The sequence below is a fragment of the Nothoprocta perdicaria genome, unplaced genomic scaffold (genome assembly GCF_003342845.1).
Source record: "Nothoprocta perdicaria isolate Ctin4 unplaced genomic scaffold, notPer1 scaffold_25, whole genome shotgun sequence".
NCBI classification, from domain to species: domain Eukaryota; kingdom Metazoa; phylum Chordata; class Aves; order Tinamiformes; family Tinamidae; genus Nothoprocta; species Nothoprocta perdicaria.
This window is the reverse complement of record NW_020455477.1, coordinates 2,723,889-2,794,157: the sequence shown is the minus strand read 5'-3', so window position 1 is coordinate 2,794,157 and position 70,269 is coordinate 2,723,889. Positions and strand designations below refer to the sequence as shown.

General features: G+C 46.1%; 2 protein-coding genes and 1 long non-coding RNA gene across 4 annotated transcripts in view; all 3 read left to right on the top strand.

Annotated features, from left to right (window-relative positions):
* CUL3 (cullin 3) overlaps positions 1-8,991 on the top strand; it is a 44,516-nt gene extending 35,525 nt beyond the window's left edge. For both annotated transcript variants that reach the window (XM_026040050.1, XM_026040049.1), the window contains 8 exons: positions 671-841; positions 1,192-1,299; positions 2,501-2,625; positions 2,959-3,055; positions 4,066-4,200; positions 5,813-5,999; positions 7,490-7,635; positions 8,266-8,991. In XM_026040050.1, the coding sequence (XP_025895835.1) occupies positions 671-841; positions 1,192-1,299; positions 2,501-2,625; positions 2,959-3,055; positions 4,066-4,200; positions 5,813-5,999; positions 7,490-7,635; positions 8,266-8,397 (1,101 nt within the window). In that variant the 3' untranslated portion in view covers positions 8,398-8,991. The remainder of the gene's footprint in view (positions 1-670; positions 842-1,191; positions 1,300-2,500; positions 2,626-2,958; positions 3,056-4,065; positions 4,201-5,812; positions 6,000-7,489; positions 7,636-8,265) is intronic.
* An 8,402-nt stretch (positions 8,992-17,393) lies between these two features.
* On the top strand, positions 17,394-32,126 carry FAM124B (family with sequence similarity 124 member B). The gene is made up of 5 exons (XM_026040023.1): positions 17,394-17,502; positions 17,938-18,689; positions 20,747-20,935; positions 29,584-29,658; positions 32,106-32,126. The coding sequence occupies exons 2-5, from the start codon at positions 17,949-17,951 to the stop codon at positions 32,124-32,126; spliced, it is 1,026 nt and encodes a 341-aa protein (XP_025895808.1). The 5' UTR covers positions 17,394-17,502; positions 17,938-17,948.
* A 12,531-nt stretch (positions 32,127-44,657) lies between these two features.
* Positions 44,658-58,841, top strand: LOC112947956. The gene is made up of 2 exons (XR_003249514.1): positions 44,658-44,705; positions 58,023-58,841. It is a non-coding gene; the product is annotated as an uncharacterized LOC112947956 (long non-coding RNA).
* The last annotated feature ends 11,428 nt before the right edge of the window (positions 58,842-70,269 follow it).

The following is a 70,269-nucleotide window of genomic DNA, read 5'->3' as shown; positions in this document are numbered from 1 at the left end:
TCTGTGGCTTTAATATCTGTGTAGTTTTGTAGCTATTCTCAGTATCCAGTAATTTCCTCTGTAAATTAAATCTCAAATGGGCCTGAATAAAGCAGAATATTATTGGATGCATCTTATACTTAGGAAATCAAATTGTAAATTTTATTTATAAATAATTACTCTCCTGAAAGTTTATATAAAAAGTTAGATGGAGCCTGTCAGTAATAATTTTATATGTTGTGGTGCTGGACAGTCTTTGCAAAACAATTCTTGAAAGAACTCCATTCTTGAAATGAAGTTGTCATTTTAAACTAACTTTCCATACACCTACTAACTGAGGTTTAACTGTGCTTTTTTTCTTCTTTTTGATTTTCTTCTTTTTGATATATGAAAAATCATGTTTATCCAGGTACTTCCGTTACCATTTATATGTAGGCATTTTATGCATCCAACCATTCTTTCTCACTACTCTTCCCTGTTAATTTAATTCTTCAATTTTAGCTCTATTCTTTTCTCCCTTCTATAGAGTTTGTTCACTTAGGCTCATTGATTCACGTGTCGAGCCAGTTTTGTCTGGCTCTCCATAGGATACTGTTAAACCATGTTCCTGCTCTCAATTACTTGAAGTATCTAGAGTGTATAGAAAACTTGGGATGGGAGATTAAAAACAGCAATTATTTTTGTTTTACAGCTAACAGAGCAAGAAGTAGAAACTATATTGGATAAAGCAATGGTTTTATTCAGGTTTATGCAAGAGAAGGATGTTTTTGAACGCTATTATAAGCAGCACTTGGCAAGAAGGCTTCTTACAAACAAGAGTGTTTCAGATGACTCTGAGAAAAATATGATATCTAAATTAAAGGTAAGACTGTTTCCGTGTTTTTAACTTTGTTTTTCATAAGTATGGTTTCTTCTCTCTTTAAGTGATACATAGATGACATGCATGTTGATTGGGTCAGATACAGATTTGATTTTAACATCCCAGCAGTAGCAGAAAATACGAATAGCTTTTCTATAAAAGGTTATGGAAATAAAATAAGGTAAATATTGGCAGGGACCCGGGGTGAAAGAGCATACTGGTAAACAGAACTTACTTTTCAAAATCTGTTAAGAATTCACCCATAAGAGGACAGCTCCTTGTATCTGGAGGTCTGGCTCTCCCGTTACTCACTGTGCAGACTTGCTTTTATAACACTGGCTCTTGTGTTTCAGACCGAGTGTGGCTGTCAGTTCACGTCCAAGCTGGAGGGCATGTTCAGGGACATGAGCATCTCCAACACGACGATGGACGAGTTCAGGCAGCACCTGCAGGCCACCGGGGTAAGTGCGCGGCGCGAGCAGCCCGCGCTCGCCTTGGGCCCCGCAGCCCGCGCGCGCCTTGCCCCTGGCCGGGCCAGTCCAGTGGGTGTCTCTGAAACGAGAAGCGTGGAGGGGAAGGAGCGCAGCTGGGGCCGCTGCCGCTGCCCTGGCACTGCCGGCAGAGGGCGGGCGCCGCCGCGGGGAGCAGCCTCTGCCCCTCGCCAGCCGCCCGCTGCCCTTGCCACTGGCCTGGCCGCCTCGGAGGGGACAAACGGGCGAGCTGCAGGTGCCTTGCAGACGTGCCACCTTGCACAGGCCCTGCCAGGCCCTGCTGCGTGTCCTGCTGCTTTGCTCACGTGGCCCCTGTGGAGTTAAGCGCTCTGTCCTAAAGCGTTGCAGCCACTAGCCAGGCTGCTCAGGTAGGTCTGGAGCTTGTTGCTTGTCGTGAGAGGGGCCCTCTGCCACAGAGAGTTGGAGTTTCTAAGAGGATGTGTATGGATGTACAAAGTATTTGAGTGTTTTTCTTGTTTTCTTCTTTGTTCATAATGTGCGTTCTTTGAATATGTTAGACCTTCTTGAGCTGGAAATACTCAGTTACAAGTTGACTATTACTAAGTTTAATTAGAGTACCTAGTGAGGCTCAGGGCTTCTGTGGTAGCTAGGTGTTCATCACCTGCTAAGAGCACTGCTGTCCAGATCCAGATATCACCCATGGGATGTTCCCTAACCCATGCAGAGCACTTACACACGGGAGAGAGTCCAGGGGGAGATGGCAGGAATAGCTCCCTGTTGTTTAAAACAGAGTTTCTGAGGTTCATTACCTGCTGCAGCAGATAACATTTATAAACAGTTACTTTGGAACTTGTGCATTTAGCAACCCAGCTCTACTGTATGGAGTCAAAGAGTAAAAAATTCTGCAATGTTTGTTTGTGATCACAGATATTTCACTCTTGGCTAGAACTTTTTTTAAATTTTGTATGCGTTTAGATATTGCTGGGAATGATGTGGAGGATTTTTGCAATATCATCTGTTTTTTGTCTTCTGCTCTGATATTGATGACTTCAATATTTGTCCAGCTTTGGAAAAATAGTATTTATAGATTTTTCTTTTCCTTAGTTTGTGGAAACTCTGAATACCCTCAATGAATACAGGAGGATAGTGAGGACAGTGAAACATGAACCTGTTTTAAATTTGTGAATTTTTTTCTTCTCATTCTTTGTAGGTCTCGTTAGGTGGTGTTGATCTCACAGTGCGGGTTCTCACAACAGGTTACTGGCCTACTCAGTCAGCCACACCAAAGTGCAACATCCCTCCAGCTCCTAGACATGCTTTTGAAATATTTAGAAGGTATGTATCAAGGAAGGCCCTTTTGCTAAAGGGTTTTAGAGAAAACTTTCAGATTTTAAGAAACAGATATGTTTTGCCAAGAGTTAAAGACGTGCTAGAATAGTAAATTATATTAATTCTGGTAAAAATAAGACAATGCAGTATTCACATTGTGAAGCTTGGGCCTGGAGTTTTTAATTAGAATTCTTGCGAGATTATATTTTCTTAAATATAAGCTGTTAAAAGTTTCTTACAGTATCTTTTAGCTCCAAAATCCTATGTAGTTATCCAAAGCACTTTCTTGGTAGATACTAAACGTAAAAGATGTATTGGACTGTTTTCATTATATTACAGATTTTACCTAGCCAAACACAGTGGGAGGCAGCTGACACTCCAGCATCATATGGGTTCTGCAGATCTCAATGCCACTTTCTATGGGCCTGTTAAAAAGGTAAAGTGTCAGTATTATGAAAATACTGTACCTTAAACAATTTTTAAAATGTTAGTGACTGTCCAAGGGTACTAACTACAGAATTTTGTAAAAGGTAAGCTTAAGTTTGTTACCTAATAATACAGGAAAAAGAAACCCTCACCTTTTTAAACTGGTTCTTCCATTTGTAGCAGTCTAGTTTTCAGTAAACATTTTCTCTAAGTCTGATTTGAATATATCACTCAACATCTACTGCATTTATTGCATAACAGGAAAGGAGTAATTTTTATCTCTAAAGTAACCTCTGAATCTATCAAAAGTGAAATTAAGTTTATTTCTCTTCACAGTTATTTTGGTTTAGTTAATAGGAAAGAAAATGCTCTTAGTCCACATTTATTCTGCTTTCTTATGGAGAGTGCAAGCAGTGTATACAACCTTCTTCCAAACATGAGGATAATTTATAGAAAAATGATAATATTTATACGTACAAGAAAATGAGCTGCTGCTGGTGACTTAGACCAAGAAGCTAGAGATGCTAACAGCACGCAACTCTGAAAAAAATAAGAAAGGCAAATTCAAATGCTAAATAAAAACAGAATTCTTGTAGCACCAGTATTGATAAGGTGAATTTGTGAGATGTTACTGTAGGACATATACTTTGGTAATTTTAAAGAAGATAAAGAATAAAGAAATTTGAGCTTGGACAAATATTGGAACAAGTTTGAGAGAGGTGGTGAAATCTCCATCCTTGCAGATACTCTGAACTCTGCTGAATGTGGCTCTTAGCCAGCTGTTCTAGATGCCCTGGCACCGAGCACGGGTTGGACTGTGTGACCTTCAGAGTTGTCTCCAACTAAAGTCATTCTAATAAACCTGCTAGAGATGGGAGCTATGCGAGCAGGCATCTGCTGTTTTGTCACTTGTGTGTTCTCATATAATATTTCATTATATAACTTTCCTTCTACTGAGGCAAAATATTAATTTGGGCATGGAGAATAATCTTAACAGCAGTTTTATGATTTTTAAAACAGGAAGATGGCTCAGAGGTTGGTGTAGGAGGTGCCCAAGTAACTGGCTCAAATACACGGAAGCACATATTGCAAGTCTCCACTTTCCAGATGACAATATTAATGCTCTTTAACAACAGAGAAAAATATACGTTTGAGGTAAGAATTGTGGTTTTTTTCTCCCATGATTTTCAAATAACTGGAAATTTCATTCTTGGAAAAAAAATGTTTGCGTTGTTCTAGGCTTTCTTACCCATTTAAATAGTCTTTGAAAAGCATGGGCCTCCAATTCTGTTGGAACAGGAATCAGGCCAATAAACCCAGGAGGCAGATGATGTATCTGGCAGGGGGACAATCCTAAAGAAGGCAATTCATTGGGAATTCATTGGGAACAGTAGCTTTTTGGAAAGTAGGAAAGGGTTGTAAGTGTAGTTATTAGTGAGCTATGGGGCTATATAAAAGCTGAAGTTACAAGGTAGCAGGTGGGTCCATTTGCTCACTTCGTAATTGAGAAACTGGCTTAGGGGTGAAGAAGGGTTCATTTCCTGGCTTCTTGCAGACCAAAGTGCTTCAACTAGCAGGCTGGAGCGAGCGACCAAGGAGCTTTCTTTACTTTTCTAAGCTGGTGAGCCAGAAGGGACAATAAAGACAAGGTCCAGATAGATTCCTGATGGGAAGAACGAAGTAGCCGTTCTGGAAAAGCCCGAAGTTGCCAGCTGATAAAAGCTGCTGATGGATGCTTCGGGAGCAGGGATGAATATCAGTGACTGAAGTGGAAAGCTGCAGTGTGAAATACCCTGTGGTTAAGATAAGAATCTCTGGCAGCAGAGACCTCACATTTCATTTTAGCTATTCATTATGCTTCACCAGCAGCTGGGTGGGTATGTTTACTTACAGAAAACATGGGAATTAATTTATTTATGAAAACAAGATAATTTTGAATAGGTTAATGCTCAGGCATTGGAAATCTGCTTCTCTCAGGCATTATGCTAGCTTTTAGCTAGATTTGGTGTGTAGCCTCAAGGTTTCGCATTTAAGTAAGGTCTAAAATGCAGTGGGAGGGCTTGACACTACTTGAAGCATTAGACAGCGAAGTCAGTAGCCTGGCAGTTCTCAGAGCTGAGCTGATCTCTGTGCTTCTCCAAGCAATTTACTTTCCAGCTGCTAGAGGTGCCTCGGGAATATGAATGGGGATGTGAGAGATGTTGCAGTTTACGCAAACTATCAAAGGGGAAAAAGCACAGACGCTGCTGTAATGAGCTCCTAATGAATAGGAGTTCAGAAAATCAGTGGTATTTGTTGAAGCAGTAGTAGGTGACATTCCTAAAGCATTGAGAGTCATCGTTCTGCATCCAGGATAATGTGATGGCTTATCCAGCGGGGCTTTGTGTTCACTTGTAGATGTCGAAGCCGAGAGGCAAAGCAGGATGAGGCTGTAGATAGATTGTTTCAGGGTGTTTGAAGAGAAGGTGTAACCTGATCGAAGGTGTTTGTACATTCTGGTGAAATTAGACCTTGGTTGCTTTCATTTAGAAAGGTCTTGTATTCATGAATGCTGCTGAATACAAAAACACTTCAATGGGTCTTCATCAGGAACGCACACAAACATCATGCATAGAATGAATTATGATTTTCTAAATAGCAGAAAATTTGTAGCATATTCATCTATTTTGCAACCTTGAAGATTCACTTTTTAAACAGTGCTATTGTTTGCAAAGGTTGGTAGTTATTTTTGCAATAGTCATAAACTGATAAAGAAATGTTTCTGTAGGAAATTCAGCAAGAAACTGATATCCCTGAAAGAGAACTGGTTAGAGCCCTACAGTCCCTTGCGTGTGGCAAACCAACACAACGTGTTCTCACAAAGGAGCCTAAATCGAAAGAAATAGAAAATGGTCATATATTTACAGTGAATGATCAGTTCACATCTAAACTACACAGAGTCAAGATTCAGACGGGTAAGTGGATTTTTATATTCTGCTGTCTTGGAGCCCCCCAAATATCTTAGAATGTTAAATTATCTTTCGCAGGATTGATGCTTGTACAAGTAAAAGAAATTTGAGTAATATTATTTTTTGGTGTCTGTGGTATCAATATGAAAATTTAAATACTGAGGCAAATATGGATGTCAAGTCAGTTAAGTCTTTTCAAAATCTGTAGCTGTCTGTTAAAAAAGAAATGTTAAAAAGAACAAAGAGGAAATTAAATTGTAAAAATTAAATGACTGTATGATTCAAAAAAAAAAAGCCTCATAAATTTGTAAGGTATTGTACTTATGCAAAAGGATCAAGTGATGTTGTTATCACATGTCATAATAGTGCTCATTTCCAGTGCCAGGTAGCTATAATACATATATTTAGGTGTAATGATTGCAGTGAAGCTTAACAAGTGTGAAAAGCTAGTAAGGGTGATAGCACTGAACTAGTTTGTAGAAGTGCTGACTGATGAAATACATAAGTAGTGTTGATAGCCTTTGTCCAGAAAGCACTCTGGGTGACTCATTTCTGACCTGCAGCATTGCTGTAGTTATGTTTCACAGTGTCCTGGATGATTAGCTTTTAATGCATTTAAAAATACCACCTCTTTCACAAAACTCAGTACATAAAATACAAAGGATCACCGCCAAAAAAATGAGATATATTTTAAATGCAATAGCAGTAAATCACGTATTGTTCATTGTGTGTAACATAATTTGTTAGGCTTCTTCTATGCAGCAATACTTGTGGTTTTGTGTTTTTGCATTTTTGCATTTCTTTCTGCCACAGAAGATTTTCTCTTTAAAATCCATAAATATTCACAGCTTTTGAGTGAAAAAGAGCTAGGGGCAAGTGCTAGTGTGAGAGAAAGGATTGGTTGCACTGGGGCTGGGGAGAAAGGGTAAGAAAGGCTAGAGGATAGAAAATGCGGGACCATTTCTTCTGGCTAATGAACTTCTAACCTAACTAGTTTGTGAAGTAAATTTTGAATCATTTGAATCATTTTTTTCCTACTATTTACTGCATTTTGCCCAGTCATAATTGTATTAGTCGCTGAAAAAAGAATCAGAATACTGAGTTGTAGTATTTGACCAGATTTATGGGTGTTTTTTCCCTTATGTTTTCCCAGCATAATGCTATGGATAATTCATAAAAATATGTTAACATAAAGAGTAAAAATATTTAATTGCAAGAGGAGGAGGTCGAGGCTGCAAGCCAATTCGAGTACTGTTCAGATTTTAACACAGCAATGCTTAAATAACAGATTGTTACTTTGTCAGTTGCTATCAAAATACTACAGAAAGTGTTAATACATTCTTGTGACTGCTTTTCATTTTTAAAAAAAATCAAGCATCAAAACCCAGAAAAACATACAATTTGTCTTGGGAAATTAAGTAATATATCTAACACCAGACACATAGAAAATAGTTGTAATCTTGCTAGGTGTTTAACTCTCTTTTTTTTCTTTTAAGTTGCTGCCAAACAAGGAGAATCTGATCCAGAAAGGAAAGAAACAAGGCAGAAAGTAGATGATGACAGAAAACATGAGATAGAAGCTGCTATAGTTCGGATAATGAAATCTAGAAAGAAGATGCAGCACAATGTGCTAGTAGCAGAGGTATGTCTGCATAAGCTTTTGATATGGGCTTGCGGACTCTTTTTATTGTTCTTGTTTTAATTTACATCATTCTGAAATGCTTTGGGGAGATGCTGTTTTTGAGGCATCTTTTTTTCTCCCGCAGATATTTAGATAAAAATATCTTCGTATGTTAGGCTAAATCACTTTAGGATGTTTCCCTTATTCCCTTTAGTGCTTATTCTGATGTCATCACATTTCTTAAATTGACATCCCACAATGAAAACCATCACATGTAGTATTGATTGTTTTCTGCCCTGAACTTGTTGCTAACTGTTGGATCCCAGCTTAGGACAGGAAAGGGAGCGAGGGAGAAGCCCATTGCTCTCAACTCCAGATTTTCAGCTTCTGCCATTTTCCACCCCTGAACTTCCTGGGGGTTGTGAGTTTGAGAGGATTATCAGATGGTGCCTGTGAATCTCTAGAGGCCTGTACTTTGAACAAGACCCAAAATTGAGCAAACAGCCGATGTGAGAACCTGGCAGAAATTTGCAGGCTGCTTTTTATACTTCACGATGTTAGCCGGGCCCGTCACCTTTTCCCACGTCACTCTGGTCAGCTCCGATACCTTGTGGTCTTGTTTGACCTGCCGTTTCTGATCTTGTGTTTCAGGTAACTCAGCAGCTGAAGGCCCGATTCCTACCAAGTCCAGTTGTTATTAAAAAACGTATTGAAGGACTTATCGAGAGAGAATATTTGGCACGAACACCTGAGGATCGCAAAGTATACACTTACGTAGCATAAAATGCATTCAGAAAATTTGATTTATTCTTGGACTATACTCTTCGCATGAACTGGGAAGTTCTTTTAAATCATTAATATTAAGACGACCATCTCTTCTATTAAATTACAATACATGTTCTAGACCATTCAGATCAAGCCTTTTACTCCTTTTGAGAGTTTTCAACATCAATTGATTGAGCTTCAGGCTTTTCAACGTTATCCCTGTAGAGATCATCCTTACAATTCTTCGGGAAAATGTGAATGTGCCGCGTTTGTTTTCAATACTGTATGAAAACAGAAAAAAAATAAAAACAAATTTAGAAAATACAGCTCATTAAAAAATAAAATTGTTGGAATTTCATTTCCCCAGATCTTCAGTGTTGATGTAAATGTGTTTCTGTAGTGTTGCTTAGCACTTCGCGCATTGTATAAGTTGGGTTTAAAAGAAACCACAACTGGTAAGACAAAATTCCCAGTTATATTGCTCTGCTTCAAATGTTTCTTTAACTAGCCATGTTTAATTTAAATCTCTGGTAACCTTACAGAGACCCAAGAATACTTTAGCATGTTTCACTCTTCCAGCTGCTGTCACTGTTGTTCCAACAGTCTGAATCAGGAACTTTTGGGGGCTCAGAAAAGACCATAATAATTTTGGCTTTCCCTTCTGTAATTTGAGTTCTTCTAAATTAAACTCTATATTGATTAGGTTTGTTCTGGTTTCTTTATAGGAAAAAGGAAAGATTTTAGTGTGTATAAACTGTATAATAATTTTTGCTGTTGTACTCACTGCTGATAGTGGATTGTACAGGGCGATGTTTTTATTTCACTAAATGTAGACAAAATAAATTTAAAATAAATGGATTTAGTGTACACAAATAACTAATTCAAGTGTGCTTAGAGTACAGGGATGATAATCTTTGGAATTAGCTACCATCCCCTGGGGCAGTATCCTGGGATTGTATTTTGTCAGTAAACATCCAAATGGGTCTGTGGCCGGCAGGTTTCCCTCCATAGGCATGTGTTTCAGGAGATTAAAGTGAAGCTAGGGGCCACTTTCTTTTTCTTTTTTTTTTCTTTATTTTAATACAATCTAAATATGTCATAAATAAGAATTGCTATAATGAAAGTTGCACTTCTTACACCAGATTTTTTTTTCCATCTTCTCAGTATGGTGCAAAAATAGATGAAAAATTACAGATCAATGACATTATTCTGATGATGGCTGCAATTTGTTTGAAGTGTGCATTGTACTGCACAGTTTTTATTCAGCTGCATTTTTGACACTGCAAGAACCACTGTATACAGTTTCCTATTTTTCTGTTTTAATTCAATAGAATGTTTTATTTCTTTTTTTTCTTGCTTCACATTGCTTTCAACCATAGTTATTTGAAACACGTACTTTGGGTGGGATTTCCAAAACCTAGATTTGAAGTTGAAACAGAAGTTCCTTGTGGAGCATTAAGTTACTGCCAGAGCATTTCTTTATTAACTGCAGTAAGTGGTTGTGGTGCTGTGGTGCTGGTGCACCACTGAAATATGATTTCAGCAAACATATTTCTGATAACATGTCCCCATTTTCCCATTCTCTTCTGCCTGTTAAGATGCAAAGACAGATACTATTGCTCAGTAGTAGCGTATTTCTACAAAAAGGAATGACTTGACTAATATTTTAGCTCAAGTATTCTGAATGTTATCATATATCTCCTATTTAAAAGACTTTTTTCTCTGTTTACTGCATTTAAAAAAAAAAAAAAAAAAAAAAGATTCCCTTCCTTCATCCTCACCAAACACAAAGATTTAGTGTTTAAGTAATCAGAGGGGAGAGGGACCTCGCTTCCGAGCAGTGTCAGTCAGGAATTCAATGCAAACGGAAGACAGTTAAGCCATCAGCTCTGCTACAAATACGTTTGCTGATAGTTACTAAAACGCCTGCATGTCTCTGTGTGTGCATTATATAAAAAATATTGCTTGGCAATGCTATTCACCTTTTTCCAGTAATATTAAAAATGTTTTAATTGTTTAGTCATAGCACAAATACTAAATTTGTGGTTGTAGCAGAGACTCGTTTTAGGTTGTACATTCAACTGGTAGAAAAATCTTCCTTGAAATGTAAGTCACTCTTGCATGTGTCAGCTTGAAGGCTTTCGCTTTTTTTCACGATTTCATTCAAATTCAACAGGATTTTGAAGACGCTAATTATTCTGGTAGGGATTTTTGCTAAGCATGGCATTTACCACCGAGCTAACAGCTCATAATAGCAAGGATTTCAAATGAACATGAAAGCTCCCGTCTAGGAGAACAAGACATCGCTGTGCCTGTTCAAGGTGAATGTGATGCTTGTGTCTTCAATGTTTGTCTAGGTGAGTGATATTTCTTTTACCATCTATAGTTAAGATCTGCTGTTTCTTATCTAATTTCAGTTCTTATCTAATTTCAGTTCTATTCTTCCCTTCAAAATTTGCGCTTAAGACTTTAAAAATAATTTTGTTAAAATTTCATCAATAGGGTTACACAGTTGCATGCATTTGTGTAATTAACGCTTTGTTTTCTCTGTATGAATGCAGAGTTATGGAGTTTAAGTCTTCAAAAAAAGACTTAACATGGAGTTTAAGTCTTCAAAAGTTTAAAAATCAAAAGTAGCTTTGAAGTTTCACAGCTATCAGAAAATATGTAGGCATGTGCTTTCCTTGCAGACAAGTTTATTTTTAAGAGTCATCGCAACAAGAGTATTGTTGCCTCTGATGTAGTTCTTGTTCTTTCCAGCATTAACTACCTTCATAGCTTTGATTTTTTGTGTTTTTTTTTTTTCCCTCCTAGAATTAATCTATACAATTCCCCTATTTGCTGCAGGATGAACTGATTTAAAGTAAAATGTCTCAAAACAGATTGAGTCTTGAATGCTAAGAAACTCCAGACTGCAGTGTTTCTCCTCTCTGCTTTTCCTAGGGACAGACGGCTCTGACAGCGCTGGAGCTTGCCGTGCAGCTTGCTGTCCTTGCCCCTTCCCTTTGGCCACGGAGAGGTTGGCAACTTCCATGAAAACACTTTTTCTGGAGCTATGTCAGCATATTCTGGTTGGCTGAAATGTCTTTAAATCAGATGTGTGGTAGTCAGTTCAGTATATGCTAAGTGACATATACACGAGATGGAGCCTGTCATGTTAAGTCTTGGGGATAAGCTTGGACCCAGAGAGGCTCTCATTTGTCAAAAACCTACAAAAGCTGGGGCAGTTTGTGATCCCTGGTTGTGTGTCTGGTGCTGACCAGAAGCTTCATGGCTTGAACTAACACTCCTGAACCGCTCTGTTCCATTCCATGGTGCTGACTCTGACGGCCACACGGCGCGTGGGGATTTGGCCTAGTCTAGAACGGGACTCCGGAGCGCTGCTAAGGACATGGTGGTGTTCAAGGTGCCGAGGATCCTTGCAGTCTCCGCTAACTTTACCATTCCTTTCACCCTCTCTAACCTGTATGGCACTGCAGTTTGTTTGGGTTGTGTGTCCTGCCTGGCATGGTGCTGGTGCTGCCCGACGAAGGCGCCGAGCTCTGCCGAGGGCGGCTCCAGGCCGGCCCCGCGCCCTGGTGGGCGGGAGACACCGTTACAAAGTTCTTGAGATGATTCCAGAAAGGCTGGGCCAGTGCTACCAAGATGTGGAGCGCCAAGCTGCTCAGAACAGATGTACCCTTCTTGAACTGATTTCTTTAACTGACCCTTGTAAGAGGAGCCATGATATACTCACCAAGGGTGTTGGGGTTCTTTGTGTTCCCTTTTGATAGCAGTTGCAATGGGAACTGTGCTCTGAAAGTCCAGTGTAGTTTGGTCCTGTTAACCAGAAGTAATTCTACTTTCCCTCTACGTGGCCCATTAGTGTTACCTCTACTGGTGTGTTTTATCCTCTTGATTTTCATCTTAGTTGTTTAGTGCTTTCATCATGCTAGTGCCCGGAGACCTCGGCTGTGGTCTGCCGGTATTTGTCCTGTTTATGGAGAGACACAGGACTGGCTCTTGCTTGGAGGAGCTCAGCATTGCGTTTGCATCTAGGTGAATTGCTGTGGTTTTTTGCAGCTGTTGAAACTAAGCCAAGATTTGAGGGATCAACAAGCTACTAAAGCTTCAAGGAGACAGGGACATGCAGAATAGCCAGGTGCCAGCTGCACTGCAGAGTTAACTGCTGGAGAAGCCTCTCCCCGTCGTGTTCTGCCAGGACAAATAGCACGCTTGGTTGGGTTGTGTGGCTGCATGCTCGGAGCAGAGCGTTGTGGTCATTCCTTTACCTGCATTTCCAGCAGCTCTAGTGCCTGCCAGTGCAGGCAACGTGCAAGAGAAGCTGATACCCAGGTAACACAGCCAGCCTACCAAAAACACGGCTTGTTTTTTTGCATGAGGGGGTTCCTGGAGGACATGGAGGAGCGGAAGCCTTTGCCCAGGTGAGGTTTCTGCAGTCCCAGAGGAGAGGAATCTCTGCTGGCCACTGGGTGCCAACATTTTGTTCCCCCTTTCCTGCAGGGGAGAGCCCAGCAGCACGTTTGTGCCTGCAGAGAAAATCTCTCAGATGAGATGTAAACAGAACCAACACAACAGCGTCAGTCTGGGTCTGCAGGCACTGAAAAACTGTCTGCCCCCTCTCAGCACCTCAAGCCTGAGAACTTGCTGCTGTGCAGGAGAGACAGGCCTGTGTCACTGCCTCTGATGGGAAGGAGAGCGCTAATATGCTCAGAGTGAAGCAGTTGTTAGAACCTCATGTTGCCTTAATATGCCCTGCGATTTTTATCTGCTGCTTTTTCTTTCATAAGAAAATCTTAATTTTCTACATCTATCAAAAGTGAATCCAAATCCATTCCTGGATTGGAATCTCAGCTGGATGCCCATGTGCTGCCCTCCCTCACACCACACCAACGTAGTGGGGCAGAGGTGAGAAGACCTTATGGAGATCAATGCATGTATATATGGTCCTGGTGTAGAGATGGGTGCTAATGGAAGGCCCAGCTCTGCAAGTGCATGAGTCTGTGGAGACTCAAACTTACCGCTGCAGCGCATAGCTCCTCATCCTAGTGCAAACATTTGCATCTGGGGACGAGGTTTTGTGAGGAGCTCATCACCCCCTGCACACTCAGTAGCAGCTGCCAGATCTCACCCTGCTCTGCAGGCAGAGGGGAGCCCCAGCCGGGGCTGGCAGATGCCTCCCACATGCCCTGCTTGGGGCTGTGCTGGGTTTTGGCTCTGCCTAACCTTGCTTTGACTTAATTCTCTAATGATAATTACTGACATAACCTCATAATGGGTTATTATTTTTCCAGTGTCTTGGTATGTGCACAGGGAGTGATTTGGTTTTTCTAAAGTATTTTAACAAAAATGAAAATTGAAGAAGAAAGAAGTTAGGATCATGTCTATTGATCTGCAAGTACCATGTAATTTGCTGGTGATGCTCGGTCCAGACCGATCTGGAGTTGTGTGTAAAAGCTGTGTTCATCAGGTTGCATAAATCCAAAGCTTTCTAGTAAATTCTGCTCTCATGGCTGCAGCTCACAGCCAGGCAAGCACTTGCTGCTTTTTATGAGATTTTTGTTACTAATAGGAAGCTATAATGGGCAAAACACACTTCACAGCACTGCGTGAGAGCTCTTTGCTGAGAGGTGAGCGCTAAAAGCCATGGCACGAGGCCACTAGCCCTCAATGTGGAAACCTGGCTGCTGGCAACCGGGCCCCAACTGTGTAGGAGTTTCTGCACAGAGACCTGTGCCTCTTTGGTTACATGCATTTATTTGGAAGGCTTTCCATATTTCCCTGTGTTCAAACTGCTTGGAAAGTGCAGCTCAAGACAGCAGCTCCTTTGAATGGAAAGAGCTTTTGCTCCTGATGCTCTCCTGAAGGTTTCCTTTGCGCATGGTTATGGACATGCACATGTCAGCAGTGGAGCTGGAGGGAGGCCAGCTCGTGTCCCAGGCATCCCTGTATCTGCACGCGTCTGCTCCGGCTGCAGGCATGAGGAGCAGGAGGGCTGGTCTGGGCTCCGGTTACAGCTTGGCCCTTGTTCTGTTCTCCTTGCTCTGCTGCCGCCGCCTAAGGAAGCAGAGCCGGGGCTCGGGGACGGGTGGTGTTGCAGCCACCTCGGAGCTGCTCCGGCATCCTCGGGTGGCTTCTCCTTGTTATTAGGGCTGCAGCAGCACGCTCGCTTTCCTGACTGCCCTTCCCTTTGGGCAGAATAGCAACTTGCTTAGGGCAAGCACTTGTGATAGCAGCCCTCTTTAGAGCCTTTGTGTAATACTGTATCCAGTATTATTTATCATGATTTCTTCAGCACAATCACTCAGCCATCAGGTAAATCCACTCTGATCCCGGCCATCCCACGTTTAGTGCTTGCGTGGCTGCCGGGGGGATGTTGTTCCCCGGCCGCTGGAAGCAGCACCCTCCGTTTCGTTTGCATCTCCTGTCCCGCGGGCGCTGAAACCCAACCCTGCCCGCGCAGCGTTTCTGCGGGAAGGAGCCTGGAGCCCCGTGTCCCGGCCCGGGGAGGAGCCGCGCCAGCCTTGCCACAGTGACCTCAGGACTCGGAGGCAGCAGCCTGCGGACCCGGCCCTGCCGTAAGGTCCCTCTTTCCTCTTTTTCCCTCTTCCTCCTCCTCCCTGCGCCCTGTTTCTTGGGGGGTTCCTCACATGCGAGAGCTGCCCATGCTTCCTGCACCCCGCACTGGCTGACAGACCCTCGCTGGGTTGGGAGCTGGCCGAAGAGAAGCAGTGAGCACCTTTGGGAAGAGAAACCAGCTTTAACACACACGGTAGGTCAGATTTTATTTTTCTTTCTCCTCCTTTCATCACTGGGGTTTTATTTTCCTTAAAAAGGCTGGTAAAGGAGTCATGAGCTTTGGGCCCACTCTTTAAAATCTTCCTGTTTTCAAGGAAAACCTTAATTCTGATTTTTATCTCCGTGCTGCATATGCCATAGCTAATTGTTGCCTAGCAAGTGAATGTAATATCCTCATTACAAGAAAGCTTGAAAATGGTGTAAAATAAATGGTTAATTTTCGTTTAAAAGCTAGCAATCCCACAGCACTGAATGGATGTTATGAGGTCTAGCCCAGAGAGGCTTATGTAGTTCTCACTCTCCCTGAAGTTTCCAAACCTGCTAGGATACAAAGGCTGAATCGTTGCAAGGGTTCCTGAAGTTGCTGCAAATCTGTGGTTCAATCCTGTGATGGGTTGAGCACCATCCGTCTCGGTGTCGGTCCGAGTGAAGGGCTCTGAGCCCCTCCGAGGGCTGAATATTCACATCAGATTGAGCTGCTTTTTTTCTAATCTCTTACCGAAATCGTTCTTGGCGTGTTCAGTAGGTCACTAATGAATAATGTGCTTTTCCGTTTGGCAGCCAGGCCGGAAAACTGGGGGAAGGGGGAGGAGAGAGAAAGGCAAGAACTAATTACATTCCGGGATCAGAAGGAAGCTCGCGCTTCAGTTTCTAACCAAATCAAAAATAAATAAATAAAAGCACGTTATTTTGATCCTCTTTAACCCTAGGTCTTGTCACCGTGCACAAATCTGGCATTTTCACAGAACTCTGATAAGCCCCAGACGGGGCTCATCAGGTGTGTGTCACCCACGAGGCGTGTGGAGTCAGGCTGCTCTCCCCACCACGCTTGTCATTCCATGTTTATCCACTTGGACATTTTCCTCCTCCCGCCTGCTGCTGCCCTGGTTGCAATGGCCCTTGGCAGAGCAGGTAGCACCGAAACCGAGCTCCTCTTACCTGCTAGCGGCCGCATCCTGATGAACTTCTTAGCTGTGGTGTGTTCCTGTTCAGGCAAAATTCCCACTGTTTTCCGCGTCTGCAGGAAGGCAGATGACTCCTCGCCCCTTTGTACCCGTCCTTGCAGTAAAGTGCTGGTGAATCACTTCCTCTTGCAGCTTTTAGCAAGATTGTGCTGTTTGGGGCTCATTTATAGTGCTTGGACACTCTGAATAATTGCAGTGTTCTCTTCATTCTTTTCCTGCAATTGTCCCAAGGTTGGAATTTCTTTTTGTCTGTCCCAGCAGTTGCTATTGCTTGATCTGAAGTGCTGCAGCAGCTTTGGCTCTGTCAGCAAAGCTGTTATTTTCCCTTTTTTGCTAGTCTGACCTTTTATGTTGGTTGTTCATTGGTCTCTGTGCTCCTTAAACATGACTGTGTGCTTCTATCAGGAAGAATGATCTCTTAAAAAAGACTCCACGGGCAGAACTTCTTGCCCCTTCAGACCTCAGAAGGTTTTGTTCAGCTGCAAATAAAGCTGGGGTGATAATAAAAATGGTGGTTCAAGTTCAGAGTGTTGAATTGCTTTGTGTGCTTAGCTGCTGGAGGAGATGGGTATGTCAGGAGAAAGATGTGCCTTGCTCCCAGTTAGATGGAGCTGGACACATCCTTGGAAGCCCCGGGTTTCATTTAAATATTGGCTGCAGTGAGGGTAATTCTGTTCAGTAAGCAGAGGCTGACCTGACAACAACAACAAAAAGACCAGAAGAGGACTGGAAAGAAATGTTTTCACTATTCGTGTTGTAGTCTGCACAATAAGGTAAAAAATGCCAGTATGTGCAAGCCTAAGGAGCAAAGGAGAAACCCTGGCGACTTGCTTAGGGCTGCCAGTCACACGGCTCTGTAACTTTTCAAACACAACAAAATGGCAGGGGAAAAAAGGGAAACAGGGCACTGAAAGGGGCGAAGATGCCAGTGGGCTTTTAAGCGCAATATATAACAAACCGAGACGTTTTCATCTGAGCGGTGTTTGCCTTTAGCGTGGAACAGCGTTAACTGGGAGTCGAGGAGTTTTCCCAGAGCTCCTTTCTTTCCCGAGCTGGATTCACATCTGCCCTGCTGTTATCACTGGTGCTCACATTGTGATTTTTTTCGCCCTCTTTGTTGGCCTGTTTTCCTTCCGTGCTTTAAAGAGCAGCTTATCTGCACGCGCCAGAAGGGTGCGACTCAAAGATCCGCGGCTCTCGGCGCGAGCGGGAGCCCAGCCTGTGCCTGGGAGGAAACATGCCGGGAATCTCGGAGGCCAGGGCCTCACTGCGCCTGCCGGAGGCAGCACCGGCCGCCTGAGGTGCCCATGGCCGCGGTTCTACCAGCTCTGGAGCCTCCCTTCTCCCTGCTGACTGGCAAGTATGTTGACCTTGTCCTGGAGGGGAACTGATTTGTATTTCAGGGTTCTTTTTCTCTGCTGTTTTACTCTGGGAAGGGCAAAAATTTAGGTCACAAAGGTGGTTTTGGATGTATCAGGTACGAGTCGTTAGTGACTGGAGCTTGAGTCATCATCTGAGCTCCACCATGGTGTGTGTGACCTTGGTCAAGCCACGGGCCTTTCCCTCTTCACCAGTTTCACTTGATGAAATATGCATTAACCTAGCTCATTTTTATGAAATATGCATACATGCTTATTGCATGGGGTTGTGGAAGAGCTTGGACAAGACGATGTTCTTTGGGAGTCTCAAAGCACAGTGCTCGGGTCACTGAGCTGCGTAGCTCGGTTGGGGCTGAAGGCAATGGGGAGCGCCGCTTTGTCTTGATTCACTCGTGTGTGTGTGTGTTCTTTGCCAGGTGCCTCTGCCATGGGTGACAGAGCAGACCCTTTGCTGATGACCGTTCATCTTCTTGCCAATTCAGGGCGTTCGTCGCTTCTGCAGCAAACCCTGGACCGGCTGCTGGGGTGGATCTGCCCGGGCACCCGCCTCTTCCTTGTGTCTGAGTGCGCGACTCCGTTGAAATATTATGAGAGTTTCAGCCACGGCAAGAGAAGCCGTGGCTTTCCCGGCATGTCCGTCCTCCTTTTCCTGCACGAGGACTCGGGAGCAGAGCGCATTTGCCAGGTCCACGATATCTTCCAGCACCCTCCATGGCGCTACCAGCGCTTGCCAGCGTCCCTGGGGCAGAGCCCCGCGGCCGGCGCCGCTCGCGAGCCCTTCTACGGCCTGGGCGAGCAGCTGCCCGTGTGGGGCGTGCGGCGGGCGCACCGCGGCGCCGAGGCGCTCCGCGTCACCCTCTACTGCAGCTTCGAGAGCTACGAGGACGCGGTGCGGCTCTACGAGACGATCGCGCGGCGGGTGGCGGCAGCGCGCGGCGATGGCGGCCTGCATGTGCTGGCGCTGCGCGCGCCCGGCCGCGCCGCCCTGCAGCTCGGCCTGCAGCGGCTGCCCCCCGGCGCGGCCGCCCGGCCCTGCCAGGCCTCGCTCCTAGAGTTCAGCGTGCGGGAGATGGGCCGGCTCGTGCCGCTCCTGCCGCATCCCTGCGTGCCCATCAGCAGCACCAGGTGGCACACGCAGGACTACGACGGGAACAGGATTCTGCTTCAGGTACGTGCGGGGCGCATGCGTCCCGGTGACTTGTTCCCGAGAGGAATGCTATGCTTCGGAATGGAAATTAAGATTTTTGTCTGCTCGTATTTTCTTTTGCATTTATGACCGAAGCAATCAGTATCTGCTTGTGCTGTGATGCTATTGATGACTATAAGCACAAATACTTGGAATATTTGATGTTGTTAGTTTAACACCATGGCTGCTTGCCCAAAATGGAAAGTATTGATCCTTTTTTGGGGCAGGCTGGTTTAATGTCTTGCCTTTCCTGCTTTCATCAAGCGATCGTGACAGCCTGTTCTTTGCTCCAAGGTAACAACTTACCAGAAAGGGTTTTGAAAGAATATTTTTGCACACAAAGCAAGTCATTTTGGAGATATAGTGTTGATGAAGTATTGTGTACATTTGATTGATTTTTATTTGAAACACTATCTCAAAATTAAATGATAACTAGTCAGAGCTATTTAAATGATTTTTGAATAGTATTTTGAAACTTAGAATCTCAGTTAGCATTCTTCTTTTTCTCATATACTTATTGTATTGTTACTTGGATATTTAAATAATTTGCCCATCCTGTGGTGTATTTAACTATATTGCCAGTTTTTATAAGCTTGCTGACCTAGCTAAACCCAGGTCTCTCTGTGGACTTCCGTCCACAGTGAATTATCATTTTCGCTAGCCTACAGGGATCTTTTTTCCTTGTTTTTTATTGGGGGACAGATAACTTGCAAGTCACTCAGTTCAACAGAGAAGTAATTAAGACATATCCTCTCATTTTTGCCTAAGTTATTAATTACCATTCTTGTTTCTGTCCTTTCTCCGAGTGTTTAATGGAGATCACTATTGCTTAAATTTCACACCTTTGATCTTGAGAGTGGTGTTAGCTGCTGACTTGCTGGGTACTGGGCATTCCATAGTCACCTGGCTTATCCATTCACGATCAAATGATTTATTAATTGACTTCATTTTGCCTGTGTTTTAAAACAGGCTGGGATTGTTAGTGACTCTGTGTTACTTTGCAAATTCTTTAGAGTTAAAATCTTAATAAACTGAGAGGAAAAAAGACAAAGTGCCCTGAACGCCAGCATGATTGATGGCTCATTTTGCTCTGTTCCTGTTTGCAACTTCTATCTGCTTTGCTATGTTGACGTTTTTCCTGGAAGAGCAGCAAACCGAGCTGCAATGTATGAGCTCTGGCACTTGTGCAATAAAACTCCGGAGCAGGAAACATCGGTGTGGGGATCAGCGGGCCATGGGAACGCCACGGCTGCCCACCCGATGCTCCACAGGAACAACTTGAAGGGGTATCTTGTGTTGGGACTAATGTCTTTAGCTCTGTGTGTTTGTTTATCTCCACCAGGGCTTTGTGGGGCGTCTATTTAGTGTTTGAGAGCTGATGGCGTTTGGGGTGGAGCAGGCATGGGCAGGGGTGCAGGGCCAGGAGGACCTGCCACCCTTCACCTGGCCCGTCTCTGCTGAAGGCAGGACCACCTCCCACACTAGCGCCAGGCTTCCCAGATGTGTCTTCAGCTGCGTTTTGCACAGCCTCTCTGCACCAAGGACTGAGCAGGACAGCCTGTGCAATTCCTGTTTTATGGCCGGGTGGGGTGAAACTCGATTCAAGTGTAGCTTTTTTCCTTACACATACTGTGCTGCATAGTCAGGGGGCTGCACCGCGTCTGGAACTCTGCACTGTGTTTCTCTTGGAGTAACTCTGAAGATTTCGTTTGCTTTCCAGACAGACTGCGGTCAGACACTGACCTGACGTTACCACGAGACCCCCTATCAAAGGAGGAGACCCTGGGGTTATGCTCTATCCAAAACTTATAATTTCTTGTGTGAAGCTGGCATTGTTTTTCTCTATGTGCCTAACTTTGAACTTATCTGCATTAAATTTCTTCTATCATCACTCAATCTTGTGGGACTCCTTATGCTGTCTTCTACTGGGACTTTCTGTGTTATGTTTCTGGTGATTTCAGCCCATTAAAGCTAGGTGAGAACATTGACTAAATCTTAATCACTGTTTTAATGGGATCTTTTCAAAATTTCTTCCATAGTTTCAAGACAACTCCAAGCACAGCGAGAAAAGCGATGGCTTTTCCAACCAGCAGAGGAAGTCAGGCCCCGACATCCTCCTCCATGAGCCCATCCCGGTGCCCTTCCCGATGGAGCCGGCCGGCGTGGAGCGGAGCAGCCGGGCGCCCGGGGCCGTGCCGGGCGGCCGGAGAGCGGCGCCAGCCATCCCGGTGCCCCGTTGTCCCGCGTGCCCCCGGCGCGGGGCTCCGGCGGGAGGCCAGGAAGCAGAGACCGACGTTGACACGGGCTGCGCGGTGGGAAGCGCCGCCGGTGCCCGCTCCCCGCTGAGCTGCTTCGGCCGGGATTTGCGGAGCAGCCTCCTGCAGCCGCCAGCGCCCGGCCCCGTCCCAGCCACTGGCCCCAGCGTCACCTCGGCCTCCTGGGATAGAGCCCATCTGTCCCCTTCCGCAGCCGGGAGGGATGGACGAGCCGCACGGAGAGCTTCAGGCTTCCACTCGCAAGCATCGAGAGCCAGCCCTGGAAACGGAACTGAGGAGGAGGAGGAGGAGGAATTCTTTATATGACAGGAAACAAATGTGCCAGATGGACTGATGGCTTCCAAGCGAGAGATAAATGCTTTAATCTGCAAACAGAGAAGGCAACTGGCATATTGTGCCACTTTGTGCTGTGACCACTGATGCTTAGCTTGCCTTTGAAACTGTGGAAAAATGTCAGGAGAGGGTTTACTGAGCTAGAGACACGTTTGCTTTCCATGGAGTAATATAAGGAGACTGAAAGCAAAGCAAAATAGCACTATTTACAGAAAGATTTTTTTTTAATGCAGTGTAGATTGGAGGATTATCATGCAATGAATAGGAATAAGCCATACAAATCCCAGTGCTGTTATAAAACGTTAAGGAATGACCTGCGATGTGCTGAGCTGGTGTTGGAGCTGCTGACTCCCGTGAGCTGCGGCCACCGGGCAGCAGAGCAGCCGCTGCAGGGGCCTGTCCTCAGCCTCGGGACTGCAGCCCTTGCAGCCCTCCCTGTTCCTTCTTCATCCCCTAGTACTGGTATTTAAAAGCCATCAGAGTTGTCATTTTTATGCGTGAATCAAACAATTATTTTTGAAGAAAATGTTTCTCCACTGGCCTTTTCCCAAATTAGCATTGTACACAGCGACTGGAAGCACTTGAGCTACGTTTATGCTTCAGTAAGACTTTTCCATTGCCTGGCCTTATGGTACCTAACAAAATAAAACCATGAGCAGGCGAATCCTTGTTAGACCAGGGTGCAGTCATCAGCAGGATGATGGAAATCCTAACTGGATTTTAAAGAAGAGAAGAGAAGTTCAAGTGTGGGAGCGAAGTGCCAGAATACTGAAGGGTAAAATGGACAGGAGGAATGAGGTAATTGAATTTAAAAGCAATGGATGCCTGAATACTCCATACTTGATCAACAGTTTTGTTTTTCTCAAGTAGGATTAACTATATCTTAAAGGGAAAGAAGCAGAAAGGACGTGACTGAGGGGCTGGAATTTTGCAAAGAAAAGCAAAATCTGATCATTGTATCTACCCTCCCCCAAAACCAGAAATAGAAAGGTATTTTCTTCTTAGATATATGTGAATTCTGCTTTGCATGAAGATGTGAATTTCTTTGGGAAGTGTCTCCTCATTGCCTCCTGCTATCTCCTAACTCAGGCTTGCTTTGGGATGGTCTCTGCCTGTCCAAGGCTGGCAGAGGTGACGAGGAGCAGAGACGTGTGGTGCACAGCGCTCCTGCAGCTCCCTTCTGCATTGAAGTGGTGCCCTGCACTTGAATGCACCAGCTGGGCACAACCCAACTTAATTCCCTAGAAAAGTGAGAACTGAAATTCTTTACCGTCTTTTCCCGTGTTCTGTAAAGTTTTGAGCTTTTGAATAAAGTGCAGGGTGATACGTTACCTCTTTGACTGTGGTTAATCTTACCCGGCATGCTGGAAACCTATCCAGGACTTTCCAGAGCCGGAGCAAAATGTTTGGAAAGCAGCAGAGAGGGGACAGCGGGGACCAGGGCCAGCTGTGGCACATGTGGCAGCAGGCGCCCGTTGCTCAAGTTTGAGCCTGTTTCGCATATTCCCTTTTATCTAAGGGAAAGAGGGCGCTTAGGCTGTTAGGTATGAGATCAGTATCCAGCAGGGGGAAAGCGCTGAATAACTTAGAGATTGGGGGAAAATAAATGTGACAATGTGAGGTTTAGCTGCCAACGTGAATTCTTTGGTCTTCCAGGATATTAAGTCCAAGCAAAACTGCATCAAAACTGTGCTTGTAATGGTGAATATATAATTCGTTTATTTTAAGTACATGATATACCTTATAAAAACACAGTGCTGTACGTGCATCTGTAGGGGCAAAGGGGCTCCGCTTCTCCCCTCCCCAGGATGGAATCAGTAACAATGATTCATATTTTTTCTAGACCATCCATATCTCTGCAACTGTTACATTTCCTTAATCACTGTGCAATTTTCTTTCATGTTTTTAAAAAGACTAGTATGAGACAACGCGGTCGTATATCCATATTTAATGGTATGGCACTGAATAATTGAAGCCCCTCTTGCACAGGCCGTGGAGCTCGCTGCGTTTCAGCGTGTGCAGGAGCCGTGGCGCTCCCCAGGAGCGGCTCTGCGTCTCCCCACCGTCGGCACAGCCTCGTGCTGCTGCCTGCAGGTCCCTGAGGCGGCCAAGAGAACCCTCTGGTGTCGGAATTGCTGCGGGCTTTGTGGCCGAGGAGGTGACGTGGCCGAGGTGAGGCAGAGCAGCCTGGTGCTCAGGGCATCAGCAGCGAGCAGGGGAAGGGGAACGACTGGCAAAAAGTGGGGGTAAGAGAGCAGCCTGGCTGTGGTACGTGTGGGCAGAAACATCTTGGCTGCACTGGGGCTGGTGACCTCAGGCTTTAGGGCTAGTGTTAGGGTTAGGACTAGGGTTAGGGGTAAGGCTAAGGTTAGAGTTGAGAGAGAGACAAGCCTAGAGGCCCATGGGGCTGTGCCAAAGCAGAATTGGTACAAATTGAAACCTAGGAAGCACTGGAAGAGGCTGCACTGAGAGGTTTCGAGGTCTCCTTTATAGATCTTCAGACATGCCTGGGTGTGATCCTGTGTCACATTCTCTAGATGTCCCTGCTTTGAGCAGAGGGTTGGAGTAGAGGATACCTAGAGGTCCTTTCCGATCTCAGCCTTTCTGGGATTCCGTGATAAACATGTATTTGTTGTTGTTGTTAATATATAGTGTGTTTTACATTTTATATGTCATATAATACACATTTTTATATATCACGTAATAGACACTACATATAATCTATTTCTAAGCTTTATATATGTTTTTATACTGCATTTATATGGAAGGCATGCAGCATTCCATTACATTTGGTAGTATGTGCTCTCCTGCAGTGCAGGCGTGCAGCAAGCTGCGGTTCCCGGGGTGCTGCGCGGCGCTGCGGGCCGCGCTCTGCGGCCGGCCGCGCTCTGCAGCCGCGCTCGGCAGCCCTGCGCGGCCGGGACGCGACTGACCCGCGCTCCCGAGTCCCCTCTGGCAATGCAGCAGCTCCGCCTGCCGCCCGCCTGCCGCATCTTTCAGGCCCTTCCCGAGCCGTGGGACCGGGTTTGCTCCGTGCAGGCTGGCCCAGCTCCATGGGCCCATGGAGAACTGGTCATGCTGTGTGTGGATTCACCTCTTGCTACAGTGTGGGGCTGCACAGGAGCAGAGACATTAATAACAAAAGGGAAACCATTTGTTTCCCCACCTATCCAGGTAATTGGGATACCCACTATCCAGGTAATTAGGGAGATTGGCCAGGTAACTGCTGGGGGAAAACAGTCTTCACTAGTACATTTTATCCTTTGATGGTACCTCAGAGGCCATGGCTGTACCTTTTCACCTGCCGTTTTCACAGCTTATCTGCTGAGCACGCAGAAAACCCAAGCTCCATCACTGCAATGTTGGCAGCAAGGAAGTGAGGCTGGAAACGTGGCAGCCGATTGCACAGCCCTCTGGGGCAGGAAAGCAGGTGAGCCCTCATCCCTCCTCCTGATCCTGCTCCACACGAGCTTGGCATCCCTTGGCATCCTTCCTTGCTCCAGCAATGGGTCGTCAGGGTTAAGGGAGCAGGCAGAGTGTTTGCCAGACACCCAATGGATGGGAGCAGGATGTCTCCGTTGGGACCACATCCCTCGCCGGGCACACAGGGACACAGCCCAGGCCCAACGCTGCCCACGCGCCCAACCCGTGCGGCGCTGACACGAGGGGGCAGCAGCCCCGCGGGGACCTGCTCCGGCGCGACGCCGGACGGCAGCCGCACACGTCTCCATGCAGCCGCACGCTGAACTTCCAGGGGATTGTGTCCCAGTGCAGAACTTGTTTAACCCTGGCACGGCCCAGTGCTGCCTGTCTGGTCTGTTGTCCTAAAGCCCCTTCAGCCAAACGTGTGGCTCGGTGCAAACGGGGCAGGCAGCTGCTCTGCTGCACGTGCTGTGGGTCGGTCCAGCCGCCCCATCACAGCTTGCGTGCATGGCAGCCCGTGTGTCCTGGCACTAATAATAAGCCCTGGCACTTGGGGCTCAGGTCCTCAGGGTCAAGAGCTGCTTATTTTCCATGCTGTATCTCAAGCTGTGTCCAAACTGTTAGTAGCTTGTTAAAAATGGGTGCCAGAGGTGTCACCCTTCCCCAAAGCCTGGTGTTTATGTATATACATATAGGTATACCTATAGCAATAGGTACTTCCTTCCTTGTTTCCATAGAGTGGGTTTCATTAAGTGTGGAGAAGTACCTGGTCAACCCTGAATTAGAAGCACCATCCTGTGGCACTCTGTGAGGTGCAGGGAGCACATCCAGGTGCAGGAGGTTGCCCTGAAGAAAGAAGCATCTCAGGCAGAGGTCAGTGTACGGGTCTCCTGGTCACGATCAGTAAGCAGGAGACCGTGACAGCTCCACTGAGCTTCTCTGCCTCATCTTCTGCCAGGCGCCTGATGCTGTTTTGTTCCCCTAGACACCAAGTGGTTCTGCCACTCCGACGTTTAATTTCCATCATTTGGAAGAGGTTTTGCACAGTTTCCATCTCCTGCAGAGCTCTTGCATTAATATTCCCTTTTGGGATGCCCACTTTGCGGTAGGCTACAGGTAAGGACAGGTCTGGTTCCTCTTAGTGTGAATTAATACTCCTGCAGCGAGCTGAAGGCTTTCTCTCCCCGCGCCGCCTTCCCCCAGGCTGGCAGCCCGGCTATGCTGGGAGGTGATTAGGTTTGTAAATTTATTCCAGCAGACACTCTATGACACCCTTAGTTTTCTCATCTCTCCCGTGCAACTGAGATTATGACAATCTCCCTTCCCTAATTGGGCTCATCCTGAGCGGCAGCTCCTCACCAGATGCAGCCCTGCACGGAGGAGGCTGGGGGAGGCAGAGGGGGCGGCACTTTCAGCTACCACGCTTGATAAAAAATTGATTTGCCCAGCTTCCAAACCCGTGCGTTGGATTTGAAGTGCCCTGACAACTGACTGGGGCCAGGAACAAGCTCCTGTTTGTACAGCTGGGATTCGGCATGTCAATTCAGACAAAAAAGGAAACACTTTGTGCTCTGCCTTGCCCCAGGTCTGCTCCCTGCCGCGTCCCCCTTCCCGACAGGGGTGCTCGTGCTGAGTCCTCTCTTTCCTCTTTCGGAGGTTGGGGCCCGACAGCCCCAGGATTCTGCAGCAAGAAATTCCACGCTGCAGCCTCCTGTTGCTCCTGGCTTTCCAGCACCCTCCTCTCCCTCTCTTCTGGACTGCTCCAGCATGGAGCCACGTGGAGCCGGGTCCCTTTGCTGTGCTCAGCGGGCACGGCAGCACGGCAGGTACCCGGAGGCGGTAGCTGCTCCTGCCCACATTGGGTGCTGGCAGCAACCCCTGGGTGTCCCTTAAGCCTCTTCTCCTGGCGTGGGTGCTCAAACAGCCTGCAGAGTGGGTGCCCCGTCCCTGCTCCCTGTCTCCTGGGTGTGCAAGCAGGACTGCAGCATGTTGGCCGTGCACTGCTGATGGCTGTAATGATACCTAAGCTGCCTTATTCCCACGTTTCTCTTTGAATCTGGAATTCATTGGTATGTTGCTGGGAAAGAATGGTGGTTTTTTTTTTTTTTTTTTTTTTTTTTTTTTTTTTTTTTTTTTTTTTTTTTGTATTTCTGATTTTACTGCATTCAAATTGACTTGAAATTGCCCAGGGATTCTGAATTAAAACAAACAAAAGATTATATCCAAGGAAGCTCCCAGGACAACGCAGGAAATGCAATTGTAACAATGAAGTTAGTACAAACAGAACATGATTTGGCTCTTCTAGCAGCTGGAAAGTGTGTTTTTGGCCTGGCAGGGGATCTAAACAAGCGGATTTTGGTTGCGTTCATCTCCCTCCCTCACATGTTGGTCATGTTAGGTGGAAACATCTTCGGCAAGTGACCTCAAGTGCTAGGAAGATCACGGGGAGCAGAACCAGCAGCACTCCTGGGCTTGGGGGATGAGGCCAGCGAGGCTGGGGAAGCGTGTGCAGCACATCCAGCACGGCCCTGTGCTGATGCCCCATCTGGGCACTTCTGCAAGCACTGGGCAGGATGGCCGTGCGTCTTCTTGACAGACAGACCCGCGCTTAACAAAGTAGATGCGCTTTCCAGGCGTAAATTAAGCACTTGGGAGATCAGCTTCAGGTCACTTCAGGCACCGTGAAAATTATATTAGTAGATCAGGCACCTGAGGCACTCAGCTCCTGCCCACCAGCACAGGCCATGGGAGACTCCAAGCCCCAGGGCTGTGGGGGACCTGGTGGGTTTGCCACCGGGTTCAGAGACCACAGGCTCTGCCAAGACACAGTGGGATGCGATCAGAGGCTCGCTGTAAATTTTAATGCAGTTTTTCATCTTGATTTAATTCAGAGCTAGTTGGTTTCATGGAGGGAGTATCTGATTTTGGAAATGCCTTGTGCTGACGTTAAGCAGATAATTTTTAGATGGGGCAATCATCCTGTGTCACAAGAAATTTTGCAAATGTTCATTCTGCTGCAAATCAGAATAATGCTACATTCCAAGACGGGGATACTGTCTTGGCTGTCTTTAGTTCAAGCTTTTCAACCACTTACTTATATTTTGGTATTACCCAGTTGCGTAGCACATGGCATAACTATATAAGCAGGAGTTGTGCTATGCAAAGCCTGGGATTTTACATTACAGAAAGGCAAAGCTTTTACTTCTTGTAGCATTTCTGCTTGAGCAATTATTTTGGAGGACCCTTGTGGAAGATCTTTATTGTTCTGCTCTGGTAATGACCGCGGTTGTGCTCACAGGCTCCCAGCGATGACAGCCCAGACGTCTCCCCAGCGTTTCCTTTCTCCCCATGTCAGCGCGTTGGCTTTTCCTGCACTAATCAACACCGAGGGCCTTCTCTCCCCGCTCTGCCTGACACATAGCTGAGCTGTGGACAGGTCCTGTCTTGCACAGCCCCAGCTTGTGACGTGCAACCCCAGCGTTTTGTACAACCCGTAAATGTCTTGAGGTGCCTTTAGCTCAGAGCAATTACAGCTGGCTAACAGCAGCGACGTGTGCTCGATGCGGGGCTCCTCGATGGCCTCGCGCCTTCTCTTGTGCCTCTCACGCCATTTCTTGGGAATGAGAAGTGCTGGGCACGAGCAAATGGGCCTGCTCCGTGCTTGGCTCTCCTGCTAGTCCATCACTCATGTTACGGATTGGAGGTGCCTTAACATAGGTGCTTGCATTAAAATTGAGGCCATGCCACTCGAAATCACAATTCCAGTGTTCCTGATTATACTTTGCAGCAATTAAGGTATAGCGGATTAGAGGTGTGAGGCGTATGAAGCCAGGTGGTCTGGGGCTCCAAACAGTGGATGTGAGGGGTATTTCCTGAGAGCAAGGACACCCCGAGGCCAGGAGGCACCAGAAAGCCTCTCCATGGCCCAGGTGGGCACCTCGCCGTGACTGCACCCCCTCAGGCGCCCACTCCTCCTCTTTGCCCACCCGCGCCACTGGAACGTCCCGTGGCCGCCGCGTCCCGCCGGGCGAGCGCAGCGCGAGCAAAGGCGCCGCGGGGAGCCGTCCCCGAGGGCTGCGGCCGCTAGCCAGGTCCCTGCGGGGTCACGGCGTGACGCCGGCGCGCGCGGACGGCTCCCGGGCGGCGCGTGCCACCGCGCGGCCGCTTGCGCACGGAGCGCGCGGGAAGCGGCGGCCCCGCGAACGCCTCGTGGCCGCTGGGATATAAACGAAGGAAAACAAAAAGCCGGGTGGGAGGGATGGAAGTGAGCAAGGCCTGGTGACCTGTAAGCTGTTCCTGTGGCTCACAACGTCTGCAGCAGTTGTCTGCCTGCTGGGGTTTTGTTTGAGCTCTTGGCTTGCCGGTGAAGCGTCCAGAAGTAGGTGAAAGTGTGTTGGTCGTTTCCACTCCCTTCCGATGACTCGCACCATCCGTGGTTAGCAACGTAATGTGTTCAGCATCTCGCTCCCGAGCTAGGGAAGTGAGGAAGGTGTTAGGCATGGAGGCTGCAGAGCTGTCTGGGGCCAACCTGCTGCAGCTTCGGACAGAAGGACCCTCTGAAGTTCCCTGTGGTTGCATGGCCTAGAACTTAGCAAAGCCAGAGAAAGTGGTCTTTTTTTTTTTCCAGGCTTAACTCAAGCTTTCCTCTGAGATTTGACCGATTGTTCCGTTTTCCATAGTCTGCTGGGGCTTCAAAGGCAGGAGCGCTCACAAATATCAGACTGTTATCAAAGCAGGTTTTTGAGTTGTTTGCAAAGGGGGCCATGTTGACAAAGAAAATGCTTGCAAAGGCAAAGCCAAGGCTGTGTGAAGGTCTTAAGTCCCTTCTCCTTCTTCTCCCTCAGCCACAGAGGTCTTGGATCCAAGTGGCAGGTGAAGATGGAAACTGGGGGCAGCAGCAGCTCCACGTGACAGCCAGGGTACGTGGAGGCTGATGGTCCTCCTGGATACTCGTTTATGTCTCTCTTGCTATTTTGAGCAGAATTTGACTGTGAGTAAATCCATCATAGTTATGATTTAATGTGCAGTTCCTGCTCGGAAAGCAATTATTTTGAGAGCATTTTTCTCTGTATGTTTTTCCTTCGTGTTTTATCTTCCTTGACCTACACGCAAAAATGCATGTTGGCAACTTCAGCCTAGCCATCTATTATCATTAATATTCTGGCATATGCTTTCACTTTATGTAGGATTTCATGGTGTTGCTGATGATGATGGGAAAGGAGATGTTCTGCGTGTACAGCAGGCACTTTTCACATCTACAGCATCTTGGCCAATATTAAAAAAAGTTAAAGCAGTCACACACTGTATGTTCTAAAAGCCACTTGTCTATAATCTTAAATAGGAATAATAATAATAATAAATCTGCTAAAGCAGGGGATGTGTGGGAGAAACAAGCCTCCTTTAAAAATTCCTCTGAGGCTTTGCATGCCAAGCCTGAAGTGAATTTTTATAATGGAAAGCCGTTTCTCACAGTAGTGGGTAGCAGGCCCAGCTGTAACGTGTCAGAGCCAAGTACAGACTCATGCTCAGGACGCAGAGTGGCTCCATGCTGCTTCCCTTTGTGGAGCTTGTAGGAGGAAGCAAAATAACTTAATAAATGGAGCACTACATGCAGTGCCCTGTGTCTTGCTCTTTGAGCACACACGGAGCCTACAGTCCCACCACAGCTTTGGTGACAACATGGGTCCCTTTCACTCGAGCAGAAGGTGCTGCAAGACCTTGGTCTGGCCCCTGCTGCTGACAGCCCTGTCAGAGGCCACCAGCACTGGCCTCTATCAGGATATGCTTGACCAGGCTGCAGGGTTGTCCTCAGAGCCCCATTGAGTTCTACGTGCTGAGTCAAAACTGCTTCCCAAAAGTCTCTCTCCCAAGAGAGAGACTTACAAACACAGTACAGATAGCGCACCTTATTCCATAGGATCACAGTGCCTTTAGTCCAGCCCTGCCATCGGAAGGGCTGCAACTGAAAATCTCCTCGTTTTGCTGTAAAAGAATGAGCCACATCTGCTTATTCCAAAGGGAGAGCAGATTAAAACTTGGCTACCTGTGTGGGACACAAGGTCTCAGTTGTGTAGAAGTAATTTAATACCTTGAAACCATACCCTGCATGCACAGCATGTAGTTCAGAGAAGGAGCATCTGAGCTGGCCGTGCTGCACAGCCTGCACGGGGACCGCAGGAAACCCTGGGGAGCATTGCATGCAGCGTTGATTAGGCTGCCACCATTGCAACCGTGTGGTTATGGTTGAGAAGGTGCTTGCATTCCAAGTCTAGCTCTTGGGTGCTTCCAACTTTCCAAGGAAATTACTTTGCAGGCTGTAATTTCTCATGCTTAATCTAAGCCTAATGGTGTGTAGTAGGCTTGGATTTTGGAAGTTGGATGTAAGTCAATTCATTTGAGTTGCTGTCAACTAAACCTCTCCACCAAATAGGAAAATGGTATTTTTCCCATTTTACTCAAAAGGAAATGAAAATAGATTTTGTGGAGCCTGTACAGTATCACAGGGAGAATCCCTTTTAAGTAAAACCAGACCTCTACTCTCTTTAGATCGTACATTAACTGTAATAACAGCCTTATTCTCTCAACCTCCTTTCACACACCTATTAACTCTGCACTAATTGTTTGTGTGGTTTTTGGGCATGGCCTTGATCAATTAGTCCTTTGAACAATAGGCAATTTACAGGCTGTTGTTCAGCAGTTGCAGAGATAGTTTATCCTAAATTTGAGAGTAAGTCATGGTTTTACACCTGATTAGGCATCCGAAGGTCTGTACTCTATGTCTATATCTTTCTTTGTGAAAACAAAACATCCCCTGTTGTTATTCTGAAGGAAGGTCAGGAACAAGAAGGAAGAGGATGAATGCAGCTGCTGGACACAAATGCAAACTGCAGTGTTCTAGGGGTTTCAATCCTGTTTGGTTATTTTCTTACACCATCAGCATCTCTTCTCATTTTAGACTTTAAAGTTTCTCTCTTTTTGAAGGGCTATGATGTTGCCTTTAATTAGTAGTGTGGGGGGCTGAGTATGAGTGGGTGGTGACTGGAGGTTAATCAATAACAGAGGAGGAAATTTTGGTGTCAGTAGGAGGAGAGGACACTTTTAGATCAAAGCAAAGAAGCCAATTTCTCCTCGCCTGGAGGAATGATGAGCTGTTTAGGCATCTTTCTTCCAAAGGACTGGGGATGGAGCCTATTAGACCACAGCTAAAGCTTCTCTTGGTGAACCTGAGCACTCCCAGACAGCAATGCATCTGAAAGGGATGTGAGAGGTGGGTCAGAAATGACCCAAGAACATTTTTATTTCCATCATTATTATGTGTTATATGCATTAGTATAACTGTTTCTGCCTTTTTTTCCTTCCATTGTAGGTGGTGATCATTGCAGGCTGATGGAAAGCTCTCTGGAGTAGGTGGTTCTATGTTGGTAGGAGTATTGATTGTGCTTGAAAACTTCATCCCAATCATACTCTGTTTTGTCCCCTCTCCTAGCCAAGAGGTTCTTGTTGCAGCTACACAGAGACCAGTGATGTAGGGGTTGAGGAGGTATACCCTGAAACATCCTCACCATGCTCATCTCCTGCAGCGTAGATCACTCACTAGATAATGTGTTGTGTTTTAGGTGCTGCTTTTCAGCTCGTACAAGTGCACTGGACTCTTCCTTCAAGCACCCTGGGGCCTTGGGAAGTCCCATGCCAGTCAGTGGGCACCCACCTCGGAGTGCAAGCTGGAAGGACTGATATTCAGGCTCTTAGTTGTGAGTGGGGAAAAAGGAATATACTGATCTAGCAATATTGAGTATTGTGAAAAATGGGGGTGCCCTGGTTGAGTTGGGCTCTACTGCTGGTTCTGAACGGTTTTATCTGAGTGTTTTTACTTGTGGTTTGCAGTAACTCTTTGCAAGAAGAGTTTTTTTCTCTTGGTGATTACAGATTCCTGCACTTGCTGTATTATAGTCATTTTGCTCTGGGCTGCATTTTGAGAAAAACTAGGACATACTTGATGCCTTTGGTAGATGTTATGCCTGGAAGGTGGCCCAGTGCTATAAGAAATGCTCCTGACTGAGTAATGGAAGCCAGGAATAAATTTTTATGATAGAGTTCCAGTTAAAAATATGGGAACACCTCATTCAGTTTCACAGTGGCATAGCCTGTGCCTTCATAAAGCCAAAAGAAAGGTGGATCCAGAATATGTGGATGAGGAAGGTAGATCCAGTGCTGTTTTCAGGAGACTGCTCGTTGTATAAATAATCATTCAAACTAGGAGTTTCCAGTGATGACCTTAAAAGACACCTTCTGTCTAGCTTATTTAGAAAGCAAGCTCTATAGAGGAGGGTCTGCCTGACTGCCAGCCCGAAGAGCAGAGGACAGCACTGCTGGCCCCAAACTTGTTAAGAGACAAGGCGTTGGAGGACTCTTTCTAATGAGGGTAGATTTAGATCAAACGTTTTACTCTCGTTTCTGTGACCGTACTTGTCTAAATCTCTTCCATGTGTGTTTCTCAGTGTGATAAGATCTCAGTGGCACAATCTCAGCAACAGCAATTGAATTTAGTGCATTATCGTTGCAGAGCTTCGCCTGTCAGCAGCAGTCCTTCCTCGCAGGGTTGGGCAGCTCCTTGGGAGGGATGCCTGCGGCCCTGTGCTCCACAGGGATCACTCTGGAGCAGCAGAGCTGTAGCGATGCCATCCATGACGGCAAACAGTTAAGAACGTGTGATGGAAAAGTCGTGGGATATGGTTGCACCTTTTAAACCCTCATTTGGGTCATCTAGAGAGTGAAATGTTTGTACAAGGTAAACAAATACCATATCTCTTAGCCTGCATTTACAGGATGTGATGGTTGTTATCCCCGGCTCACAGCAAGCTACCCTTAAGCTCCTGATTTGAGCTAGAAGAAAAACAACTCCCATCCATTTGCATCCCTAATTTGGGAATAGTATGTAGAGGCAGTTTCTGTTGCTGCTTTCAGGCACAAGGGTTTTGCAGAGAAAGTGAACTGAGCAGAGTCCTGTGATCACAGATATTTCTGTATAGGATTTCCCAAGTACACGATTTGAGATGTAATATTGTGAAGTATGGGCAAACTCAGAAGGGTAAATATCTGCCAGGAGTTATAGGGATCTAGCTGGGTGAAGGCAATTTTTTAATGACTCTGGGGAAGGTGATACCCAGACCCTGCTGTGGTTTTGTTATCTTGAATTCTCTGTGGCAAGAACTACTACAGATGAGCCCTGCATGGGCAGAGCCCATGCAGGGCTCATCGGGAGGATGCGATATGAGTGTGGCCATGTCATTGATGGTATTACTGGCTAGCTGGTTTCAGGGGACATGGCCTCATGCCATTTCATTAAATTATCCTTTCTTATCACTCAATGAGTCCTGGAGATCTCCTCTTCCAATGTGCGCTGGAGTACATGGTGACACTGGGGATATGTGGCATCAGTTTACCAGCCACCATTTGTCCCGTGAGGGTGCTTAGCCTGGGCAGAATGAGCAGAAAGACAGACATTGCCCCCCAAGCTGTACACTGCGAGTATTTCCTGAGGGATCAGTGATGTTTCGAGATGAATAATGCTGTTAACATTTTCTACCGAGCTGCGCAGCCTGTGTGGCGAGGCTGCAGTCTGGGTCATTATACCTCCCTTCCGATTACTCACAGAGTCACTGACTAATTCACACATTTTTGGCCAACATTTCTCAGACTTGGCTGCCTGAAAAGAAGGCATCTTTAATGAGAATGGCAGCGTTTCAGAAGTTGCCGGGGAATCGCCACTGCCAAGCAAACTCAAATTCACAATTGCTGGCCTAAATTTTCTTTGCAAATACAAGCCCTGTTAGCATTATAATTGTAATCAGGATTAAAAAAAAATTCAATTGCAGCAGAGCTTATTTGAACATGTTTCAAATAGTATGAATTGACAGGATGGATTGAAGGGTGGTAAGGAGGTATGACATGACTGTTTCCCAGCATATTATTGACCTGTTTCAGTAGTGCGGACTGCAGAGTTTCATACAACTCTGACAACTGCTGCTGTCAGTGTAATGTAGGCAGTAAATGTCTGAGAACGTATCTGCTGCATGTTATTAGTGGCTCTTTGCTAGCTGGGTGTTGGAAAGGGAAACTCACGGAAACAATAAATGAAGCCAATAAACAGCCTTGTACGCAACAAACTTTTAAATGCTCCGTTTCATAAGAAATAACAACGGTTTGGGGCCAATACCATAACGCCCATCTCGGAGTACTTCTCTTGACGTTGACAAAGACCAGATGTTTAGACAAATCCTATTAACCTCAGTTTCACAAGTTCAGGCTTTTCCTGCAGCCTTTGTCCAGAGCAAAACTCGCTGGAGTAATGGATGGAGGGCCTCACTGGGACTCACCAGCCTTTGGATCGGGGCTTTAGAGGTTTTTAGACCCCTGCAACTGTTGGTACCAATATTTCAAAAGAGCTCTTCTTCAGCAGCGCTCGCTGTGTTTTGAGTACTCTTCACTTTCGGGCTTTGACAATGCATCAGATTTGCTCACTTATAAAAATCAGATGTTCCGATTGAAATGAAACTTAGAGAGGGAGAAAGATGGAATTGGAGAGAAAAAAAAAAGGGGGGAGAAAACTGCTCATGACACTTATTTCATCTTGAAGACATTTTTCTCCCCATCATCTCAAAAGCAATCCTAATGGGCATCACAAAAGAGGTTTATTTCAGACATTAGCCAATGATTTTATGTGCTGACTTGAATATTCAGTTTGGCTCTTCACGCTCTTTCCCAAAGCGCATGTTATAACTAGGCTTTTGATTTAGTGATGATTTGCGGTGGCTTTTAATTATCAGTCTTTACACCTCCCTTCAGCTGGATGATCTGAGAGTTTCAATGGCATCGGAGATATGTGGGAAGGCAGTATGATGTAAAAGGATGGGAGTCTGGATGTTTCAAAGCACACTGTTTTTTGTTCTGTGCGTGTTGCAGTAGCAGCTGTTGGGAAAACTGGTAATGCTAGTTGAAGAACCAACGCTTGGTACAAGGGACTGCTTCTTCCCGTTTTGCTCCCTCGTCCTTACGTGACTCCGTTGCCTTAACGAATCCAATTTTATGAAAAAGCTCTCTTCAAGCTGAGCTCTGCGGGACTGCTAGTGAAATTCAGAAGTGGAGTAAGTCTTGCGGTCTGTCCTTGTTTCGAGTGGAAAACCCTGGAGCCAGTGGGAAGGAACACCACGGAGCAGGTTCAGAGGTGATCTGGGGCTCGATGACAATCGGTTTGGAATACAGATAAATGGTGGGTTTTTTCTTTCTTTTTTTTTTTTTTTTTTTGGCCTGAAAATCCCCTTTCACTCCAGCAGTTCTTTAGCTGTGGGTGTTTAATCTGGCTCTGAAAGGCTGTCCTTACAGAAACTTGGATTCATTTCTGTTAAGGTTTAATGGCAGACTGGGAAATCCTCACTTGGATCCAGACCAAAGAGGTCTGTATCTGATATTGACCCTGAATTTTGTGACTCAGGTACCTCTTGGTCAGTAAGTGGCAGCAGAGTACAATGGCCTTGGGGCACAGAGCCCAATGGATTCAATTTTCCATTTAATCCGTAAATGTAGGCCATCTGCCAAATTTATTCTGTCTTCACATATCTAACAGTGCATACTGTGGCCTCCTGTTAGTGATAGTATAGTTTCATGTCCCTTTGATACCATGTAGGTGTCTCCTAGACAGGCAAAGTGAAAACCCAGGGTAGTTTAGTGCAAAATATCACTGCATTAATTTCTCCAGTTATACCTTGCCTAAATTGCATACTCTTCTATAGAATCTTCAAGTATTTACATGTTATCCTATGCTGTTTCCTGCCACCACACTTGCATTTTCTGCTCCTTATCATTACGATGCTTACAGAAGTCAGCTTCTCTCTAGTATCTGCAATCTTGCCTGAATTATTCTGTATCCTCCTCTCCATTTAGGGAGTCCAGCTTTATGAAAAGAACTTGATGCCTAAGATATGCAAATACATACCAAACAGTCCCTTCAATTATTTCCTTTACCGTTAAACTCTGGCAATTGTGGGGCCATAAAGCTTGTGCTTTCTTGAATTAACATTTATTTTCCAGAATTGGAATCCTTGTAGCTTCAAGTTTGCTTTAGAAGCTGGGAAGTCCAGAAGCTTGAACTGTGAAGTGAATGACTGAGCTCTTGATTGTGCCATGTGCCTCCCTGTAGAGATGAAGAGGAGCACAATGAAGCTGGTCCCAATGTCACTGGGGAGACCAAGAAAAGGCTGAGCAGGTGAATAAATAGTTGTCTGCTAGAGAAGGTTGTGGTGGAGATCTTTGAAGTGGAGACTGAGTCAATAGACTACCTAGTGCTCTTGTTTAAGAAGATAAACAATTTCTTGCCAACCTGGACAAATGACTACTCTTTAAACTGGACTTTTTCCAAGCCAATCATGACACAATGTCTCATTTCGGGCAGTTATGAAAAAACTCCTACATTCCTCTAGCAGACTCTTTGCTCCTCTTCTAAGAACAGAAATGATAGTAAAAGTTTTGTACCTCTTTTTCCCCTTGATATTTGATGTAGCAGTACCTGCCCTGATGATATGCACCAGTGCATCCTAAACCCCGACTCTGGGAAGAACGTGGTGTTGACTGTGACGCTAGCAGGGTTTGAAAGGCCTGTTGTTTTGCTGGTAGGCATTTCCAGGTGTTCTGGGCTGAACTGTGCCACCATAGGCCCTGTCCCCAAGAGGCCAGGTGGTGCTTGGACACGCATTGCTGTGATGGGCTGTGGTGAGTACCAGGCTCCATGTGACTGTGGTGTGGTGCGTGGTTGACCTTCCTCCATGTCACTTCTCCAGCCATGTGCCCACTGCCTAGATACCAGCAGGACAAAGCCGGATGCAGGTTCTCCTCTCGAGCAGGAGTTTGGAGAAGAACCAAACACCCATGTGCATGGTAGCGAGGCCTGCAGACAAGGCCAACTGCAAAAGCGATGTAGTGTTTGACCAGCACTACAAAGCTCTGGATAAAGATCTCTGGTAAGTCTGGCCTGCCCTCTGGACCATTCCTAGCAGAGGAAATGGAACCACTGATCCCGTCAGTCTCTGAGGTTTGGTAGTTTTGCATTTGGACTTTTGAAACTGCTTGCCTCCTGTGGAGAAGCCCTTCTGCACCCTTATGTAGACCATGTTGGGATGAGACATTAGTTTTGCTCCTATCTACTTGCAGGCACAGTTTGTGTGTGAGAGCAGAAGAAAAGCAGATTTTGGAGCACTTTTCCTCCCTCAAAAGGGCACTTTTTCCTCCTGAGTGCTCCTCCATCCCCACTGCAGGTTGATGTGAGTGCTGGTTGTCAGCCCTAGGTCTCCAGTTCTGTCAATGTTTATTCCCTACGATAAGGACCTGTTTTGGCACAACTGTAAAAATCAGGAAACATCGGTGTTTTATAGCTGGGTGCTGCATGGAAGCTCGGGCTGCACCACGAGAGGACAGCCCATCCTTGGCCTCCCCGCTCGGAGGCGGATCACGGAGCGGTGCTGCGGACGAGGGCCCGCGGGTGTTTGGATCTCGCTGTGATCAATCACCGCTTGCGCAGGGGCAGACGGTGCCGGTACCGGTTCCAGACCGCTCCAGACCCGCCTCCCCAGGGAAAGCTTTGCGGACCAAGCTGAGGGGAGGGTGCGCTCAATTTAATTAATTTATTTTTTTTCTAAACAATGTAAGATTTCAAATTAAACCCTCTTGGCTCATAAACAGTAACTCTGTAAATTGACTCGGTTTAAAATAAACTGACTGAGCCTCGCTAGGAAGCGGGCCAGGCTGAGGAGCCCTGGTTCAGAGGCCGGGGCCTGGAGCGGGACCAGGCCGCTCGTCCCTCCGCCGGCCCCAGCGCGGTGCCAATCCCAGCTCCTGACCGCGGCCCCGTGGAACAGGCAGGAAGGCGACGTGGGGCTTTCCAGACCAAACGTCGGAGCTGGAGCACCCCTCTGACTCGCTCTAAGATGTATCAGTGGTTGTAGTGGGCCCCATTAGCCTCACAGCTCCGTAATTGCAACGCTTGTCAGCTTCACAAACGCGTTGCCCTCTCCTGGAGCTTCTGTTATCGGAAAGGTGTGAGAATTGCTTGGAAAACTTCCCTCCTGTTGCTTTTTGGCGTAGTTATTAATGCTTCTCAGCCTGCAGTGCCCACATCAGCCCACCCTTAGTTTCTGGCAGATTCCTGTGTGAGCCCTGGTTGTGATGCAGAGCAGTTAGACAGACACATAGACGGTTTGCAAAGCCGTATGAATTTGCGGGTTCTCAGGGGACTCCTGGGTGCCTGGTGCAGAGCCCAAGATGGGAGAAGGCTGCGGTTTCCATAGAGGAGAAGCAAGGAAGCATCTCCCCCTTTTCACTTTAGCTTCCTGAGCTGCCTAACTGCATGTATGTGAAGGAGCCTGTTCGCTTTTCAAATGCAGTTTCTGGGCTTTACAGTGATGTAAAGATTTTCCTTAAGCCAGCTGGCACCGACAGCTCCCAGTGAAAGCCCATGCTGTGTCACTCTTCCTTGAAGTGCACTCCCAGCCTGTCAAAACATCAGCCTTGTGCCTTTCTGCTGTCTGGCTTGGCCACCGCAATTAGTTAAAGGTTATTGTAGGTTTAAAATGTTGCTTGCTTTGGCAGTATCTGCAGTCCCTTAAGGCAAAGATGCCTGTTTATTGTTATAACGCCATCTAAGCACAGCACTGAGAACTCCCTGTAGGAAAGAGCATTTCAGTGAGGCAGTCTTTCCTTTTTATTTAAAAAAATAAAAAATAAAAATGTGTTGGCTGGTCCCTAAAACTTTAAATGCCATTGGTAACTAAGAAGCAAGGTTTTTTTTTTTTTTTTTTTTTTTTTCCCCTCTCAAATCCTGTTTTGGGATTTTTGTTATTCTGCTCTCATCCAGTTGTATCTTTCTAGTGCTGATAAAAAGCTCAGAGATTTTGTCTCTGGCTCTCTGGAGAGGCAAGCTGAACCCGCAGAAACTGATGGGAAATTCCTCACTGTCTTAGCGAGCCTGTGCTGTGACCTTGGAAATGCAGCGAGGAGGGTGGTGGTGCTGGGAACAGGAGGCTGAGCAGTCGGCTCACGTCTCACAGCAGCCCTGTTTTGGTGCTTTTCCTTTCGGTTATTCCTCCTTAGCAGCCTGTGATTGTCCGTGGGTGACACTGGCGAGAGGAGGAAGGGTGCAGTATGTGCGTGGGTGTTTGGGGCACGGTGGTTTCGCACCAAGGGCGCGCGGGGCCATGGGTGCAGGGCGCTCCGCGGCTGCATTTGCTCCCACCTTTGCTCTGGGGATCTCCGGCACAGCGCAGCGACTGCCTTCGAGATTTCCCCAGGCCAGAAATAAGACAAAATGCTGGGAAAAGCCTCACTGCTGGAAAGAGCCCAGCTAGATGGTGCCTGCCCCGCAGTCGCCTTCTGCATCCAGGCCTTGGGAAGCTCCTGGTGACGGTGCGTTCAGCTTCCCCACTCTGTGCAGGGGATGGTGTTGCTGTGCGAGCCCAGGGCCTTCAGCAGGCCTGTTCTGCAGCTTGTAGCCCATTTAGGACTTGTCTGTAGCATTTCCGTCCCCTGCCATTTCCTGAGCAATCATCTCTCCTGCCCGCAGGGGCTCAGGAGCGAGTGGTGGTGAGGACCAGGGTGTCTGTGACAGGTTTGCTGATTGCTCCATGAATGGCTCCGCAGGAACGGTGCCATGGGGTGCTGGGTGGGAAGGAAGCGATGGGGAGGGATGTTTGAAGCACCTGAATATGGGCTTCCTGGCAGGAAGGAGCGGAGACGGTGGTTGAAGCTGCCAGCAAGCAACAAAACTGCTTTCTCCTAGATACCGGTAGGCTTCATTGTGATCCATTGGGTCTCATGCTTTATGCAAGAATCCATACAGTTTAGCAGGCTACACGTTTCACATTGCTCTGTGCTGGCAAGCAGGGAAAGAAAAATTTCTTTCCATCTCTCTAATGCCTTCTTTGCTTCTCTCCAGCAGCTCTGCTGGGTGGCCAGAGGTGCATGGGACTTGGGTAGCTGGTAACACGGCAGTTCTCCTGCAAGGCCATGCATTACCTTAGCTGGTTAGTTGCTGTGACTGTGCATCAGCAAAGGAGACAATGGTGTTATCTCTGTCCTGGAAAGTCACCTGCTGCCCAAGGGCTGAGGGTGTAAACATCACTGCTGCGGGGCTGTGGATGGCTCTGTGGTGTCGTCTTAGAGCCGTCACATTGCGAATATTCAGGAATGTTTCCTCTGAAGTTTACTCCTTTTAACACCATGTATCCATCCATCAGATGCGCAAACTCCAAAAGAAGGAAATCTCCTTCTGGCATGGGCTGCATATAAATTAAAACAACCATTGCCATGAAATCTGTTCTGGGCTTATCTACAGGGCAACTGGAGTTTTCAGTTTAGCATGAAAATCCCTGTGTACCTCAGTTTGAATCTAGAAAATGGAAAGGGAGAATCTGTTTGACAGACTGTTCTAGGGGTTGAATGCTGATGCATTTTTGTATTTCAGAGCAAGCCCAAGGTGCCTGTTCAGAGCAGAGGTACCTGGGAGCAGAACCGCTGACCCCCTGGGGGTGGTGTCCTGCTTGCTGTGACGGAGGTGCTGTTCCTGGATGGATAAACCTTTCTAACCCCCTCTCAGCCAAAGGGAGGATTTGCCAGAGAGGGCTTTAGTTTGCTTTTTCTGCCCATTTCCCCACCCATTTATGGGAGAAAACAATTCTGCAACATCTAATCTGACGTTTTCATCACACTTTATTTAGGCCAGGCAGAGGAGAGGACAGCCTGGCATTACCGTGAGTCTTTGTTTCACGTATGTTGACACGAAGATAGTTCAGCTCCAGGACATCCCTCTCGTGGGTGCGGTATGGGCGCTGGTGGCAGCACTGCGCTTGGAAAGGAAGAGTTTTGCCTTACCACGAGTCTAAACATTTGGCAGGTTCTGGTCTAAACCAGGTAATTCTTGATCACTGGGATAATGTGCAGTAACAGCGCAAGTTTTTCTAATTCTCTAGTTTACGTTGAAGGACACACTGGACTATCACTCTGATCCTTTCCAACTACTGACCAGCAGTGCGAACCCAGCGCAAACTGAAGCATCTTCCCTGCTGTGCAGCACTGCTGGGTGCTATCAACGCGAGCACTGGCTGCCCAGGGTAGCTGATGAAGACATCCCAGTCATCTGGCACATGATAAATGCAATGTCTTCTGATTTTGCTCCTGATCCCCCTCATATTACATGCATAATTTAGTGGGAATAATGAGCGAGACCATCACATACACTGCCCTGAACCAGCTGATGGGCTGTCCCATCATCTCGGCAGCTGAGAGCGCATCCTGTTGCAAGCAGCGGCATGAACATCTCAGCCTAACACAGAGTGCAGCTTTTATGGAGAGCACTGAAACTTGTGAGTGGGTATTTCCTGTTTTCTCCTCGCATTTGAAGTGAACTTTATGCTAATGTATTCCAAATCTCTTGATGTTTTTGTCAATATTCCAGCTTTTACATCTTTGCCAGGAAGGAGCAAATCATTTAGATTCCTAAAACTTCACAGAAGTGATGGTTTCAGAGCTTATAAACACATTACTCAAGGAAACTATTAGCTGAATATTTGTGGTCTCAGTTTACCTTCCAAAAGTGCAAAAAAAAAAAAATCAGGATTAAATATTTTTCATTGTATAATTTTCCACTTTCTTTCACTTTCTAGGATCTGTAAATACTGTGTGAGATTCTAATATCATAGCAGATTAGTTTTTCTGAAAAGATATACATGAAATATCTTCCTGAATTCTTAATTCTATTAAGTAAGCTGGGAATAACTCTTCTGGAGTAAGTAGGGTCACAATGTTGTTGTAAAACTTGTGTCATTTTGAGAAGAAGTTGGGCTAGAATTTATTGAAAATTGATATATGCCTCTCTGGATGGAGCCACCTCTTCTTCCTGCATGCCCAGGTGCTGCCAGGTCCTGGGCAAACCCCTAGGGCACAGAAATAAATGATGCCCTCCTCTGTACACCGAGGCAGGATGAGCATGGAGACAGTCTGCTAAGATCAGGACAGCCTCTTCAGGCTGAAGTTCACTCTGTAATTTCAGGGTTCGCTTGTCCATTTTCCCTAATAAGAGGAGAGCGTTTTTCTTGAGCAGAAAACAGCTGTGACATCCTCATGTCCTTGGCAACTGCAGCATCCCCGCTGCTGAATCTCACTGAATCCGGGGGTTTCAGGGAAGCACATTTGAGCACCCACGTGCCTTGCACAGGGATGCCGGAGCCTTCGTGCCCTTGGGAGGCTCCTGGATGGGAGCTATGGTGAGGAAGGGGCAGCCCTGGAGCATGGGATGTGCCACGGGTGCGTGTGGGATTTTCACTGGCACTGCAGGTGACCGTTTTTGGGAGCCACATGCATGTTCTTGCCCCTTTGGGCACCCATTGTGCCAAAGCTGAGCTGCAGTGCAGGGCGCCTTGGTGCCCGTCCTGCAAGGACAGAGGCACCGCGCGCGGCTTTGCGCCTGCTTTGGTCCCCGTGGTTTCCGAGGTAAAGCTGGTTTTCTCCCTGCTGGGTTTGGATGCCATCTCCAGAGCGTCTTACCAGACTGAAAAGACCCTGGAGATAAATCCTGTGCTGGCATTTCTGTGTTCCCACTAATGCACAAGATGTCCTGGGTGCCCTGAGGTAGCTAGGCAGGGCTGCCCTGGTGCCCACTGAAGACCTGTGCAATCCCTGTCCTTGTGCTTTACCTGATGTGGAGCTTGCACAGGGATCACCGTCTCTCGAGGGGTATTTTAGTGAGCGTGGCCATAGCAGGGCCGGGGCTGTAGGGACAGACCAAGAGGACATTCACCATCCTGGCGTTTGGAGCTGGACACGACAGCTCTGTCCCTGCTTGTGTTGTTCCACGGATGGAATATTTGGGAAGGAAAAGGCTAACGGTGCAATGCCCAGGAGCTGCGGGACCATTCAGAAATCCTGGGCAATTGAGAGGACGCAGCCATCGTTCTTGGGTCTCTATTACTGCTTTCCCATATAAATACTCAAATGAAGAAAAAAAATCAAAAACGCACAAAAAACATACCTTCTCCTTTGCTTAGAGCATTACAAGGACTGCTGCTCAGTATCCTTGATCGCTGTATCCCAGGTTATTTTTAATGATTTTTGTTTGTTTGCTTCAGTAGGAGCAGCCGGGGTCAGATGCAGGCAGAGAGGAGCCCTCGTGGAGGGGGAAGGATCCCGGCAGGCCGGGGCTGGGCCGTGTCCCAGCGAGCGCCCGAGCTCGGAGGGCAAACCCGGCCGGCACGAGCTCCCGGTCTCCACGATGCAACGGGCAGGAGGGCAGCGTGGCCACCGCAAGTCTCCGCTGCAGACCGCACCCTGCCGGGAGCCTCCTGCTGCCTTTGGAGGTAAAGATGGATAGGGCTGCAGCTTCGGGCCCCGCTGTGCCGTGCTGCGGCAGCCGGAGCTCCGGGCGTTCACCCTGAGTGGCCGGAGAGGGACGGGGATACACATTTTGCCCTGAGATGTGATGGGGATTTGGAAGACAGCCTGCTTCAGAAAGTAGAGCTCGGTCCTTGGGGAGATATCAGTGATAATCACTCTGATTAATTCCAGAGATTCACACAAACAGTGAAGACCACTGAGAGGCCACCTCCTTCCAATACGTCAAATCACTGGTCTATATCTGCACGGGATAGGTTATCTGCACAGTTGTAAGGTTTAAATAGGATCAAAACAAGAATTTTCCTTTTCACTCCCAACAAAAGTTTCCACTAAGAGTTTTTGCAAATGCAGCCACAGGCAAACACCTGGCCTGGAAAATCTCCATTTGATTGATTTAGGCTGTGTAGTAGTGTGAGCGCCTGAAAACAAGGTCTCAAAAGAGAAAACAGGCAGGCTGTTGGGAGTGCAGCTCCCATTTAGGAGGCAGAAAGGAGCTATCCCAGGAGGAATCCTGCACCTTGTAGCCACTTCCCAGGTAAAGCGGTTTTGTGCTATGCAGGCAACCTAGCCTGGCTCAACTCTGACTTTATCAGGAGCTAGATTAAAACAGAGAGACCTCACTGCATCCTTAGCTAATACTTGCTTTTTGGGGGGTAAATAAGCATTTTGCATTTTGTACCTTTTGAAATATTTCTTTAATACTATGCTTGGCTGGGCAGAGGTCAACTGAAAAATGAGTAAATTACACTTGCAGGAATGCATTTAGAGCTGTGATGCACATAAATTCAGCTGCCATTTGGAAGAGTTCCTAATAAATTAGAAATTAAAGTTTTAGCTAGCAAAGCTTCCTATGCTTTGGTCTGTGAAAGAGCCTCCTCGCTCCCGTCCGCTCCCCGAGCCACTCTGGATCATCTTTTGTGGGCTGTCTTTTTCTTCTCCATCCTCTTAAAACTAGATGGTTTCAGATGGCCTTATTTATAGGGTTGTTGGCTAATGAACTCCTTGAGAGCAGGATTAGCGTTGCTGGAATTGATGAAGTCCTGCTTGGGGGCACTGGGTCCTGGCACCCTTCTGGTGACGGAGATCTGCAGCTTTATGTTGATATGGTCTTTGTAAAAGTCATCACCATGGTTTTAAAGTGAGAGGCCTTTGAAACCCTTCCAGCTGTGGTTGCTAAAAAGCCAAGCTCACAGACTTGCAACTCTTGCCCTTTTTTTCTTTCTTAATGATGGGGAGGGAAAAAAGGTCTCTGGAGAAATACAGTTTTAGCAATGAGATTTTTTTTTCCTTTTTAAAGAAGATAGAAAACACCCTGAAAAGCCAGCCTCTGAAATGCACGGGAGCATGGCCAGCCTGAAATATTAGCAAATCTCACATTTGCAAAGGAAGTTCTTTGCTCTCTGATAAACATGTTAAATATCACGACACCATGAATAGACAAAGCCAAACAGTTTCACGTAAATACATTCATTGAACTGTGATGACAAATACTTGAAGCATTTTTTTTTTCCCCCTCTTCCCGGTCATAGAGCTTTTCGGCCAACCACTTTCCAACTGTAGCTTATCAACAATTTTCCTCCTTTCCTTCTCCTCCTACGTAATCTGAATGTTGGTCTCCTTTTTCCCCAGTGTCATTCTTATCTGCCAGAAATACCTCCTCTCCCAAATACAGGAGGGTCGTGTATAAAGGTGAATATTTTTTACGCCTTAGCACCCTTGCTCACAGTTTTCCAGTTGCTGAACAGCTACAAGTAGTTGAAAGCTGTTTTTCAAAAGGTAACCAAAGTGCTATAGTGTGTAGAGTGGGGAAATCAAAACAGCAACAAGAAAAAAACAGATTTGTAAAAAGCATCTCCCTTTACATAGCTTTTTGAATGCTTATTTTATTGACTCTATATGCCTGGTATCTGGGCAGGAGGTACTTCAGCTTGTGACATTGAAATCGGCCTGACAAGCCCGGTTAAAGCCCAGTGTGTGTTTCTGTATCCTGGATACACACACTGCTCAGCCGCAGCACTGGCGGCTGTGATTACAGCTAAGTGGAGGTGGGAAGGAAGTTTTTAATTGTTATTTCAGTTCCTGCTGCGTTATCTCGACAAGTGGTAGTGGTCTGCGAGCTAGGAAAGGCTCTGTTTAATTCTTCATTGCAGTTCAGCGAGTTTACGCTTGCACACTGAGAAAATTCAACCTGGTATCACAGAGGCAAATATGAAAAGGCAACGCTGCCACTTCCAAGTCCTTTTGTAAAGAAGAGCCACACTTCAAATTGTGGAGAGTTTCTTTATTTGTCTGACTTGGTTTCGTCCTCCCTTTTCCAGCTGCCCAGCAGTGAGTTTGTTCCATCCTCCCCTTCCTCCTCCTCCTCGCCACAGGGCTGCTCAGCACAGCCAGCACTAAGGCCTTACTGCCCATTCCAGCTGTGGGAGAAGCACCGAGCTAACCTGAGCTCATAATGTCTTAAAAGAGAATAATAATAATAATAATAATAATAAAAGTTGTCTAAAAATGTGTTTCTGAGAATACCCCTTTGGACAAGGGAATGGAGCTGGCTACTCTGCTGGGGGAGCATCTCGCATGCGGTAAACTGGGGAGCTGGTGCCCAAGGGTTACCAGCACCCACTAGTGCTCCACACCTTTATTATGCTGTGCTGTATTTTTCAGCAGTGATTTTTCTGCTTCCTCTCTCTGGGGACCTGCCTCTGAGCTTCTAAAATTCTTGCTTGTGTGTGAACGAAGGGGCTATGTTCATCTTTGCTGTGTAGCTTTCATGGAAAACATGCTGGCTTGGAGAGGGAGGGAAAGGTGTCCTGCCCAGCCGGGTTATCCTGCTAGTTGGTTATCGCCACACATGCAGCTCTGTCCCACTGCTGGGAAGGAAGCTGTAGTAATTGCAACGCAGGTGGGATGCTGTGCGAAATGTAGGGAGGGGATTACTCTTGCAGACAGCATTTTCAGTGCTCCTTAGGAATGCTTTTCTTGTTTTTAGGACTTTTATTAAATAACATGTAGATATTTCAGTTCTTGTTCAGTATCTGTTCTTGTTTTCATGCTTATTTGGGGGGCATTATTATATATATTGCTAAGTCAAAGAGGTGAGAGTCACTGTGTCGTGATGTAGAATGACTTTTACATCCTCCAAAGCACAGGCAGAAGCTGAGGCCTTGACAGGGGCTGTTTCAGGGTAAACCTGGCAAATTTCCCCTTGGATGGGAAGAGAGCAGTGAGTTATGACAGCGGATAATGCCGGAACTGTGTGCTGGGTCCCGTGTGTACGAGTGGTGCCATCTCGTCCCTGCTTGCACTAGGTTTTGAATCTTCTTCAAGGACGAAGTTTTGAGCATCACGAATGTCCCCCCACACGTGGGACCCATGTGTGTGCAGGGGGTGAAACGCACTGGACCTTTGGTCTTTTCTCTAGTGAGCAAGTGCATCGTTTAATTTCTTTTGGACAGTATCCACATCACTTATAGGTACTCTATAGCTATAGCTTAATCCATCCTGGCAGAGTTCATCTCTAATTTTAGTGTGGTTTTCTGTGTCAGGCTACAGAAGGGTTTTTGGGTTTGTTTGCTTATTTTTTATCAACTATTTTAACAAAAGCATCCAATAAGTAATGATTCAGGTTAATTCCTTTCATGGCAGGACAAGTTGTGCATTCAAACTGACCAATTCTTTTCCCTTTTAGAGGGTTACATAATGCTCGTGAAGCAGCAGGTGAGATGCTTTTACTCCACGAGCCCCATCCCAAAGCTGGTGTAATCAGACCTTCTGACCTCCTGTATGTGTGTTTGCCTTTGCGACTAGGGGTGATGCTTGGCCTGCAACTTCCCTCAATTGCTTTGGAGGAAAAAAAAGGCTTATCTATAACATTTCCCCCCATTCTGTTTCTTTATGGGGCTGAGCAGCAAGTACCTGCTCCGCTTCCCAAATGGAAGCAAGGCTGAGGGGCGACTGTGCTCTCCGTATGGGATGGCACCTTGCCAGCCGGAGCACCAAAGAGCTGTTGAAACCAGCAGCTCTTTTCCCTGGCATTGACCCAAAGGGTAGCTAGCACAGTAGGACCTGTGGGCCTCAACCAGGCCCATGGAAATCAGTGGAAAAGCCCCTTCACTGAGCCCATAGGTTTGGGGGTCTGTCTTTCACAGGATTATAAAAACATGTGTTCTCTTAGCTGTGCCTTGGTACCTCCCTGGGCATGTTTTCCTCTTGCAAGCTTGAAAGCAGAAACCTTGAAAGGCAGCTGGAGCTCCTGGATGAGAAGAAAACTGTATTGGCATTTGATCTGGATGGGAATAAGAGAGCTGTTGCTGGGAGGTCAGTCCTAAGGTATTTTGTGTTTAGCTCATCTGTTTACCTCTTATATTTTGGTCAGGATGTTGCTCTGCGTTTTTTTTGAAAGTGGAAAATCTGGGGGTGGTTCTTTCCTTTCTCCTTGTAATCTCTGGGTTTAGTTAAGCCCACAAAAATGCTGAGAGAAATTGCTTAATCCCACTGAAGTCTGTCATCATCATCAGCTAGCTCGATATCATTTTTTTTTCTTTTTCCCCTCTCAGAGGAAGCTGTCATTTGGCAGAAGATGGATATCTGTAACACATCATGGGAGGCTTAACGTTAAGAGCAGCTTTACGTTAAGAGCAGCAGTATTGCCAAGGCAGCACTCTGAGAGCGCAGCTTGAGGGGCAGGGGGAGGTTTGGGGGAGCACTTGGGCTGAAGAGGCTCCGTGTGCCTCTCTGTTGAGCGGGATCTCACTCGTGCCGCCAGGCTCCGTGGCACTGCTGCTGCCCTTCCAAAGGGATGCTCGTTATCCTCTCCGTTTCTCCTTCATCACATTGCAATGAAAATCCACCTTGTAGTGAAGGTCTTGGTGCTTGCAGGTTTTCCTGTCCATAAGCGTGGCAGATCAGGGGTGGTTCTGGAGCAAAACAGATGATAGGTGTTTATAGCCCCTGGCTTCTCAGAGAAGTTACTAATGAGGATCTTTTTGGGCCCCAATACCTGTGACTTTTTCGCCAGCATCCATTGGGAGTCTCTGGAAGTCTTCATCATCTTCATCAAACACTGAGGAGGCCTTTTTCCAGCTCACAAGTTTCCTAGAACTGCTGTTTTAAAACAATCTTTTAAATGGACCTTTCTAATAGGCATGGTAATTAAAATGGCCATCTGGCCATAGTCTTCCCTTCTCTTTGCCTTGATTGACCAAGTTGACACCCAATTCAGAAAGAAGACACCTTCCTTGTGCACACCAGCTATGGCTTCTTTTTATCTCTAATGGTAACAGGGCAAGATGGCCTAGCACAAGGCCATCTTCTTCAGCCAAGAGACTGAGAAGATGTCTCTTGGATGAAAAGCCTGTGCCTGGTGGTGGCAGAGGCAGTACAAAAAGTTGCTTAAGTTGTGTATATTGGAAAGTTGCTGTCAGTATTTTCTGATAGAAAAATGTCATGTCTAAAAAAGTGTTTATTTTGAGGAGTCCTCCCCATCCCATGTCATCCCCATTTATCCTGGATTTAGGAGAGAAGAGGAATCCAGTTTTCTGTCACAGTGTCATGAAAATCAGATAGAGACACTTCCTAACAAGAAATCGATGCAAGGCTAACGTTTGCTTATACAAGGGTGGTTCTGTGCCAGGCTCCTGGCTAAGCTGCGGTGGTTGAAGCCACCCTGCGATTGAAGCTCCCTGTGGGATGGAGGATCCTGGATTTGATGTTTCATATTAGTTCTTCTGAACAGGTTAACAGCATTGACCCCTAAGAGCAATGTCTGAGCCCCAGGTGTTCCCAGCTCTTGTGTTCCAGGGAAGGTCGCAGTCACTGGAGCTTGTGTTGCAGGTCAGGGCAAAGCCAAAAGGCGCTTCCAGGTGATGGAGCAGTGACTCCTGAACCACCATCTGGGGCTCGCTGTAGAGTCTGGTAACTCCAGCTTGATAGCTAAGATGCAAAGTGGCCCATGAACATGGCAGGTTGACTCGAAATATTTTGGAAGGAGTGAGATAGAAAGGACCAAGACAGGCTGTTCTTGATCTATTATCAGCTCTGCCTTAAAGGACAGGCTGTTCCCTTCAATGAAGGCCCATAAGTGCACTGAAAGGTGCAGCAGTTCAGTGCACTGGCTCAGGAGAGCCCTCGTGCAGAGCATTTCCAGCTCGCAGTGCTCGTGAGCTGTAGCTCGCCCATCATGTGTGGGGCACGTCCGCGTGCCCGGCAAGAGGGACCTGTGGGGAGAGGGGGCTGCTCACGATGAGCTGTGGGCTGGAAAGGCACTGGGAAAAGGGTGGAGCTGGAGTCCCAGCTCCTCTGTGCTGCCAGCAGGACATGGTTCTTCAAGACTTCCTTCTCATCCTTCTGAGAGGAAGGTGGTGGCTCATCTGTGGTGATGTGAGGATTCACTCGGTGCTTTGCAGCACTGAGAGGTTCCAAAATGACCGTGGGAGATGTCCCCTGCTGCTGCAAGGAGCTGTGTAATGGGATGAGGGTGGATTGTTTTGACCTAGGAGGAATCATACACCTGGGCTACAACAGATAAAACGTCTTGGATCCACTGGGTAAGCCAAGGCTTGAGGCACTGTCCTACTTGAGCCCTGCTTTGAGGTCTGAATAGAAGTAAGGTACTGAGGTCAAGTATTCGTTTGCAAGGCAGATGGCACAAGTTTCTGCACAGAGGATTAAACAAGAGCTGAAACCCCACTAACTACTTTTAAAAATTCTTTGGTAACACTGCTCACAGCCAGAGCTTTGCTTCACTGCACTAAGTGCACCTTATTATAAAACTATGTGGTAGATGAGGAACGTATGTCCCTTTTGCCTGTTTTATGTGACCTTCCTTCAACTTGTTCTTTTGCAAAGCCTGTTGCTCACAGCATGTCCTCACTTGGTTTAAGGGCAAGTCCTCAAATCTATATTGATTGTTTCCACTTTAGCTACATGTGGAGGAAATATTGCTCAAGGCAGTCTTGGGGGGGGGGGGGGGGAAGAAAAATTCCATGAATCATTTTTAACAATTTGGGTGTGCTTGTTTGTTTATTTATTTATTTTTAATGAGCAGGGTTAAATTCTGAACTAGCACAAAGTGTTCTGAAAAAAATGTCAGTACAAAGTGACTCCACCAAGCCCTGTGCTGGGCAGCGGCTGCATCTTCACAGGCTTCAGGAAGCACTTAGGGCTGCTGACTCCCAGGACAGTCCCTGGGAGCCGTTCATGCGCCCTAATGGGATGTGTTTGCCATAAATTTAAGCAGATGGTAAATTCCTCCTTCCTCTAAGAAGGTAGTGCAGGCCAAGCCAGAGCTTGGCCCAGCCCTGGACACCTGGTGTGGCACAAGGCCAGCACTCTGGGGATGCTGGTGCTGGCACTGCCAGGCTCTCCTTGTGCCCGGGGGACCGTCTTGCAGCTCGTGGGCAGGTCCTACAGCCTGGTCAGACTAGTCCCTGTGCACATAAAGTCCCCTGGACATCTGTCCCGGCAGATGCAATCCGGGAATTCCTGTGTTTCTGGTAGCCAACTTGCTACTTGTCTGCAAGGACTGAATCCAGCCCAGGATTTACCGTGGAAATAGAACAACACTTAATGTAAGTGCTGCATTTAGTGGTTTTCTTTTATAGAGCAGATGAAAAATCCTACTGGGCTCCAAGAGCGAGGGTTTGTTCTACTCACTCCCTGAATAGAGGACGGAGGAATCATTTCCTCAAGCTTCCCTCTGTGCCTAGTGAATAACTAGTGTCTTTCTAGATCCGCATGACTAGTTTAAGCTTGAGCCACCTGGAAAGCTCTAGGTTTCACATAGGCCAAAGAAAACATGTTTTTGCTATTAAAACAACTCATTTTATCTAATTGGTCTATGCGTTTCTTGCAGGCCATGCTAACGCTTGCAAAAGTAAATGTGGGCTCTCTTCTCTGTTCCTCTCATAGGCAGCTATTCAGTTGGCCAAAGGTTATGGAAAGCCTTTGGACAACCCTAGACCTCATTAGAGAAAAAATTCCCTTTCTGGGGACGGAAGGAAGGTACAGATTCCAGTTTAGCTTAGTGCAGGCTGCGTCCGCCCCTGGAAGGGGAACACCAGTGTGTGGGACTTGGGCTGCCTGCAGACTGCACCAGCACATCTGACTGCTGGGGCTTTCAGGAACGGGTGTTGGGGACTAGCTGTGAAGCCTCTGAGCTGACAATAAAATAGATAGACAAAACGGTGGAGAGAGAACCACTGTCCTGGGAAGTGACCAGAATGATATCTCAAGCATTTGGTTACTGCCAATAACACAAATGCAGAAATGTACTTTTCCTTGATGAACTAAGGGTGGGACCAAGAATGAGTCTTTCGTGTTTTTTTCCAGAATTACTTCATAGAGCACTTTTAAAAAATGTCCCCTTCAGCAGAGTTTGTTTTTGCTTAACTTGAGAAATTTGTAATTTCATTGTACAAGAGCTTATTGAAAGATGCCTCTGATCCAAAATGTCACTGGCTAATATGAATGCCCTCTGTGTGCTGCTCCCTGTAAGCCCTCTGCAAATCAAGGCACCAAGAAGTAATCCTTGTGAAGGTTATGGACCAGAACATGTCTGGTATACTTTTCAAGCCTTTCTTGTTCTTTTTTTTCAAGTCATGTTTCACCCCTTTAAGCAGCGATTTTGGGGTGTACTTCAGAGCCTCATCCTCAGACAGCAAGAACAGCTCCTGCCTCTCCTCCGAGGACAGCCCAGCTGCCTCTGCACTGCAGTGAATATTGGGGTATTAAGGCAGGGGAGACAATTCTCTGACTGTCTGTTATCCCCTGTAAAACCACCCCTCTCTTCCTCCACCTGCCTTAGAGGCCAATGAGGCTGAAATGACTGGCTTTGAGTAATCCTAGCACAGAGAATTAATTCACAGAGACACACTTAATATATTAAGGACTCGTATTGACACAGTCTGTACCCTAATTAACAAGATAAGGCATTATATTTGATTTTGAGTTTATTTCTTTAATTTATCTTTTTCCTGTTCAAATATTACTATGCCATTTAATGAACTGCTGAATTAGGACTAAAATAAGGGAATAATACATAATAATCTAACCTTTTCAAACTCAGTTGAGGTTGGAGAGATGCAGCCTTTGAAAGGCACGTGTGTGCCCAGGCCCCCTATCCCCATGCATGCGAGGGAAACCTGTTTGCTGGGTTTTTCATGTGTGCAGCTGTGGGGTTTGGTGGGTCACCCTTGTTTCCACAGCTTCGTGTTGGTGCGTTTCTTGTGTTCTTTGGAGACTGGAAAGGTGGTGTGAGGGGTGCTGGCTGAGAAGAGACTGTGAGCAGACCTGAGCTGGGATCTCGAGCAGAGTGGCTCTGTGGTTGCCCTGCCCGGCTGGTGAGTGGCAAAATCTGCCCAGCATCGCTGCGGGGTGGAGAAGGAGGCCAAGGGCTGCAGGGGAAGGAAGCCCAGCCTTCCCTGACTCCAAAACCGGAGCTAGCTGCAGGTAGGGGCAAAATAACCCAGGAGGGACGCGGGGCTGCCGACCCGCTGCGTGTCCCGGGAAGGCTTCCCAGCACCGAGCTGAGCATCGCCCTCCACTTGGAGCCCACTCCCGCCCTCGCAGCTCCCAAAAGCCAGCCCGGATGGGCCAGCCGATGGGGTCGAGCAGATCTCCTGCGCCGCTCAGCTGGGACTGCCAGCTTGTGTCTCCCAAACTGCCGTAACTTGGAATTATTACGGTCCTTGGGAGCGCTTGTCACGCCTCGCAATCCCTGGGGTGCTTGCTGCTGCCAGAGGAACAAAAAGGGATGGTTCCTGCCCCCTAAGCAGCAGACTTTCATAATCTGAGCCTTTTTTCTTTTTAATGTGATTAATGGAGCTGTTCCTGTTTGTTGCCACAAGGTCAAGCCATTTGTTTTCATGGGGTATGCTAATATAGTCTTTCTTCCTTCTTTCTCAGCTAGCCTTTTTTTTTTTTTAGCAATTTCTTGGAGGTTTGTTTGGGCAAGTGTTGCAAATTCACTTCTACGTGATATATTTATGCATATTCTGACTGATTTGAATTCAGCCCTGCAATACCCTAATAACTGAGAGGTTGTAATATTTACAAATGTTGCTTTGAGATTTAAATTTAAGAGACAAGCCTAGGAAATAGATCTTATTACAACCCACTAAAACCAAATAGGATCCCAAGAAAGAGAAATAAAGAAAACAAATTTTATATCTGGGCATTAACATTCTCCCAGATGTTGCAGACCATATGCCAGGAATTTTTTTTAGCTCTAAAGTAAGCTGCGTTTATAACACAAATAAAGCTGCCGATTTTTTTTTTCTCCCCTCTATCTCCCCTTCCTTCACTTTCCCAAGACTGGGTTATACGCAGTAGTGTCTCGGAGAGGAAAATTTCTGTTGTTGTCAGTGGAAAACAGAGCAGCGTATTTAGAACCACAGTGGGCTTGGCGTCGTAAGTAATATTGATGCCTGGGTTGTAAGGAGTTTCGTCCTTTGTGTAGGTGACATCAACTTATTTCTTTTGCCACCTGTCCCATGGAGAGGTGAAGTGGAGGAAGAGAAGGATGTGCAGATGGGGAGGAAGGTGCTTCCCGCTGCTTCCCTAGCATCCCTGCCTTTGGGTCATTCCTGTGCATCAGCGCTCCTGGCAAGGAGTTTTCTAGCCGAGAGGTGTTTATCTTCTGGACTGCTCATCTGCATGCTGCTAGCTCGTTCTGGCAGTGAGGTTGCTAACTCTTATTATTTTGAAGATATTCATATGCATATTGCCTGTGTTTGTGTACAGTTTACATGCACTGCTTGCAGATACTGGAGTTATCATTCCCATCTTATTGCTATGTGATTGTCACTTCTACAGTACACTTAGATTCCCTGGGACTCGAGGTTTTATTGAAAACAAAATGAAATTAATGTCTGAAATATTGAAATGTCTTATCTAGTTTTGTTTTAACTCTGAATAGCAGTGACTCCCTGCAGAAATGAGGTTTGTTAGAGACTTGAACACACGTTTGCTCGTATTGTTCCAACTGGACTAAGGGCAGACTGAAATCTAGAGAACTGGGCATTAAGTTGGGCAAGGAAATAAAGGGTAGAACTAGCACTGGGTTAATTTTTTCCCCTCTGAGTTATGCTGACTGCAACCATAACACTAAGGCTGCAAAATTTATTTACTATAAAAAGGCCATATTTTTCCCTCTTATCCCAGCTTTTTTTGGCTTGCATTGCTTGGCAGTATCTCCTTAACCACTGACACCCAGAGGCGTGGTATTACAGTGGGATGAGAAATGAGCATGCAGAGGAATATTGGGGATTTAAGTGGGTATGGTTCTAGGAAAACCAGTGGAAAATATGTTTACTCCAAGCATTTGTAGCACCTAATTGAAGCAGTGATATTTTCTTTAAGAACACAGAAAATGCTTTCCTGCTTTCTCTTTGGCTTTCGCTCTTCTACTTTGAAGCAATATGATGTAATCCACAGTGATTTTCGTACAGCTCCGATGGAAACTTTCTGCTGATAGACAAGGATGTGTTGTTGATCGATGTGAAAAAGATTACATTCATTCAAGTTCTGCTGGTTTCTGGAGCCTGGTGGGCACTGCTGTTTGCTCCTAATTTATTGAAATCAGTACTCAGTAAATACTGTTATTTTTGAACTATTAATGTTGCTATAAATTTGAATGGCTGGAGGAAGGTGGCAGTTGTGATTAAAAGGGAGCTGATATATGAAACCACTGCCTATAGTAAATGTGACAAAGAATGAAACATGTATTCATGTGCTCATAAAGGATGATTTAGTGGGGCTGGGCCTGCAGTATTGGCATCGCCACACAGATTTGTGTGAACCTGAGGCACATAAAAGATCCCACGTCACCTCCAGGGTGTCTGCAGAGGCTGCTGGTCGGTAGCTTGCTGTTCATTTGGGCTCATTCTTCAGGCGACTCGTGAGGTGAAAGCCCAGCTCTGTGCTGGTGTTGCCCCCAGGCTGTAGGGTGATGGAGCCTGAGATGTTTCCAAGGTGTGGAGCAGACCTGGGGAAACCTCCTGTTGGAGATTTGTCCCTTGGGAGCTGAGTCTCGTGCAGGCTGCAGGTCAGAGGAGGCCTCATCCCTCTCCACGAGGGGAGGAAAGCTGTGGCCCATCACAGCTCTCCAGCCCTGCTGAGATCCTGCTAGCCGGAGCACCAGGGAGCAGGGAAGAGAAACGTGCCGGGGAGCGAAGGCTCCCTGGCAGCCGCTGCAGGCAGGAACGGGGCTGTGAGCAGCTGCCAAAAACGCAGCTCAAGAGTGCTCCAGAGATAACGGTGGAGGCTGGGGAGCGTTCTCCCCGTTCGGAGTCGTCCGTTCGCGTTACCGCGTGCGAGGCGCGGGGCAGGGCTGCTCGAGCGGCGCTCGGCCGGGCTGACGCGAATACCGCAATTTTAATTAAACGAAGCTGAGCCCCCGTCAGCAGTTTTGGCCAGCTCTGGCCCGTTGCTGGTTCATGGCTCCCCAGAGCGGCTCCAAAACAAATAAATGAAGTGCAGCGCGTGTGTTTCCAATGGGAATGCATTCGCAGGGAACGGCCTTCTCTTTCCTGCTTCCCCGAGTCTTTCTCCTCCCTCCTCCCTTTTTAAGGGAATAGTGTCCTGCAGCAGCTGCCCATTCCAAAATATACAGATTTCGGCCTCCAAGTGTTTTTCAGCTGTATTCAGCTGGATTTATGCAGCTCAGTTTTCCTGACGGGGTCACTCTATAAAACGTAGCAAATCTATAAACAAGCAAAATGCCCCCATCCCTGGAGAAGTCTGTCCGCCCTAACATGGCAAGAAACCCCCTTGCTGCTAGAGTGCACCCATCTTGTCTCGCCCGCTGCCCTTTGCCTTGTGGTGTCCTTGTTCCTCTCTCCCAAGGACTTGAGAAGCAGCAAAACTCCGAGTTACGGCCCCAATGTGGGCACGGCTGCAGTTCCAGTGTCGGTCCCGGCAGCTGGAGTCAGTCTTGTTGAGCAGACTGCGGGACTCGGCAGCGTGTTGAGCATCCCTGCGGGACGTGGCGCTGCACGCCGTGGGCTGAATGCCGCTTTTCTTGCCCCAGCACCCAGGGCCTCAAACTGGGACAGTTCCTTGGGCCCAGGCAAGGCTCCCTCGGGCAGGCAGGATGGGCAGGATTCGCCTCCGTTCTTGGTGTGCCCAGAGAGCAAGCAAGGTGGAAGGCATCGCTTGGCCCTTCTCGTCGATAGTCAACACCAAAGCAGAGCTGCTGAGGAAGCCCTTGGCCACAGAAAGGGCGTTCCAGTAAACTCCAGCTTCCCACGCGCTCAGGGATGAGCCGTGCGCCCCAGAGGCACTCCAGCCACATGCCCGGGCACAAATAGCCCCATCCTGGCACTCTCCCTCACCCCAGCCCCGCTCCTTTGCAAGGGATTAATGCGGGTGCAGACTGATGGATGCAGGAGCGCGGGGCTCTCCTCCTTGGCCTGTCGGGAAGAGACCTCTGCTTCTAATCTCCGCAATCACCCGCCTGCCGCCGGGAGCTATCAGTGCGGTGACAGCTCTGCAGGGGCAGCTGCGCTCTCACAGCTCTGCACACAGCCAAATGCTGACAGGTATTGCTAAAAATGGGTCTGGAAAAAAAAAAAAAAAAAGTGATTTTACCATTGCATGTACCTTTAGCCGTCTCTGGGGCCTCTGTGCAGCACTGCAAAGGATGTCCAAAATGCTCCGGACTAAAATACCAAATGTTTATGTAAAGAAGTAAAGCACTGTGATTCCTTCTCTTTTCCTCTAAATATAAATTAATGGCAGTCAGGAGCGCTGGTGAAATAAGCAGGGTGAGACTGTGGGAGAGCTATTTTTAGGCAAAAATATGCAACACTTCAATTGTCACCAATTTATTTGCCTTTTTGTTTTTTCTTTTTTTAAGTGGAGAGGGCTTCAGCAGAAGGCTTTGAAGAGCTGGCCGGCTACCCGCAGGCTCCCAGAGCCTTCCCGCTTCCCGACTGCAGAGCACTGGCACAGAAACCCGGGCACCCCCGCTCTGCCAGCTTCCTGAGAAAGGGTAATGTGCTCTTCAAGCTTAGCAGCTTCTGGGGCAAGCATTTGCACAGAAACGTCCATCATGTGCTGCACTGGAAGTTGGTCAAACGTGGACGTTTTATTTTAATTTTTTCTTCCCCAAATCCATGATTGCTTTTGGAAGCTGGAGGAAGGGTGCTTTGCATCTAAGGGTTTCTCAGAAGTACTCTGCAGTGGCTTAGTCCTGCTGCCACTGATCTCAGCTGGAAAAGCATCTGGCACTGAGGACTTGCGTGTTCCTGCTCCTGGGACCTCCAGGCCGCCTCCTGTGCACACGGCAGCATGTCAATTTTTGGCTCCAACGTGGATTGCAACAACAGTGTAATATAGCACTTGGTTAGGCCTAATTAGCACACTGAAAGCTAGCTCTGGTTCTTCCACGTTACTTGTACTGGTGTGCAGATTTATCCTGTATTTTTGCAATTTGCTCTAAGGGAAATGGAGTAATATCCTTCACCTTATCCAGAGTTGAAGCACTGCTTTTAACCATGTGCAGTGACTTGCATCCTGGAGCTTTAATTGCACCTGGGACCTGTGCACAATCTAATGCAGAATAATCACCTGATGCTAACTGGCTCTGTGTGTCCATTCAGGACCAGACCTGCTGTGCTCCATGCTCCTTCCTAATGAAATTACTACTGATCTGTTAGTGCTGTTTTCTTTTCTTTTTCTTTTCTTCCTTTTTTTTTTCTTTCTTTTTTTTTTTTTTTTTTTGCAAGCATATGCTGAGGTTTGTTATTAATTGGAGTGAGCTTTACTTTTGATATAAATTTTCTTCTGAAATATCCAGCAAAGCTGGAGAAAAACAAAAACAGGACATTAAAGCAGAGCTGAATGCACTTCAAATTTTTTTGTTTTGTTTTGTGTATTTTTAAAGGACCCATGATTCTCTTTAATTTGCAGTTTGTCTGCAATTTAAAAGAGTAAACACAGCTACCATAAACACAGCTTGGAGAGCCATTGCAATCCAGGTCAGGGCTTCAGCTCTGTCTGGGGACCCCATTACCTGAAGCGGGGAGGATCTGTGCTGTTCTGAGAGCCAGGTGAAAACTGCTTCAGCGGCAGAGTAATGAAGCCAGGTAGGTTCTCTGCCGTCAGCAACAGCCCCTCTATGGGCTGGTAACCAGGCCACACAAGCCAGGGCTGCACTGGGATTGCTAACTAATTACCAGCTCGAACTGCGCAGGAAGGAAATCTCAGTTTTATTGTCTTGCAGCTTAGCTCTGCTATTGTGTTCCAGGCAGGACGCGGCAACATTGCCAGCAATAACCAGCTTGCCTTTCAGGCAATTGTGTGAACATCCTGAACTGTCACTCTGATAGCCATTAACAAAACACACACTTTTTTTCCAAAATAAAGGAAAGGGGGGGAAAAAAAGGTGAGCGTGGGTCCATGCTCCTGGATTTGGAATCTGAAATATATTTCTTTTGCAAAGCAAGAGTCTATTCTGTATTTGAGACCAAGGCTATGTTTGTGTTTTAAAGCTAGCCATCCAAGCTAAACATGTGAAAAGAGAACATTTAAACAGGAAGGGTTTGGTATTTTTTTTTCCATCGTAAATTTCTGTAGGTCTTGTTGTTGCTAATTGCTGGCGATCCCAGCACAAGAGCTTTTCTTTCTAGCAAACCAGCTTCTCGTGCTCCCTGCCCTTCCGTTAATCGGCTGTAACCTCCTGCGCCGCTTGCTTATTTGCCTTCTAAGCGGTTAGCTGGGTGTTGGTGACAGGAGTGGGCTGGAGCCGAGCCCCTGGACGCGGGTGGCCGCGCTCGGTGCGTGTAGCCCGTGGGCCTTGGCCCCCGGCCCGCTGCTGGGCCGGGTGGGCAGCCCAGCCGCTGGCAGCGGGCTGGCACTTGCAGCCTCGAGTGGCTGGAGCAGAAGGCAAACTGGCAAGGGTGGGTGATGGTTAAGTGGGGCATGACTAGGCACGTGTGAGCTGCTGCAAACGCGCTGCGCTCTGATCCTTCCAAAGGGGCGAGGAAAACACACGAGAGACCTCACAAATTGAAGCGTTTTATTGCAGCCTCCTTTGTCTGGTCTCTGCTAATGAAGGAAAATGCTTACGGGAAGAGCTGTGTCCTCCCTTGCGCCGCTCCCTGTGGGCGATCTCCTTGGAAAAGCAGCGCTCCTCTTCCTCGCTGCAGAGTGGATGTGTTGAGCAAATTTAGGAGCAATCCTCTGTCGATATATTCCTTTTCTTCTCACTGTAAAATATGTGCTGGATGCATGGGGTTAATACGTCCATCATCATCTCAGCCAGGCAGCATTCGTTCTGATTTTCTCTGCCATTCCCTCTAATGCCTTTTTTCTCTTCCTCCCTGCTTGCCACAGCAGCATCTGGGTTTTGGTTCTAAGACAGCACAGGCTTTTGCCTTGACTATGCCAAAAAACCTAAGTCACACTGATTTTTTTTATTATTATTATTTTTTTCCCTTCCATTTCTTTTTTTTTCCCTACAAAATGGGTCCCGAGATCACACAAGGCTTTGGCCTTCATAACTGTCTGTAGTGTCACATGGCTACAAGCTCAAAGGATGTGGCCAGTGAAAGAATCCCACTGCCTGTGGGAATTTTTTGAAAGGATGGGCCTGCTCTAAGGTCAGTCATGCTCATGCATGTGTGGTGTAGCTACAGAAGAGATTTCTTGGCAGCTCTGGGCTCCTGGGGATGTATTTCAGCATGCACAGGCTGTAATGCAAGACTTTTCAGACGGGCCCATCCAAGTTCCCAGAATATCACAACTGCCATTTAACTTGAAGCCATCAAGTACTCTGTTTGAAAACTGATTTGAGGCATCATGAGAACCTCTGCAGAGAGGCAAAATAGCACTGCCATATTAGGTCCTAGAGTTCAGTGGGTCTGGAAGATTTTGTCTATTGCTCATTACGGAAAAAAGTATTCAAAGCGGTTGACGGTGTCCCGTCACCCTTCCTTTGCAGTCAGCTCTCTATTTTTGTGTTCATAACGCTGTGGTTTGCTTGTGTAATTTGTAATGGGGTAACTGGATCATAATAAGGTAAAACTGTGAAGATCATTTTGAAAAAGCTCAGATCCAGATCTTTAAAGATATAGACAGACACCAAGCTACTTGAAATCAGTGAATGGAAAAGTTGCTGGCTCACAGGGCAAGCCTGTGTAAGGAGGCTTGAGAGTACTGAGACTGTGAAGGAGGGAGGAGACAAGGATTCCTGCTTGTGTCTCATTTTGAGGTTGGCCAGTGTTCTGTCTTCCTTTCCTTGAGGGCTGTGATTCAATGTTTTAGCCATGTTCCGTCCTCTATCTTTCTCAATACTGTCTTTCTCAGAGAAATTTTAGATATACCATGAGCTCTGCCAGCATGAATGTTGAGTGATTTCATTGAGAGACTAAGGCGAAAAGCATTTTCCCTTGGTTCAGAATCCAAAGGAGCCACAGGATGGGGTTTCCTGCTGTTGTCTACAGCTAAGGATTTTACTTTCCTGTGTATACACACAGATGCATGCAGACATTTACATTAAATGAGAAAGCTGCTTGTATAATGAGGCCAGCCCACACAATTGCCTGGTCTTCAATGCATATCTTCATTTGACTGATATTTCAGTTCGAGTAGAGCAAACCTATTTTAACTGAACTCCTAGCAGATATCAGGATACTGCTACTATAAAATAAGAAAAACACAGTCTATACTCCTTATGGGATGAGGAGAAAAAAGAATCCCCCATAAGTAGATTTTTATGGTAAAAATCTACCATAAGGAGAGGTAAGAAAGAAAGCATTGAGAGAAAACAACAGGTTACTGGAAAGCTCTGCAGAAATTATTCTTCAGATCAGTGGGGGTTTTTTTCCCATTAATTACTGACTGCATAAGCAGGTTGAGAAGTGTCTTTGAGAAAGGTAGCAGTCATGTGAGCCATCTGATCCCACATGTGGTCATGAGCACTTCATCCTATCTTGAAGCAGCTGGATGAAATAATATGACCCTGTACATGTGTTATGTGGGCTTAGAGATAGAATTATGAAACAAACCTCCTTGCCTGTTACTTTGGCTCATTACACAGGCCAAATTTTGTCAAGCACCAGAGCAAGAAACCCAACATCTAACAGTGCAAGTGTGGGCTTGCCCCAGTCCTGTCTTCTGCTGAAGGCTGGAGAGAGGTATCTCTTCGGGCCCCATGGTGTAGGGCAATGGTGGACGTGACCTACAGCTTGGTAGGGCTGGATCTGCCCACTCGTAGCGTTTGCCCCTCTTGCAGGCGGTGCCAACCACCACCGACATGTGGGCTCTGCAGGTTTGTGTCTGTAGGCAGCTGTTCTGCAATCCGCTGGTTAATGCGTGGGCTTGATCAGAGTACTGTTATGAGGAATAGGATTGCTATTTATGGCAAACAGGTGGAATTTATATTTTCTGTTTTCTTTTAGATTTTCTGCTTTTCCTCTTTCATGATGCTGCAGTGCTTTAACAGCTATTGGACTCCACAGGTGACCTGTACTCCTTGTTGTTCCTGCTTCGCATTCACAGTGTTATTGATTCTCAAGATATGTTCTTGTGTCTTTTCTAGAGAACTGGAAATCAAGACACTTTTCATTTAATATTAATCAAAATTCCCCTGAATATTGTCATCTTCATGGCAACCAGCAGTCCATCTGCCACTAATACCAATATTATAAAGTGGAACAGCCTGCTTTTTTACATTTTAAATGCAGATTGTGAAAATGCTCTTCAGATGTGGATATGGGCATGGTGGGAAAAGCTGTTCTTCCTCCATCGCTAACAGCAGGTCACATAATTTTCAGCTGTGAACAATGGACAGAGTGATTCACGCTGTAGCTAGTCTCATAAAAGTTCACTCCTTATTCCCCAAGATGAATAGCAGTGATATTTTTATACTTAAGTGTTGTCTTTGTTAAGTCCTTTCTAGGTCAGCTTAAAACAATATATGTAACCTCTGTGGGCTTGCTCCCAACTGTACGTGAACCGGCAGCTCCAGCAGTGTGCGGGCTGCCCATTTGGTGTGAGTCTTTGACCCAGTTAATGGTGTTTCTCTGCTTACTAGAAACCCACGTGATACTCATTTGGCCGTGTCTTTTTTTTTCTTTCTTTCTTTCTTGATGTTCTACATAAATGGCTGCTTCATCTGCTTTTAAGCTTTAATGCAATATTTTTCCATTAGGCGGTCCCATGCAGTAAAACATAAATAAATAGTCTTATAACAACATGCATAGGATTAAACTGTTAAACTTGCTCTGAGTATACAGTTCATAAATTAAAAAGTGCTTATGCTCATGCTTTAGTATTGATTGCTGAGTTTATAAAAATGTAAGACCTCAGCCTTAAATAAAAGGAGTCTTTAAGCTTTTCTTTGTAAGGAAGCCAAAAAAGACAACATTACATGGAAATGTTGTCATTTGTTCACGTCAAATGTAATTTATTCAATTAGATATTTCATAACTCCTAAGTTATACGAAGAAGGTTAATATTTTTTATTGTTTTTCTTCATGCTGTGCCTCTAATACATATAGCGATAATTTATCCCAGCAAAATATACAGTGTAATTTGGTAATGTGTTTATTGGATTCCAGTTAAAGACTTGGAGGAATTATTTGAGATTTGCTTCTTCAACCAGAATTACCATATACATACATTTATATATAAAATCTTGCAAGCTCATTGCTTTCTGGAAATGCTGTAAAAAAGAAGTTACTAGAAACAGACATAAGAGAGAAGAAAGGCTTTCAGAAGACAAAGGTCTTCAGTTACTCATATTTTCTAAAATGTAATAGTGTCCATGGTTCTGAAACATAGCTGACCTCTTGCAGAATGATAAATACAAGAGGAGTCTAAATTTACAGTAACTTGCTTTGTGAAGTAGTCTTACATGGGCTTGAGATCACTTATGTTTCTACGAGTGTGGTTTTATAGTGGTTTAAGCCAGGGAAAATCTTCTCTCTTTCTTGTGGATCTGGCTTTCTGCCAGGCCAGAGTCTAGAGCTGGCTCATCCCAAGGGGACTCACAGCCCACTTGCCTGTGATCTGAGTTTGCTCTAAGTGAAGGATGCACTGGGGAGTCTAACTCACCTGGGACACTGGTCCTGTGCTCTGTGCAACGGAAACTCACAAAATTATGGAAAAAAAAGGAGAAGCAAGGCCATGAGCTGGCCTTGGTCTGAGAACCGCTTCAGGCAGTGCGTGGGCTGTGGTCCCTGTGGGATTTGTGGGCTGCTTCATGCCAGTTCCTGTAAGCCCTGCAGAAACCTCCGTGTGAATCTGCAAGAGGTGACGTTTCCCGACAGGGCCCACACCTTTCCTAGGAAAACTGTGAGGTTCATGGAAGGGGTGAGCTGGAAACCCCCAGGTTATTTGGTTGATTTCTCTAAGGTACCAGGAAACACCGTCCCCAGAGTTTTGCTCCGTGGCCGCTTTCTGAAGTCTTGTGTGGTTTAAGAAACGGCTATTGCTTTTGAGCTTGCTTGATGGCATGAGAGTAACTGTGCGCTGGTAAGCCACGTAGGCTGGAGCTAATTTTTATTAATTTACCTGCCTATGATTCTTTGAGCTGCCCAGATAATGGGAGGCTATAGTCACATAAAGCACATACAAATAAATTATTTTAATAATAATTCTCTCCACTCTAAACTCCATTTTTTTTATTATTATTATATTTAATTCAGCACAGTTCTAGAAATGTCCTCCTGTTTCCCACTGTCATAAAAACTACCTGAGGCCGTGACTGAAAATCGTATAAAAAGGATTTATGTTTTGTTTCTGATCTGAGGTGCTTCTTTCTTTTGAGCTTCTGCTATTTCCTTTTTGCTAGTTTTCTGGTTTGATCTATCCTCTCCCTTCCTCCACCTCCGTCGCTGTTACATCTGTCTGCAGTGCTATTTTCTACTTCACAGGCAGTTAATGCTACAAAAACTACACTGCCCCAGCTCTGGCTAGGTCAGCTTCAATGTTTATGGTGGCTAACACTGAAAAGCCTTTTCTTTTTTTACATTGACGATAATGGTGTATTTTGTTCTGTAAGATAAATCTTAGATGTAAAATCATTATTTATTTAATACAACATCAAACAATACCACTAGAGAAGGGAAGTTCAAAGTTTCCCAGAATAATCAGGTTCCTGGTATATGAGAAGCTTTTTTGTTTTTTTTTCCCTGACTCAATTATAACCCATAATAAAAGTGTAGTTAACAGAAATCAGTAAGATTGAGTTAAATAAATAAAGTATTTCCTTAGAAGCACCAAGACTGCAGGAGTAAGTTGCTCTGGCTGGCGGAGCCCTGGCCAGCGTGGGCTGTGTGGGTAGTGGTAGCATTTCTCCCTAGCAATGCCTGGCTGCTGGATGGACCTCCTGGCCTTCAGCCACCCCAGTGCCAAGAGTCTCCTGCTGTGCGGGTGAGTAGGCAATTGTCTCATACTAATATTCCCAGTGACTGCTCCGGGCCAGGCCCAGTTGTGGCCCCAGCATTGCCATGGTTGGACAACAGCTGCTAAAGGTTTTTCCTCCTGAAGGAGTAGGGTTGGTTTGTTATGAGGACAATAGGAGCATTGTTTCCATGAAGGCACATGCGGGAGGAAGGACAGACTTTCCAAGTGGAGCAAGCAGTGATCAAGGTCTCATGGGCCTGGATTCTTGTCCAAGAGTTGCTCCTGGTCTTCTCCATTCCTTTCACTTCCTCATAGATCAATTTCCCTGTCAGGAAATTGAAATAAAGGAGCTGGCCCTTAGTGTACTTCATGTGGTGATTTCCATTAGCAGAAGGTATGGGAGGTTATACTCTTATTATAATTAGAGCAGGCGTAACTAGAGCAGGAAAATAGCAGTTAATAGCAACATGCAGAAGAAAAATGGTTAGGGGAGAGCATGTCTTGTTGACCGAGAGCCACCAGTGCTGTCTCCATGTACATGAAGAGACGTGGATGACCTGTCCTTGACCAACGCTCTCACCCAGGCATGTTTTTCAGCAGTAATGTGCGTATTGCCAAGCTCTTCCCAGTGCTGCTGGTGCGGCTGGGGTCCCTCGGGGTGTGCGCCCTGGTTCCTGCAGGCAGCACCTGAGACCAGGGCTCAGCGCGGTGCCTACGCGGGACCTCAGCCCTGCCTGCCTCGCCCAGGCAAGCCTGGAACTTGTGGATCCTGCAGGCTCCTTGGCTACCCAGGAGGGCAGGTGATGCCTCCAGGCGTTTCAGCTGTGTGAGGTTAGCTGTCTAGGAGACCTGCACAGAGCCAGTCTGCCCTGGGCATGTCGGAGATGACCGGTGTCACCTGCCAAGGCACCCAGGAGCTCCCCTGCAGATGGGAGCGCTGCAGCGGCAGTTGGGCTACAGAGGTATCACCGAGCTCGGATGCCTAGAGATACTGCACTGATTTGGGCTGTTCCTCAGAGGTGTGCTTCATTCAACATGACAAGAGAGACAAATTTTATCCTTGTCTTTAGCTAACCCAGAATGTTCCCCTCTGACACCACTGACGAACTCTGCACTCGTGAGTACTCCCAGGAGAGAAGGCAAGGGGTTGCTCAGGGATCTTATAATACATGGTGAATTGAAGGTTGCCTAGACTAGTCAAAGCAAGGCGATACTCAGGGAGCTGCCTGTGATTGATCTGAAAATAGTCCTGAGGTCATGTAAATTTTGAGAAATTGTATAAGCTGTTTTCACAAGTCAAAAGAATACAGCAGTATAGCTGACCTAGAAGAATATTGCTTTCTTGAGGTCTGGAGTGTTCTCTGTGTTCTTGCTTGGTGGATAAAAAAGAAAATATTTCTCTTCTAGTAATACAAATAATTACATCTTTTTTCTCTCTATAAAATCTAGCTCCAGAAATGCATGCACTAATAGTAGTAATATTACTAATAGTAAGAGCTCTTTAAATTAGTATCAAATACAAAGGTCTATTTTCCTTCTTCCTAAATACTATATTTTTAAGAAATAGCCTGTGATCCAATTAGTGAAAAAGAATTGTCAGGAGTGTGTAACTGAAAGCTATTTAGATGAAACCATCTGTAGGAGTGCTCCATTTTTGGACCGTGATGAAAGTGTCAAAGAGATTCCTTCCTGCAAGGAAAGGAGCTGCTTCTTGTGGGATGTGCAAAGTAGCAGGGAGGCAAATCTTCAAAATATATTGATCTCTGTGTAAGTGACAGAGACACTGTCAGTCTAATTTTAAAATCATGCAGGCAATTGTCGTAACTGCTAATTGCAGGAAGCAAGACTCTCTTATGTACTTTGGCATTAGGGCTTATGATGCAGTTGGGACGGAACACAAGTGGGAAATGAATATGGATTTAATCATGCCAAAGGAGAGAAGAGAAAGGTCAGAGTTTAACAGTGTAGATCTCCATCGGTAGGACTTTTATTGGTTCATCAGGAATAATTAAAAAAAAAAAAAAAAAAAAAAGAGGCTTTTCCTGAATACACAGATATTGTGGGGAGAATAATGCTGACAATGATAGTACATAGAGATGTCATTTTAAGGACAGCTGCTGTGGCCTAACCTGATGGAACACTAGTGATAAATATAATACCTTCTTGCCCCTAGAAAGCAAAATGAAACATATGCTGTATGATATTTGTGGCGTTTTTGTGGAGAAGTGCCTAACAAGCACATGATGTGCAGCTTGCAAGAGCAGTGGGAAAGTGCTGGGATAGAAACTTGAGCTTTCATAGAAAGGAATCTTGTTGACATTAAAAGAGCCCCAGTTCAGATTCACAGGAGAAAGACTCAAATGCCAGATTTATAATGAAAAACTAGCCACGATCGAGCCATGAATAGCAAAACATTATTGCAAAGGTTTAAAAATGGGAACATATTGAGGAAAATCTATACGGGATATGTTGGCTCCAACTGCAATATTGAGACAGCTGTTGAATTGCAGCCTGAAAAAGCATAAAATACTGGGTGCTGGTAGCACAAGCTCCTGTTCTGAAATACCCGTGTGACAAGCCAAAGAGAAACTCATTAGGCAGCTGAAAATGCCACAGAACTAATTGCTTCACTTTGTTGGCTCCCTTCTGCTACATGCACACATCAAAAAGTGCTCAGGAAGATGGGGAATATTCAGCTATTAAGGAACAGTAATAGGCTGCGTGGTGTCTGAGCACCTCCACACACCAAACCTGTGTTGTTTAACGCTGCAGTAAAGAAATGCCACCTTTCCCATTTTGCAGGCTGGGGTAAAGCAAAGCAAACAAAGCGATTTCCTTAAATGTTGCATTGAGAGCTTGTCGGCAGGTCAGCGACTGATCCCAAGTGTCCTGAGCACTAACAAAATCTTTGGCCACTGGAAAGTTTCTTGCTGAATTATGAAACAGGTCTGTATTAATAACCCAGAAGAAATACTCTTCTCTTCTTTGACAGATTTAAGGACCTGAATGTAGCACCTCCTTCTTCTGTCATGTGCCTATGTGGAGCATGTTAGCTCCAACTGCGCCGCATAGTTGGTTGAAAGCCAAGTGTGCCTCAGTTCTTCATCTGCTCTTTTCCTGTTGAAACTTCTCTTCCATCTCCTCTCTGCCTTGTCTTTTGCAAGAGTGTCTCTAATCTCCCCCAGCATTTAGCGTACTGAGATCTCAGTGTTGCAAGGGTGACTGCCACAGTCGTGCTTGTGGTGGTTTACACAAGTGCCCCTGTGGAAAACTTGCACCACCCTGGGATCAGATCACTAGGTGTTTGAGATTATTCTCAAGAACCTTCACTAAGTATTCCCCAAGAATAGGGAGGGAGCTGTTAACACTCCAGAAATACCGAGTGAGGGTTTGAATGCCAATCCAGAAAAGGAGCTGAAAATATAGGAGTTGATTTATCAAGGGCATATTGGAGCAGTGTGAATAGAGATGTTGCTGTCACAGTATATCTTATGGTGTCCAATATTGGAATGACTGCTTACATATTTCCAGTCAGGCGCAGCAAAGTTTCCTATAATTGCCAGTGATGAGAGAGTCTATATTAATTGAATACCAAAAAAGAAAAATATGACAAGCCAAAATATGACAAGGCATTTTATTATCAATCCATTTATCATTATGAAATTGCCCTGCTCCTTAGCTCCAGAAATCAAGAGATACAAAATTGGGGAGAAGTCCGTCACAGGAGTGCTGAGTGTCCATCGCTGTGTGATGTGTTGGGTCTGTAGGAAGAGCATCAATGCTTGGGTTTCCCCAACACTTTGACACTGTTGGTTGCAGAGGCAAGTAGGAGGTAGCCAGTCCTTCAACAGAAGCTATTTACTCAAAAATAGGTGTTGCTTAATAATATATAAAAGTTACTTGAGAAGATGGTGGTATAAATGAATTACTTTAACCTCATATAAGATGGAAATTACTGAATTCAGTGTGTTTGAGAAAGATGAAGACAAAACCTCAAAGAACTGCTGGTGCAACACGGAGCTAAATGTGACCTCAGTTCTAAGTAATTTGGAAATGACTTCTAGCTAGTGCTGCTCTATTACCAGCACTGTTTTGACAGGAAGGTACTTAATGTAAGTAGAAGACAACTGTTCTGGGGGATCTGTGTGTGCAAATTGGGTGCTCAGTCCAAGTCCAGTCTGTTGTCTAGCTGGCCATGTGTGTGCACAGATGCCAGTTTTGTGAACACAGTTGCTGTGTTAGTGCCAACAGACACCGTGTGCCCAGTTTGTGCAGGCACATATGCACATAACCAGAAAAGCTAGTCCTGAAAGTATGATGATTATTACTAGAGAGGTAATCCACCTTGGATCTGGTTAATAGTAGCATTTCAAAATGAGTCAATTCTAATGATGAAAAGACATCGTGCAATGGTTTCTTCTCACGTGTTCTGTTCCTTATGAATGCAGCAAATGGGTAATAAACTCTTATTCCCTGCCTTTGATCCTTGGGTAGCCATTTATCCCTATGCAAACTGGATTCTAAATGCTGCAAAACTTAAATTCATCCCTCCTGCATTGAAGTGCTCGTTTGAATGCACTGTTTCTGAAACTGAAAATCTGTGTTGATTTATGGCTGCCTGACACTAACTTCACACGTGCTAAAAGGCTGGGCTCAGACTTCTAGTAGTTGACTGAAATACTCAGGTTGGATAGATGTTTTGGCTCTGAAAGAAAGCATGCCCATCAGACAAGGTGAGGCTCCTGGTGACA

Excerpts from the sequence above, each read along its gene's own strand:
- FAM124B (XM_026040023.1), top strand. The coding sequence starts at position 17,949 with ATGGGTGACAGAGCAGACCCTTTGCTGATGACCGTTCATCTTCTTGCC. Across the intron at positions 18,690-20,746 it reads GGAACAGGATTCTGCTTCAG|TTTCAAGACAACTCCAAGCA; the intron begins GTACGTGCGGGG and ends TTTCTTCCATAG. Across the intron at positions 29,659-32,105 it reads AGCTCCACGTGACAGCCAGG|GTGGTGATCATTGCAGGCTG; the intron begins GTACGTGGAGGC and ends CTTCCATTGTAG.